Here is a 72,089-nt window from a genome sequence, read left to right as displayed (position 1 = left end):
GTTTTATTTTCTTTTTTGAATCTGTGTTGCTCTTTTGTCCCAGTTGCCATAGATTCATGCAGTGTAAGCTAGATCAACCAAGTGTTTTTATAATACAAAGCACCAGCGCCCTCTAGAGCACTGCTGTGTATTGCCAGAAAATACAAAAGGAAATTCGAGTCCAAGTGGCAGATCACTAAATGGCGCTGGCTCTTTTTTTACATTATACAATAGATATTGTGACAAATACAGGTGCTCACTTACTAAGTACATTTTTTTTGTATTTATATCATATAGACTAGGATTTGTGACTTCTTATATTAGTCATAATTCCTAATGTAAGAATGTTTTGATAATATTTGTCCTCCTAGGCATAGGCAACATGTGAGTCTTTAGTTTGGGGAGGCTATTCCACAATTTAACCCCCTGCATTTATTGTACCCAACGAAGTACAGTAAGATACACACACAGTGAATATATATACAGGTAGTGGACAGGTGATTTACTTGGCGTCCCTCATTTACAAATGAGGGACAATGGGGTAAATGAGCGACACCAAGTATATTGAAAGCAAGGGCTTCCACACAGGTGTGACTCATGAGTTAATTAAGCAAATAGCATCCTAGCATACTTAGGGTCATGTATTTATAAATGTTGGACAGGCCTGGTTGCCTATAATTATCCTGAGGGCATCAAATGTTTCGTGGGCATTTGCCAAGCACTCCTACCTTTCACTTCCAGAGCTCGGCAACTCTACGAAATCAAGCCACCCTGACCCAAACCCAACCCCAACCCTAACCTTAAGCAACCAATGCTCTAAAACCTAACCCTAACCCAATACCTAACTGCAAACCTAACCATTAAGAATCATCTGATGCCCTCAGGACACTTTCTAGGGGATAGTCCGGTGTGCTGAGATCTGTACTTCAGCATTGATTTTGATATCCCAGAAGCCCTAGCTGTCTGGCGGTTGCGCAGTAGGAACACGAGAAATGCATTGCGCGCTTGCAGGAAAAAAAAATCTTCTCTCACAAATATTTTTTGCGTTGGTCAGAATAATTTCAAGTGAGGGATTTTATTTTGGGGAGGCTTAGCCTCCCCAAGCCTCTTATACGCACTGCCTATGCTCCCAGGTGTGTGTTTTTTAAATACTATTCCAAAATAAACCCTGCTTGTTGTTTCCTGAAACTATATTAAGATGTTATGGTCAGGGTATATTTAGTTGTGCCACTCCCTTTGTAAATGTTTGGTTGTGTGGGCCTCTCAGAAGATGATGTTGTTTCTGTAATTATATTAACAACCGCTAAGAAGAGGCCCCCAAGACCACAAACCGGGCCCACCTATGATCTGAAACATCAGACTCTTAGGCAATTCTCTGGATTCTCAGAGCTTTCCATTCTTCCTCATGGATATGTGCTCTCTACCCACGAATTCTGAATCCACAGCCTTTAGGTATGACTCACAAGCAAGCACAGACAGCCTTTGCTGTATAGTAACAAAACCAGTTTATACGTTCATAGAGTTTGTGTACTAACAGGCCTGTGAGATTTATATAATTTAGGTTGTGTGAATTAAATAATAATAATACATGGATGAGGCCTACTTTGATGCAAAACACCACTGTTCCAAATGCTTAAATAAATACATAAATAAACACATAAATAAATAAATAAATAAATAAATAAAAACAGATTCTGCAACAAATTAAAAAAGAATAAAACTCAAATATAAGTTCTTGTTTTATAGCTTTCAGCCTACTTGTACATCCCTCTGTTATAGTAAAACACAGTTAATGCACAAACACACTCATACCCACAAACCCACGCACGTGACACAAGGTATCATTCTCCTTCAACCACAATTCATGTACCAGCAACAGTTTTTCATCAATAATCAATATTAAACTAAGGAAGTAAAAGCTATAAAGTATACTGCATTAAAATAGAATAGCACAACAATTCTGAATCTCTGGTGTTTTTTTTTTTTGTTTGTTTTGTTTTTTCCCATTCTTTCCTATCAAAGCCATTAGATAAGCCCATATACTGTAAATACACACCCACAGACTAATACACACAACACACATTTGTGCGCATTGTCAAGCACAACTGTAAAATAGCATTTCACAGGCTCACTCCTGACAGTTGAACTTTAGCTAGCCTGCAGTTAATACATACAGCACAGTGTACAGTAAAAGAACAGCTGGGAGCTTGTGGGTTCAGTGTTGTACCCTGCACTGGCTGCACCTCCTTCAGGCAATAATTAAGACACTGTGTTAAGAATCACCTTTTTGGCTGTGTTTTCAGCTTTTGTTTTCAAATTGGCTTTATTGTTTTCATCTTGGCCATTACTCTGTAAAATAAACACTTTTCAATACGCCCTTGTCATTCCTCCGCTGCATTGCTGTCATTATCAAAATCTCTCACTGTTTAAAACAGGGCTGCTGTTTCCAAGTGCTGGGCTGTAGGCCAGGAGGGACAGGCAGGAACAGCCATACATAGCCAGCAGGAAACTCCATGTATGGGGCCAGGAAGAGCCTTATATGGGCACAGCAGCTCCTGGCTGGAAGTTAGACTGACATTTCCGTTGCTGCTTGGCTTGAGCAGCACTGGATCGCATGACATTCATTACTTTGCCGCTGGAACGCCAGATCTTGGCTCAATGGGGCTGGCACACCTCAGCCCAGAGGCCAATTCTCAGTCAGAGATAAATTGAAAGTGGAAAACAAAATAAGCTTACAAGAATAAACAATTACACTGGAGGAAAAAAGTAGGAGTGTGTGTTTTTATGGTACATAATTACAGTAGATAAAGGGACAGACACAGATATATAGTGCTTTCACAATCCTTTATGACGCCTGTTATTAAACATGTTCAAGGTCAAAGGTTCACGTAAGAAAGAAAAAAACGCTTCTGTAATGGGTGCATAGTATAGTTCACTAAACAAATACTATCTGAGCAGCTATTACTTGTTTTTTACCCATGTATGCACAAGTAAATATTGCAATTCAAAATGCAATACAAGAGCCCCCCTTCCCAGCATTCCCCCTAAGAAATAACAGCAGTTGATCATTACAACACAGAGCCTCCAAAAGTCAATACATTTTACAGCCATGTTAAGCTTTAATTGGGGTTGATTGAGATAATCAAAAGGTTATTATATATTCTGTTTCCTGCAACTCAGGTCAATGTTAAATGCAGGCTATTCCATCTCCAGCATTAAGAAGCAGGGCAGCTTGTTTTTATCTTAATCAGTATATTGGTTTAGTTTTTTCTTTGCCGTTGGTTAATGATTGGTTTACACTGGATCATATCTGAGCGTATAAGTCTCTGTGGCTTTACAATACTTTACAATTATAATGCCTGTTGAATCCACGTGAATTACAATCACATAGTTTTAACAAGTGCATTTAGGTAGCATGGATAGGGTTGTAGATTCACATTATTAGGCTTCCAAACCGGCTTGGGACGCCTATTGTTATTGTAAAGATTTTTTTTTTTTAAATGTATTTATTTAGAAATAACATAAAAAAAATAAAAGTAAAAAGGAGGGTTTCAAAATTTGGCGAGATAGTTGTACTTTTTATAACGTAAGAATTGCATTGCATTCTTGCATAATAATATTCAACGGTCAACATAATAATAATAATAATAATAATAATAATAATAATAATAATAATAATAATAATAATAATAATAAGCCAGTTAAGGATTGGAATAGTCCTTCCCTACATTGTCTTTAAATGAATTGTGAGATAATACATATTGTAGAAGAACGGTTAGTTCATGTGGTCTTGTACTCTCTTTGTATTGTAAGAATAATGTAGTGTATCATCCAACATTTAAAAGTTATTTTCCTGGGAAGCTGTCATTGCCTCTTCATGCCATGGTGGATATCGATGAACAAGGTACAAATTGATCTATGAATTACAGCACTTCACCAGTCTCCGTGATGTCATAACGGATGATTTATTTGAAGCAGGCACTTCTCTGACAGGACTATGTGACCAAAGGGCCCCAAATCATTTTGAAACCTGCAACTGTAACATTGCTTACATTCTGGAGTTTTCTCTGTTGAGAGCTCAGTGTACAGCCCTGCTGTGTTACGAGCAGGACCTTAAAAGCCAGGGGATCTGGAACAATTCGTCTGCTGGCTGGACTGCATGAACAAGGAAATATGAGTGAAAATTATAAAGAGATGATTCTAATCCAAGTCAGGAGCAATGGTAATGGTAAACATTATGTTAAACCTCTTACAGTACTTAAAGGATTACCTTTATTTGAACAACAGCACACCCTCAAACGGTAATGAACAGTCAAAGATGTGCCTGGTTGTTTCTATTACTGCTAAGTTGATACAGCCTATTCAAGAAACAGATGAGAGTGCTGAGGAAGGGACCCGTGTGTGTGTGTGAGTGTATGTGAGTGTATGAGTGTGTACAGCAGTGTACAGATGAGAGTGCTGAGGAAGGGACCCGTGTGTGTGTGTGAGTGTGTGAGTGTGTACAGCAGTGTACAGATGAGAGTGCTGAGGAAGGGACCGGTGTGTGTGTGTGTGAGTGTGTACAGCAGTGTGCTCAGTGCAGTGTAATATGTAGGTTAGAAAGTGAGAGCTGCTGGCTCCGGGCCTGCTGTGATGTCACGGTTTTGCTGTCAGTTGCAGGCCTCGTCAGTGATCCACAGCCCGGGATTAAATTACAACCAGCTGCTGTTTACCAGAGTCAGAAACACAGATTAGATTCTCATCCACTGACTGGAAACCTGCACAGATTAACTATAGTTCTAGTAATCCCCTCAGTTATGCAGCATGCTGGGAACCTTCTCTTGCTTGTCATTCAACTAAAATATCGTACTGTAACTGAACTGCATCCTTGTTAATTCTGTAACTCCTGAAAGCTGCACTTTCTAATACACTGTGGGAACTCAAAAGAACTGTAATTAACCTGAGAAAATATTATAATGGCAACTATTGAACCCTGAGCGGTAAACCACGGTAACACATAGCAATGAATTATATTTTCAATGGTAAGAAAGGTGGAAGTGGTGTTCAAAGGCCACAATACAATTCCCATTGCTATACATGAATTACCAAACACTGTTTAATTACCAATGATAGATTACTTTACTCCTGCTACTGTGTTTCTTTTACAGAATCTGGAACCAAACAACCAAAGCATCTCTGTTTACTCATTTTACTCATATTATTCACATATTCATATTAAATATTAAATCAACATGCCTTTCCTTATTAGTGGGATATATGTAGAGTGTATGTTTTTATTTATTTTGTTCATTAGTTATTTACAGGGTAGATTAATGGTATTCAACTTTGAAAACATTTTTACACGACATGATATCATAAAATATCATCCAAAAATATTATTCATCATTTATGAAAAAACAGCAAGTGAAATGGAGTCTACAAAAGTTATGACTTTACATTAGATAAATGTTACAATGAATATTAAGCAAAGAATATGTTGTTTTATGTCAGGCTTAATTATACGTATATAACACTAACAATGAAGAATACAAGAAGGATATATTTTAGTATCAGTAATAATACACCTAGCACTGCTTATAAGTGCTGCTGTGACTGCTGGCTCGCTTGTTGACTTGGAACAATACTAACTGGCCACCTCACTTGGTTTAATAATTAGCATACCCAGAGTATTGCCTCAGATCATTTTTCCAAAGCTAAACCAGCTCTACAGGTTAACCTTTTCTTTCAATCACATAAAGATTAAAACATATTTTCCACAAAGCAGAAACCAGAAGGTGCTTTGGTAGTACTGTACTGTTAAGATGTTTTTTTTAATTTTTTTTTATGAATAATCTTTCTTATAATTAAGTGTTGCAATGAATTCAAACAATTTCTTGGAAGCAATGGTGATGTTATACTTTTTGTAATTGTTATTTATTTTCCCCACATACTAAATAAAAAAAAAAAAAAGTCTAAGTACAAATAGACAGGTACTCACAGGCCTGCAGTGTCCCCACCCAATTTCTATCATTGAGCGTGAAATTGCTGATTCACTTTAGGTTGTAAGCTGGGTCTAAAAATAGTCCTGTTCTGATTTCACAGTGGAGGCAGCTGGGCAGGACAGAAGCCAAACTTTATACATTTGCTCTGTTTTGTTCCAGAAGGCATTGCTAATATTGTACGACTATAACATGTACAGGGAATTGATTTTTTTTGGTTTTTATTTAGTGTGTCCAATTCTTATTTTTTCCCCCTCAATCACTCTCTCAATCACCCCCCCCCCCCCCCCCCCCCCCCCTCACCGCAGCAATGCCCATTGTGGCTCAGGAGACCCAAAGATTCAATGGGAGTCCTCCAATCCCACGACAAAGCCAGCTTTCTTTTTCACCCAGGAACTCAAGAGCGGATGTCAACAAGTTAGACATGCAGCTAACTGGGTGCCTGGCCAGTGGCGTTCACTGTAGCACGATGAGGAGAAGCAGTCCCTGACGGTTTTGCTTCCCTAACCCACGGGGTCACCAGGGCCAATGCAATGTTCCCTTTGGAGTCCCCAGTGAAGACCGGCCTACTTCTCACAGCCAGGGCACGACCCTGAGCTGTATGACACCCTGCACACCACAAGACTACGCTGTTAGTGGGTGTGCCACTCAGGGACCTCACAAGATGTTTTATTTTAAACTGGTAAAATCACAAAAACAGTCAGAGAATTATATGATACAGTCATTTGTTTATCTCAAATAGGGGGAATACATGGGCTTCTATGCTTGTTTCAGCCATGCAGTTCAGTCACTGTTGTAAGGGATTTATACTGTGCCGCCTGCTTGACCACTTAAATGTTTATAAAATTATAAAACTACTTCTTGTATTGCTTAATTCCACTAATACTACAACTAGTACTACTACTGCTAAATAATAATAATAATAATAATAATAATAATAATAATAATAATAATAATATACGTATAGGAATTTTCCTCATAAAGAGTATTTGATCATTATATTTCATACAGAGTTAAATTTTTTAGTTTAAAATGATAGAACGTTAATTTTTTTTTGTAAACTTACACATGAATGTAATTCATTACGGAATGCCTTACACTGATTGATAAAAAGAAATATATATATATATATATTTTTTTAATTGGTTTTGGTTTAAAGGGGTATCAAATTCTTTAATTCTCCCCACTTAGAATGTCGTTAACTATTCTTTTCATAGGACATACAGCAGATGTCAGGACAGTATGCTGCAGTTTTATGATTGGCCCAAAATGACATCAGCACTGTGGAAATATTTTTGTTCATCAGGTTGAACTGGTGTGAAATTGGCACTTGTTTCTGAGTTCCCACAAAACAAGCCAAGGAACCCCACCTACTCTCCAGCAACAGCTGTGAGTGAGTGATCAGAAAGCTGCTGGAACCAATGCATTTCACTGTTAAAAATCTCAATCTTAATCACAGAACTTGTGACAGAGGAACAGAAATGGTATCATCAAGCAAGACTAGCAAATTTTCTCCTGTTAGAATGATGTATTTAATATTGATGAGAACTGAAGCATTGTCTGGATTGTCCAAGTCCTCTTGGCACAGTTCAGTATGCAACTAATAGGCTGATCAGCCTTTACCCTTCCAAGATAAACCATAATATCAAAGAATCCACCTGGATTGCACTTGTTTTTAATAAAGTAATCATGTGATAACCATGAGTAGGTGCAATCCGGAGGGTTCCCCACTGCAGTAAAAGACTCTGAAAATCCAGCTATAGCTTATCCCAATGTGGTATACAGTCATCAGACTAACCTTAGCAATCACCCTGAAGTGCTGACATCAAGGCAGAGAAAACAAAGGTCTCTGGAATGTAAAGCCCTTCAAGCACCTGTTCGACACCCATGCTGCTACTAGATTAGGACAGTTGATTGCACTTTTACTTGAGCTGCAAGCCGACAATCAGAAAAAAAAGGTTGGTTTCTGGAGAATTGTATAGATACCTGAACATACTAGATGTTCTACTAGCATACTAGCAACGAGTTGGGGATACAGCATATCCTCTAACTGGGCTGTAGTGGAGCTAGTGACAGATTGTTCTGAAGGTGACTGCTATTTCAGAGGTGGTTCACTTTGCTAGAGCTGTATCCCTGTCAATGAAGCTAAATGAAGTGCTTTAAGTGCATTGGCATAATCTGCATAATAAGAGCCAAACATTAGCTTAACTACCTTTTTTTTTTTTTTTTGCAATTTGTCATTTGAAGTCAACACCATACCTCCAGTCATATCCATAACCCCTCTTCCTCTCACATTGGCAGTTGTAGCCAATATGATCTGTGATTTCTCTATTAACCTGTTTGTGTTACTGTTTAGTTTGCAGGTAAGTTGTAACAACTTTCCAAGCAGAGAATTGTGCCAAAGAAAGATCTTGCCTCCAGTAGAAACTGCCCACCTCGACCAATACCAGGAACACTGGTGTGAAGTGTCAGTTTCAATGCAATCGTTGGTATCGCAATATTGAAAAATACTACATTCTAAATCAAATCTCTAAAAAAACAGTTCTGTGCTTCCTAAGTAATATTCTCTGAATTATTACCTCCTGTAGCGCCTATCTTGGTGTGTGTGTGTGTGTGTGTGTGTGTGTGTGTGTGTGTGTGTGTGTGTGTGTGTGTGTGTGTGTGTGTGTATGTCAAACTGTTAGAGAAAAAGTAAAGTAGGTTAGAAAAGAAAGCAAGTCAAAGACAATTTGTTAATCTATTAAAATAAGAACAGCTAGAGCTTTTACAGTCTTTGAAAGCAGCAATGTTATTATAGTCTGTTTCTTTCATAATCAGAAACGTTGTCAGCGAACCTAAAGCACAAGGTCCTCAATTAGGAATGTTTTTTTTTTTTTGTGAAGTTTGCTAAAAGAGCTACGATTCCTGTGCACAAAAAGTGGTTCTAAATATGTACTGTCAGTCGTGCCAACTTAAGAGCAAAAGCCTGTGACATTTAATGTACCGGTAATTCATTTTGAAAAACAGACACTGTATCTTACAATCTAAGAGCTAAGTGCATGCAAAGTGGTGGGAAGCTTGTCAAAATACTTCCATTTGCACATTTCACCGCACCACATATGGATATTCAAGAACCACTCCTTTTATTTCCTAAACTCGGTGTTGATGAATTGTACCAGGAAAAGTGAGAAAAAAAAAAAAGTGTCAAAAATGAAGCTGAAGAAAGGTGTTAAATAATGTAGCTTTTTTAAAATGATTTATTTCTTTAGAAAGCACAAATTCACAAATAAATGGTTATGTTCGGCAGATAATAGTAAGCCTGAGTGATTTACAAAGCACTGTCAGTCGTAACAGCATCTCTTCAGGAGTAAACATAATACTGATTTGTGCGAAAGTTTTGTAATGTTTTAAGCTAAAAAATGTTAATTTTAAAATGATACAAGTATACAGTATATACTCATCTGTGAACTCATTTTACTTGTTTCTACAAAGTGTACAGCAACAATATCTACTGTGCTAAAGTGTGTTTGCAGGTGTTTGCCTTTTTCATTAATGAATATAAATGAATAATAATAATAATAATAATAATAATAATAATAATAATAATAATAATAATAATAATTAGGAGACTTTAACTGATGTTGAGATAATTGAAATACCCAAAGTGACAATGCCCCACTTCACTTAATTCACTGCGAATGTCAGACTCAATTGCTATAGCCAATGTCAAGCAAAGTGAGTGAAATAAAGACACTTAAGTGACTTTGATGATAGTATGCTGCTGAAATATAAATGTTTTGTAAAGTGCTGTATAAAAGGATCTACTGCAGCATTGGGACGTTCTGTGTACAGTAGAGCATTTAGTTTTTGGACTTTCCAATGCAGGATAAACGTAAATACATACAATATATAATCTGTGTAGTAACCAGTGAGAAGGATGTTTTGTTTGTTTTTTTTAACTTGCCATAGATGAAAAGTAACGTACATTTTAAAAAGCCAATTAAAAAAAATGAAGCAAAATACAAAACATGAACATTGAAGCATTTTTTTTTTAAATCTAACAGGTATACACAACAACAATTGTAAGGTTTTAGCCACAAAAAAAAAAAAAAGAGCATAGAGTGCTAAAGTATCAGCAGTGTAACAATACAGTGTAATAATACAGCTTATGATCTTAAGTAGTGTGCTTAATAGTTAAATAATATACATACAACTCCTGGACATATTTTGAGTGTGTTCTTTGATTGATTGTTCCTACAGGTCTCAGTGAGAAGGGTTCTTGAAGAGCTCTCAACACACAAAGGCAAATGTGTCATAGAGGGTCATAGGGCTCTCCACATCTCTCCACCAGGTCCCCTCTAAGATCTGCTTTATATTCAAATCAAGTTTGTACTACCTTTGGAGGTACACTTAGTGACTTCTAATTGTGGGATCAACAAGAACAGAAAGGTTGATGCTAACATGTCATGCATTAACTAAGCCCGTTGATAAATACTAAGAGAGCGATGGTCGCATTGAAAATTAAAGGCACAAGAAGCACAACATGTGGCCCTCGGAAAGAGCTCAATATTCCAGCTTGTCAACACATTACAATGTTTCCCTGCTTAACGACTTCACATTATCAGCAGTAAGCACTTTAAGGAATCTTCTATCCACGTAGAATCTCAATGCCCGAACCAGGCAGAGGAAATTCAACTTCCTATCCTCCTCTGAAGTAAATGGTGGTGGATGAAAGGACTCCAGTTTCACAGATTGATTGATGTGGAAGGGTGTAACCACCATGGTGAGGAAAGCCGGGTTTGCACACAGTGACAGTGCTACCATCATCCCAAATACGCATGCAGGAGCTATGCACAGACATCGCCTGCAGCTCACTAACCCGCTTTGAGGAGGTGATAGCCAAGAGGAAGGCTGTCTTCATGCACAGATACTTCAACTCAATGGAGCATATGGGCACAAACAGGGCTTGCGTGAGAGCCTCCAGTATAATCTCAATGCTCCATTAAGGGACAGCAGACCTCCTAGGAGAGCACAAACACTGAGCGCCTCGGAGAAACCGGGTAGCCAAAAAATGCGCGCCCAGGGACAGTGAGTCCACGGGGACATGGCAAGCAGAAATCGCCTTTCTCCCTAGTAAAAAAAGGATGAAAAACACGCACTCACTCTTTTAAATAATACTGCACAGACAGTCTACTCACAGACGACAGACAGAAAGACAAGCAGCCTGCCACGCATAGCGAGCAGGTGCTGAAGACAGTAAGAAAGAGATAAAAGGCTACGATTTAGGAGCTACTGAAAGCCAGCTTTCAGCACTCAGTGCAGGGGAACTAGCTGCAAACTCAACGCAGTGCTTTTTAAGAAAAGGGCACAATGAAACACAGATGGTCTTACCTTACCAACTTGAGAAGCAAAAAGAGGTTGATCCTTCCCTGCATGACAATTTTATTCCTTCGGTAGTCAGGACCGAGGAGGTCATTGAGGGAAAGGGGGCCTATCGGCAGCTTTGATAGTACGAGCTGAGGGACACCTACCAATAGGCAGACGTATATGCCAGAAACGATGTTTGGTGGCCATCTTCGAATTGAAAGGGAAACAGCTGTTAATGGGGGGGGGGGGGGGGGGGGGTAGTTCCCTGGCTGCAGAAAGTTTCTAAATGGCAGAGAGTTAACAAGCACTGCAAAACACAAGTCTAAAATATCTACAGCTTCTGAGTATAATCACATGGCACTCCCCACTGACTTATTCACAAAGTACAGTATGGGTTATTTACTTCCCGTCTTTCTTTTCTGGACCATTTTCTGATTCTTGCTAAACTGCGAGACAGATGAGACTACACAAAACTCATACAGTAGAACTGGATTTGATCTTTTAAAAGAAAGCCTGCAACGGGTTTGCCGTGACTTCTTAATGTGAGGAGCCGATGGCATCAATCTTGTGCAGTAATTAAACCCCTGATGATCGTCCCCGTCTCTGGTTGATATGCGCAACCTTGATATTTGTATTGCAAACACACGCCTTTTATCACCTTGCAGGAAGATTAGATTAGGCTTCTGTTTAAAAACAGTGTAAACAGCCCTTGACAGTTAGGGCTCAGGATGCTGCTTAACTAATGAGTCCCGAAACAATATTTTATTGAGATATTGAAAGCAACTCCTCATTTATGGCAGGGATGTGTTGAGGTGCGAGGTTACAATAGAACTGCCAGCATCGTTGGCTGAAGCACAAGAAAAGCTTAAACTGTGGACTGTAGGCAAGCTGGGGTCTCAGATTAAAGAGAGGTTTAATCACTGGGGGGATTTAGTGAATGATGTGGTTATCAAACGGCATATTTCAAAAAGGGATATAAAAAAAAAGGCCTTGGGGCAAAGAACAAAAAAAGCACATTTAGATCAGGATGAAAGACAGTTTTAATAGATTTCAGATCAGAAATGGAGGGGTTCATTAGGAAAGAAGAAGTCAATGCACACCACAGAATTGAGTTAGCCACTGTGGATGTTAATAAAAAAAAAAGAAAGACTATGAGAACAAAAGTCATTTCTTCACAAAGCGCTCTACTTGAAGCCTTAGCTAAAGGAAGTCGCGCAGTATTTCAGGTCAGTGAGGTTGCTTCATTGTGAATAGGGTACAGAAAGATCTAGGATACTGCTTTGATATGTTAAAAACCACTTCTCGCTGAAAGTCAAAATAATAATCTCCTCTCCTTACTTTGAGCGTAAGCAATGTACTTCACTTAGAGAATTTAAAAAATTGTTAACTTTAAAAAACTGTATGGTGTATTGCACTGTATGGTTTTTGCTCCATGAATGAAGAACATTTAAAATGATATATGATATATAAGATTAAAGAGTATAATGTTTAAAGATTAGGCAGCACCTTAAAAGAAAATACCCATAAACAATATAAAAACTTTACTGCTTAAATGCTATGTGGTTTTTTTTTTACGTTCAATTCTGTCAAATATTATAATTATGAATAGCTCAAGGCAACAACGCCATCTCCCTTGTTCACTGAAATTGGGACATCCTTTGCTAGAAGTGCCTTTTCTTTCTTTCTTTTTTTTTTTGCAAACGGGTGTTTGATAAGTTTTCTATGCAAGCCTCTGGAGAACCTAACAACGATAGCCTGAGGAGCAGATATGAAGTTTCCTGAATTGAAATACATCATTGATTTACATTGCAAAAATCTTGTTTTTTTAAGCAATTCCAAAACTCAATCTGGGATCATGGGACCAATTAGTTGTTCTTTGTTTTTGGTATCTGTGTTGAAGTTGTATTTATGATATGTGTATCTGTCAATCAAGCATTGACCCAGAGTGATAACCAAGGCTTTCTAATGCTTATAACCTCTTACTATCACAGGTCCTCTTTTGGATTTCTTTTGGCTCGTTTTATATAACTGGTACAATGTATGGAAAACAAATTATGCAAGTAAGCAATGGACTGCATAGAATTACTTTGCTTAGGAATGCAGTGTACTTTGCAACAATATGATTCGCTTGATCATTCTGTCTCTGGATTGGAATAAATGTAAGATACATTCCAAAATTATATTTTTATAAAAAAAGAATCACTCTGCAGCATTAAATATGAAAAAGTTGTTTTAATGCTAAATCTCTCAACACCTGCTGTATACAACAATGTTACTCTGAAAACATTATCTCTACCCACTTGTTCTTTGAATAACCTACCTTGCAAATATTGACTTTGGGGACATTTTCTCTTTAAACAATAAAAAAAAAAAAAAAAAAAAAAAAAAAAAGCTTTGCAACTTTTTTTACTAAGGCGGCTGTTTCCGCCTACAAAGAAAAACAAACAAACAAAAAAAACCGCTCAACACCATTTGATCTTCTCTTCACAAACGGAATAAGTGTTAGCAGATCATTCGAATCATTCCCATTAGTATTCATGTATGGATGATGTTGATCTAAAGAATATGCACATGAGCCCAGAAGAAAGAATCCATATTTAAAACAGTTTCACTTGTTCAGAATAACCCCACGTGGCACTGGAGCTGCTGCCTGCAATGACTTTTGCTTTATGACACTTGTTATTGCTGAGGACAATTACTCCTCCAAAGAGAATTAAAACCGCTCACAGCATCTTAATAATTGTAATATGATGGGCTGCCTTGCAAGATATTCTATGAAACCACTGTAAAATATCATTGTTTACAGGAGCACATAATTATGTGCTAAATGTGCGGAAATGGTTAGATTGGTAATCATTTTAAATGCTGCAAATGTTTATTACTCCGTGACTATGTAATTACATGATCTCTCTCATTTAATGGATAGCGTACTATCATAAAAATAAAATAAAAATTCATATTGCTATTATTATTTAAAATAAAAAAGTAATTTTAATCACTGGAAAATGTGTTATTTACTCATCCTAGTGTATGTATGTGCATTATTACAATTCCATTTCATTGGACTTTGGAAAAAAAAAAAAACTTTAGCAATATACTGTATATGAATATGAATATGTTCTATGAATATAGCTATTAATATTAGATTGTACTGGGGTAATTAATGTCTTATAAAATGATAATCTTGTAGGACTGTACTATTGTTGATAAAGAATTCAGTTTAGTGTTACTCATGCATAGTGAATGCATTATATAATAAGTGAACTATCTCTCCCATACACTTTCTTTATGGACCTAAAATCCAGCAATAACAGGACACAGCACAGCTGGTAGACAGCTGTCACAAAGGCTCTCCTCGACAGCAATGCCTAAGCTGCCACTGGATGTTTGATTCCGTCACGCACAATGGGGAAATAACACATAACCTGACATCAGCCGCTCTTCAGTGCCAGTTGCCTGCCATAGATAAATGTAATGATGGCTAAATCAGCCTTAACAGAAGTAAAAACTAGTGGCATCATGTGAGCTGCCACTTTGGGTCTAGTTTTGTTTTGCTGGCAATACTCCACTGTTGCTCGTTTTAATATAAAGGCACTATAGTTGTTCTAACCTAGATTATGTCTATGTTAGGCAACTAAAAGCATCTTAACACAAACATATCAAAAAATTAAAAACAATATTTGAGTATTTGCAATGATTGCAAAACCTCATGAAAGGGTAATACAAATGAAGAACGTGTCACTTGAAGCTATTTAATGAGTGCAATCCATTATTTGTGTTACACGTGTGATTTAGTCATGCAATTTGTGATAATGATAATGAGTAATTCTCCTTGGGAGACAATTTCCCAACTCCCCAAAGTGTCACTGTGAATCTAACCCTAAAAGAACACAAATATTGGAACGGCATGCTGTGTGTTCCGTGACATTGTGATTCAAATGATAACTTGTTAGCTGAGTCAGAATGAGTGTATGATGCATATGATTTTTAGCAGCCAAATGTAACTTGTGAATTTTGACAGCTCATTTGACAGCTCAGTAATTACTTTTTGTATGAAATAAAGAACACCATTTCGGGGTATCATTTGTTATCAAGGTTGATATGCCAAGGAAAGCTGCTGCTGCTCCAGTACTAGAAACTGTATGTATTCCAGAGTTAAACAAAGTGAGTTTAATGTATCATCAATCTTCAATAGCCTTACATACATTTAGCATAAGAAAAAGTTTCTGCATTCATCTGCTTCAAGTCTTTAGTATGCTTTGGTTTGCCCTATTCCAAATTATATTTGTTGTGTAGGACTTTTATGGAGCGGTACACCATCTATATGGTTTCCATCTTTTTTAGTACTTGATGATTTTCAGGGCGGGAGAGGTCAACAAAAATCCTGTCAATTGCAAAAATTGATAATGCATTGTTTTGTGTAGCTTAAAGTATTTAATTCATATGTAATTACCCTAAATAAATTATTCATAAATACTGTGGTCATATGCAATTGGAATATGTAACTTAAGAAAGCATCAGAAATGGGAAAAGGAATTAATTGAACTATATATATATGACTATGTCCCTTACTATATATAAGAAGGCAGCCAGTCTGTTCAAGGCTGCTGGTGTGTGAGGAGCCCGATTGCAGGTGTGCGCAATCGTAGTAGAAAAAAAAACAGAACACACAAAAAGGCTTTCTCACACTGCCTTTTTTTTTTTTTTCCTACTACGATTGTGGTTGTGGATGTCAGGCTCCGACAAGAGTGTTGTGCTCACCTACGGAAGGCTCCGAGGAGTCTGAGACACTTCGGAAGTTGTCTGATGCCGACGGAAGTACATTTATGGGACTGTTAATTAATACCAAAATTGTGCTACGTCCCCCTAAAGGAATTATTAATTTGTATTGGTAAAACCCAATGTTGGTTCCCACACGTAAGAGTGTACAAAGACCCGTCCCCTATTACCTATACTATTGGGGGAGGACTACAATACATATGATATATATATATATATATATATATATATCATTCCCCACATGTCATAGTTGTTTGACAAGAAATGCCACATTAAATAACATCATTCTGCAAATGCCCTGCAATCCCATTTCACGTCAGGGTTTTAACAAATGCTTCAATCAAAGTGGTCTCAAATGGGCCAGTGAGAGTTATTGGAGCCAAATAATTCCTGATGCAGGGAACATTCATACACTGGACAAGGAACAGATTTCAGCCGTTATGGGGTTAATGGATTACCAGTTCTGTTTCAGAAAGACACATCCTGAAAGTGATCTCCCTGTGTGCATAGAATTCTGTCAAGCTTTGTTGCTTCTGACTTAAACTTAATTTATTTCTTCTTATTGCATCTTAGAAAAAACACAACAGGGCATCACATGAAATGAATACTGCAATGTAATACAAAATCACGCAAAACTGACTGCAAAATGCACTTAGCAAAACTGAGACGACCTGGTGCTTTGCAAACAGTAATGAAGCCAGCTATATACACTGTGAATGGGCCAGAGCACGCATAGTATCTCCTTTTCAGCTACACATTTTAAAAGTAGCTAACACATGTTCAGACTACAAGACAGGAACCATATGGGGAGTGAGGCTTTGTAATGAAATCTTTAGTCAGTGTTTTTAATCTCTATTAAGGTCAGGGAAAGACAATACAAATATTTGGTACAGAACAAATTACACTGCATCATTTGTCAGCATCAGACCCACGATCAGAGCTAACATTATATCAGTATGTTATTATTATTATTTTTATTATTATTATTACTATTATTATTATTATTATTATTATTATTAGTAGTAGTAGTAGTAGTATTAGATGTGTTTTAACAGGCCAAATTTATATTGTATCTTTTCTGCAGCAAAAAAAACCCAACATATTTATCATAAAGTTCAGGTGCACTTGCTCTTGTTAGCCAGTAGGTGTAAGTCTCTTTTTCAGTGTGTGCTGTTCCTGTTTGTACACTGTGGATCTAGGTAAATTGAACACTTGTTTCAATATTCGACCAGGATACCACAGTTAAAACCTAGCTACCTATCCCTGACAAATTTCTGCATGGCAGCTGATTATGTAACTTCATGTGCATTATAACACACATTCATCCTGATCTAAAGGATATATACATCCCAACGCACAAACAGCCCTCCTTCTGGAAGCTTACAAAAGTTATATCTCTCCTTACCTTGAACCAAATGTTGGAGCTCATGGAAGGAGCTTGAGGCTGAAGTCCTTTCTGTTGCACAGCAGTGGCTCAAGGAGGTTCAATGCTAGCTTTCCCTCATTGACCCTGTTAGTGAGGGAGCTGTGGAGGGGTCTGTGCCCATCCCATATTCAGCCTTCTGTCTGCAGCAGCTCCTAGTTCCAGCTGTGCTGAATTGTGTGGCATTTTTGTGATGTGGACTGCTGATCCACTAAAGAAGTAAAGAAACCAAATTAATTTCACTTGTTACAATAAGATGTAATTTAAACCTAAGTGAAATACTAGTGTAAAAATACTCTGCCACATAGCTCCTATACTTAGATATGTATAATTCTTCTATAGGAAGAATTCCTATCTTTATACAGCTTGCATAGCGTCCACATTACTTTCTAATGATCTTTTTTCAAGTTACTTAGGTAAACTCTGTGTTTTTCTAATAGTATTGGCATTTTTTTTTACTTCTTTCCTATTCTAAATTCATATAGCTGAATATGAAAGTATATGTAAAGATGTAAAGATGATTTGAAAGAGTTTTTTTGGTGATCTGCTGCTGTTTTTGTGAAAGCATTAGTGTCAAAGGTGTTCGAGAGAAATAAAACTTGCAAGAGAAATGATATATATTTATATTTTTATTCCATTTATATTTCTTCTCTGTAAGGATATCTTGTACACCAAATATCCCATTGGCAGTAAAGCGCATTCAATGTGTTTTGAAGCCAGAAACAGTCACTTGGTTTAACAAACACAATTACAAAATAAAAATAACCACAAAATAATGACTGCATGTTAATAACATACAAGATCCATGCCTACTCAGTAGGTAACTACAACATTCCAACTCCTGAATATAGAGAGATATTTACATTTTAGTTACAAAAATATACTTTTGAGATTTTTTGCTTACATTCTAAAGAAATGAAGCTGTGCCTTCAAATAATTATTTTTGTTATTGTTCCATCTCTTGAAATCCCTTTTACATTCGTAAATAAATCCCTTTCACCTTAAGGCTAGATGCAAAGCATCCATTTACACAACTCTGTGTCAAAACGTCAGCAAGGCTTCACAAAAGGCACCAAAACGTTTGAAAACTTTTAAAACAGAACTTGTTTTTTTTTGTTTTTTTGCCACATGTGAGAGTGGCAGTGGGTGATATTTACAAATAATATAAAGGAGCATCACTCCTACACATGCTTTGAACACTTAAGTGCTTTCCAAACAAATTCAAAACTCATCACAGCATCATCACGACAGAAAAGAGAAAAATATTTATAAAATATGGCCCTGTTAACTTCAAATAATACAATGTAGATATGCAAATAAGTTTTCACATCAATAGTACCAAAGAATGATAAACGAAACATGGCACATGTACAATATACATATAGTTTATGTATATTATCAAAGTCTTTTTGTGGTTGATCCGATTGTCTCAGATCTGCAGACTGTCCTTGAGTTGGGGCAAGAGAGTGAGAGAGATTCTAAAGATCTTAAGCTTTAAGTGCCAGTTGCTGTTTAAAGTCATTTGGAACACTTCTTTCTGAAGTGCTGATTATGTTGCTCATTTTCTTTTAACTCTCTGAGGTTTTTTTTGTGTTTTTTTTAATTTATTTTTTAATAGTCCTAGCCTTTACTCTTCAGGTACCTTAAGAATGCACACGGAAAGTGCGTGTGGAAAAGTCATTTGATCATCTTAGCAGATTTCAATTGTCCTTGGAGAGAGAGTTGACTGCATATCTGACAGAGGAGTGGCGACAGGTGAGCTGTAAATGTTTGTGGGGAAGGTAGAGGCTCCCTGGCTCTGGAAGGGGGTAGTTACTGAGGGGTAGGAGGTAGCCACTGACGGGGAGGGGTAGGAGTTGTGCATGGGAGAGGAGTAGCAGGAGGGTACTGGAGATTGGTAAGAGGAGACTGGAGAGGGGTAGGACGTTATTGGAGAGGGGTAGCTGGAGACTGAAGACTGAGCTGAGACTGGAATTACCTTCTCTGCCTTCTTCTCCTTCTGCCGCAAGTGGATCTTGGTGTGCCTCTTCCTCTCGTCACTGCGGGCGAACTTGCGGCCACAGATTTCACAGGCAAAGGGCTTTTCTCCGGTGTGAGTGCGGATGTGGGTGGTCAGGTGATCACTGCGGCTGAAGTTCCTCATGCAGATGCGGCATTGGAAGGGCTTCTGCCCTGTGTGAATACGGATGTGTCTGGTCAGCTCATCGGAGCGGGAGAACCTCCTGTCGCAAGTCTCCACAGGGCAAGCATAGGGCCTCTCATGGGGAGGGGTCTTGCTGGGGCGATTCGGGTATTTTCTCATCCTGCTGGGCTTGATCAGCTGGGACTGGTAGGTGTTCTTCAGGTCTTGAGAACCTGTCTGGGTGGCAAAGGCCTTGATGGTGGACAAAGGTGTGAGGGAAGGCTGTGGGTTTCGGTTCTCCAGATTCTGGAAGGGTTTCTGGTCCAGGCAGACATCGGCTTGCTGCTGTGGGAAGAGGTAGTCTGGGATCATGGGCACTGAAAAGTTTGTGGTGCCGGTCTTGGTGATGGGGTACGCTGGTGGAGGGTACTGGATGGAGCTGCTGACCTGGCTGGAGAAGGTCTGGGACTGGTCAGAGAAGATGTCAGAACTGGCGCTGGAGTAGGTTGGAGCTGCTGAGTAGATGGGGTTGGGCTCACTGTGCTGGATGGAGCAGCTCATTGTAGGACTCTGGGATGCTGAGGACGAGGGAGATGAGGATGGAGTGGAGGTGGTGGGTGAGTTTGCCATTCCCATCAGTCCACTGACCAGGCTGAAGAAAGGTTCTGCCCACAGGCTGTTGCTGCAATTTGCAGGTTCTAGAGTGAAGCGCCCAGTGTAGGAGATTGGAGGCAGCCTGCAGGTCTGGTTGGGGTAACTTGGCTCAGCCAAAGACTTGTCACCATTCATGGAGATATCAGTAAATGTATCTGGAGAACAAAACACAAAAGAAACATATGTTTAAATACATTTGTCTTATCAGCAGTAGACAAATAATTATATGCAGTGACATGTTTTAGAATGTACAGTTATAATGCACTTGGATTTATCATTTGTTTCTTCTGCACACTAGTGCTTCAGAAAGAGGATCCTAACCAATCTACGATGCTGAGCAGCAGCAGGTGCTTAAGCAATGAGAGAGAATCCCCCTATGCACAGCACCAAAATGTAATTTAACTTCACACCTTTTGCATCTGATTAAAACAGCTAAAAACAAATATCCTTCATTACATTAGCAGGCAGCATTTACATTTCCCCTGTTTCTAACACATTTAATGCATTTTTTTTATTATTATTCCACAGGATTGCAAGCAATTGTTTAAATAAATTGCATGTGCATTATTGTCTGTGTTTCTTAATCCTTTAACTGTATTTAATATATGTATAAACGCAGGTTAAATATGCAGAATGCATGCATATTAAAGAATCACAACCTGGGCAATACAGCCATCTTAATACACATGCTGACTATTACAAATGATTTTAAAATGTCATGTATTTAAAAGGAAAGCCAGTTCTTACCTCCAGTCAACTGTTCATATTGGTCTCCAGGTTCCCCAGAGCCAAAGCCAGTGGTCTCCGGTACAGAGGGACTTAAAAACTGTGTCCCTCCTGGATTGAGGAGCATCATCTCTTCCAGCTTTGGGTAGTTATCCATTGGGGAGTGGGGGAAATTGCACAGAGGATCTGATATTTGCAGAGGAGATAGAAGCATCTCCGTCTTGGCAGCTGCCATTCTTCTACAAACAATCAATATTTTTCAGTTAAACTCTGAGAAGGGAATCACCTGAGCAATGACAGCTCTGGGATGAGAGAAGAAGAATTCAGATATAAATCAGCAGCCTTTTTTTTTTGTTGTTGTTCTGCTGATTCTCCAGGTTTTTTATTTTTAAAGAAAAAAATCGTACTTTTTTTAAAATATAAATATATATATATAATATATATATATATATATATATATATATATATATATATATATATATATGTATGTATATGTATATATAATCTGCACTCAACCAATGAATTAAAAGATGATAGCAATTGGTTGTTCTTTAAGAATGTTAAAGAAATCTTCCTGTATTTAAAAAAAAAAAAAAACTGCAGCTGGTTTTGTTATTTTCGTTGTTTCACTTGCTGTGATTCCTACTGATATTTCTCAGAGAGAGGAGGCTCTGTATCTGGTTCGCTCTGTACTGCTAGTGAAATCAAGCTCTGAGGGCTGTTTCTCTAGTTAGAGAATCCCCGCTCCTTTTTATACCCTCCTAATGTGACGTAGATGTCCATATTTGGATTGGAGGAAGCCCATATTTAGGCACTGCAGTGGAGGACACATGACGTTGCATGGGGGAAAAGGCAGCACGGAGAGAATCTGAATTAAATTGTGCGCAATAAATTGAACGAAAAGAGCGATCGTTTTCACTTCACTAGAGATAAATGCATCCACAGCTTTTATACCGGCCATTAAAATGAATGATTTTTTTCTTTTTTTTAACTAATGCGCACAAGTTAAACGTGGATTTCCCGTCCCTGTACAGCGCGCTGTGTCTACCGGAAGCCCGGCTCTGCCACTCCATATTAAGGCATGTCTACATATGGCTAATTCCGGTAGGGTTCCTCTTCCTTGCCCTTATTTGGAGCTTCCTGAGTCTCTGATTTTTTAAATGCTGATCAGAGAGCTTGAGTGACGAGGGCGGGATTAAAGTCCAGCACAGAAAGCAATGCATTAATGTCAGAACTACTATATACTTTCACTAGCAGTGGCACAGACTCATTTCACTAGATGTAATATTATGTGATCGTTTATATAGAGGTAATTAAAATAAAATGTGGACTCTTTTTAAAATGCATGTGCTTGCACAAATTTGTCAAATAAGGTTATAATACATCAATTTAAAACGTAAGATTTGATACATATCGTAGTAATACAAATATTGACATTGATTAGTTTCATTTTACCGTGTTGTGAGACGCGACGTATTTGACACGTTTCTCGCAAACACGCTGAACTTGCGGTGCAAAACCCTACCACTATCAGGAAAGCGGGAAGACGGGACAAAATTTGAATCAGCAAAATAAAAAAATAAATAAATAGGCAGACCGCTTGCTAAACAATATGGTATGAAAAAAAAAAAAAAAAAAAAAGAATAGTTTTGCGTTGAGCGAGTGCATGGGCATTACTGTTTTAAACACTTACTAATTAAACTACAGAAATGGACTATGCCGGAGAAAGTTGTGAACAGGTACTATAGGAATGGAGTGTTATGCCTAAAAAGTCTCTCCCGCGGGGATTGCTGACATAGCGGGTGGCGCTGTGACCAAAACGGAGCTGCATCTTTAAGACAAGCAGAAAAATAAAGCATAGCGTTCGGGTTGGGAGAGGAAATTCGTACATTTGTTGCAGTAGTACGAGCATAACAGATACACAATTTCTAGCAGAAGCTGTACACACTAAACAAACACAGAATGCAAAAAAAAACAAACATGCAAATAAAAAAGACCGAATGCAAGGTAAATAACGGGCACATCAAATTAATTTCTGCTTAATTTTACCAGATTAAACCGACTACACTTCATTTCCATCGGTAAGGCTGCATTAGGGAACTATTTATATTAAGAATGACGCCTCATGCATGTAATGAACCGATAAAACAATGAATACGATGATTTTAAAAACGAAGTTCGACTGAATTAAAAACAGCTGTGCAAAGCTGAGAATGGCTGGCATACGCAGTTCCTTATACATGTGTGACAGATGTGCAGCAATGACTGGTGTCTATATCGGTTCTGTAGACCTTGTAATGTTACAGGTACCGCATCACATTCAATACAGGTGTAAGGGCTACTGTGTAATTTAAAAAAAAAGAAAGAAAAAACCTACTGATTATATATATATATGAAACAAACCACATGCAAATTTTTTAAAAATAAATTAAAATCGCAAAGCAATATGCTTCAAACGTGAACTAAAATGTTGTTATTTTGCTTAAGTTTTTTGTTTGTTTGTTTGTTTTATTGGATATATAAAACAGGACAATGTAGCATTTACCGTGATTGCTCTTGTAGTGTTGTACCTGTCTGTACATTTAACAATGTGTTTGTCTCTGCTCTAATTTAACGGTGATTGTGTGAAAGGAATTCCCTTTAATGTTGTTTGCGCTCACGATACTGTGGAGGAGGTTTGATTCCCGAGGCACGGATCAGAAATCCCTTGTCTTCCCCTTTGCTGCCCACACCTTTTTAAATGTAATCAAAAAAACAAGTTGTTTTCTACTACGGTGCTGGGTATATCCTATTCAAAATAATGCACATAATTCAAGCAATATAACTGATATTTCAAACATATAGATGCTTTACATTTTTCCATCTCAAACAATCGTGTGAATTACACATTTTCCGACTTTTTTTTTTCTTTTTTAAGGTTTGCAATACAGAATACGATACGTTTATGTTCATACGTAATATGCCTGGCGATCGAATCTTGCAGACAGAATATACGGTTGTTTTATACACCTTACTGCAGGGGTTTCCTGGGTTCGATTCTCGTGGGTTGGGTTCCCTTATTCAATCGGTATTTTAAAAAAATGCTGCAATATGCTGTTGGTGGGGGAGGAGGGGGTGCTCCTGGTGATGCAAAGTAGAAAAGCAGGGAATCTCTGTGTAAATAGGCTCGCTGCTGCCTCCGGAGCCAACGTGCATCATATTTTGTACATCATTAATATTGTATTATTTATTTTCTATAACTTTTAACCACTGCAGTCATGCAAACTAAAATGTGTTCAATATATTGATCGGTCGTCATCAGCCTTGTGGCTGGCTTCTGGAAGTCTCTGTAACTGGCTGCTTGCTGTTTCCTGTACTGGAAAAATGCCAGGTGAATGCCTAGACGCAGTGAAATTGTACTGGGCATGCTCGTATAATAGAGGTCTAGCTCAAAATAAACGGTCGCAGGTAGAAAACTCTATATTCCTAAATTGTGCTTTTCAGACCAACCGTCGTATACAGTGTAAATACAACTTTATGTGGTGTGTATAGTTGTGTATATTTTTATGAGACGCGATAAATGGTTCTTGGCCGATACAAATACTACCCTGGCCGTATTTATATAGCACTAAATATAGAATCTATACATAATGAACATGCAGCCACAATTATCAAACCAGAATTAAACAACACGTAAAAAAAAACCCACTCACAAACCAAGAACAATACTTGAGATACTTGAGATAGGAAAGTAGACTTGCACAAATAATTCACAGCACTTGGTATAAATAATATGGGGGGGGGGGGGGGGGGGGGGGGGGGGGGGGGGGGGGGGAACAAGAAGACCAAATAGGAACTAGAGATTTTTTTTTTTTTTTTTAATGAAAAAAAAGTTCACAAACTTTATTTGAAATGAGAATAGAATGAGTTAAGTGTATCATGAAATCAAGTGCCTAGGTATAAAAACTACCAAGAAACAACTTAGTTGCAGGAAGGAACAATTGCATTATTGAATACTATAGTGCTGGTTTTGCACCTTCTGTGACTATTTGCTTCTGCACTTCACAATAGAGACCTGATTGTTTTATTAAATGTGCCATTCAGCTGTGAATGTTCAATAAATGAGAAAATGTTAACATAGGTAATAAAAAAAATACCCCCCCCCCCCCCCCCCCCCCCCAAAAAAAAAAAGACACAAAATATCCTACACACTGACAGCAAAGAAAATTTCACTTGTGTAAGGTGATTTATTTTCGAGATCGACAAACTTCGCCACTGGCACGACTCACAGCCTTAACTTTTGTGTTTTCAATCACTCTTCCTACGCTAGAGAAAAGCCCTTGTTTTGTTGCTGTCGGAGGTGTAAATACAATAATTTTGGCTTTCTCCTTCACCTACACACTGCAACACCCCCTCCTGGTCTTCAGTCTCCATGTACTAATATTTAATCATGCTTCACTGTCACATTGTGGATTAGCATTCCCTCACACCCACACTCCAGTAGAACACTTTGCTGTGCAGAATTAATTAGAACTGCTTTCGAAAATGTTGTCTCAGCCCATTAAAAGTAGAATTATCACATTACTTACAACTACTGTACTTATATTTTGTTTTACTTTTAAATGTAGAGGAGATTATTGCCATGCTGTTTTAAAGACACACTTGGTGCAGATCTAAAATATCTTAGCTGATGTCTTTTTGCTGTTTTGAATGTCTTATACTATATTGGCTGGTTTCACAGCCCCTGATTAGCACTAGTATTGGACTACCTAATGTTAAATTAGATAAGGTAGTTTCAAGATTAGTGCTAATCATTTCAGTCATCACATCTTGGTAATGTTTTAAAACTTCTAAGCACTCCTGTTCTCTCTGTAAAGAACTCAAGCATTCTTCTCACTGAATACTGCTGGTACACCATAGTGTTGGTGTTTTTTAGGCCACAGGTGTGTTTTAAACTACTGAGTTTTAAAAAGTTGCCAGAATATGATGACTGATACAGCTATAGGTATATAAAGTGAATCTAACAAGAAGAATATGCGTTAAGGTAACTTATATACTTTAAATTCCCAACATTGAATCAAAACAAAACCTCTTTTTATTGTTGCAATGTCTTGCATTGCAAAATAAATATTGTTACTACTCAGGATCCTTCAGTCATAGAGCGTACGTTTTGCCTTCTGTATCCCACTTCACATCACATAGAAACCCTGTTCATGACATCAACCGTGCCACTTCGTTTGCTGTGTTCGCCATACCAGCACCCTTGAAATATTCCTTTTGGAATTCCATTCAACTGCAAAGTCCGTTCAAAATGGTGACATCACAATCGGCCACATTCCTCAGCCACTTAACAGCATTCTCTTTGTCAAGCTTTTTTATTTTTTCAATGAAACTGACAATGAATTAAATACAGGTTGGTAATGATTAGAAAACAAATATCAATGCTGGTTAGTGGCAGGAATAGCAGACACGGAGCAGAAAACTGCAGTACAGCGCTTTAGTTCCCTTGTATTTAACAAATTAAACAAGCAAAAGACTTGAACAAATCAAAAACGCACCTCAGCAATGTTATCTCGCCGCTGGGAACATTTGTGTATAGGTTATATTGATGCTTGTAGTGCTTAAACAGGCCCTGGCTTTTAGCTTCGGTCCATTCACTTCTACTCACACTGATATTCTGCTATACACAGACTTTCGCCATCCTGTAACCCTGTATTCATGATTCTGATGACCTGCAGGAACCCCAGTCTGGAGAGTCTCTGTGTTCCAGTGTGAAAGAAGTCAATAAGCTCAAGCTTCTAATCTAATCACAGCTACTGCATGAACTCCAAGGCAGCAGAATGAGGGAATTGAATAACAAACAAACAGAATGAGGCCCAAACCTCATTCATCGTTGTTTAATGTAATACCAGATAATTCAATTCTGTGAATTTATATTCAGGTTCTTGCAGTATTTGGTAGCATTTCTTAATAAACTGCTGCAGGTGTTTTAAAAACACCTGCTACTGGGGTAGATGCAAAAGGCTTTACAGATTTATGTTACAAATAAAATGAAAATTATTATTTTGTGAGGGCTTTTGCTGCAAACAAGATGATCTATTTTCTCGAGTGCTTCTTGGTATACTGTTATCACCAAAAATTAATAAATAAAACACAGATTCCAATTAAACAAGTGAGGGCCTGTGGTTGTGAGGTTTGCTGTTGTGATGATGGCTATGCTCCTCTCAGAGCTAATGATTCCACCCTGAGTAGCCTAGAATACATGAAACAGAAGAGAATTTGTGTACTGTCACTGCTGTCCCTCTACTGCACACCATTGCCCTCAGGCAACAGAAAACCTTTTTGACCCTCAAACCCCCCATATACAGTATATGTTTTTGTCATCCCTGCACATCACAATGTGTGATGACATGTTTGTGAATAATTCAGTAATGTGCAGTAGTGGGTATGATGTTCTGAGTGGGGGCGAGGCATCCTTTCAGGAAGCAGAGCTACATGAGCGCATGGTGTGAGCAGAGGGTAAGATAAATTTCATTTTTTATGATATTTATATAGAGATATCTTAATAATCTCTCTAAAGAAACATATTTGATAGGTTTTGGACATATTTTGTCTTTTTATATATTCTAAAAATGTAGTTTTCTTTTCGTTGCGTCAGGGCAATGTTGTGCAGTTAGGCTCCTTTTCAGGGCAATATCATGCTAAATGGAGGACGTGTGATTTGTTGTACAATGGTGGATTTGGTCAATGTTTTTGCCAACATATCCAGAGATATTCACAGGCAATGGACACAGGGACATTTTATGGGCAAAAGGAGCCTTATAGGGCAGTTAGGGTCATACCTTCTGATAGTTAGGACAGTAAGCTTGAGGGCAGTGACAGCGAGGAAGAATGGATCCCAGAATCAGGTATGAGAAGCAATGAAATACTACTCTCTATCAAACTTATATACAGCCGAGCTAAGAAGATCTGGCCATGGGTCTTTTCAAGAGAAAATAGCCTGTGCTGGACATGTCAATTTCCATGCAGTAAAGTGGTATGACAATCGCTCACTGAGGTCGAGAGATGGGACCGAAGCAGAAAGATGGTCTGCCAAGTCCCCTGTCCTGCTGTGGTGAGAGTCTACAATCAGCACATGGGAGGAGTTGACCTGCTTGACTCGCTCATTGCACTCTACCGCACAAAGATCAGATCCAAAAAGTGGTATCATCGCATGGTGTTCCACTTCCTGGACATGACAGTGGTGACTTCCTGGCTGCTCTACAGGATTGTGATGCCAACGATATGTCAAAAGAAGAACAAATGAGGCTGTACTACTTCACATCTTACATCGCACAGAGCCTCTGCAAATGTGGAAAAAATCTGGAGTGGAAGAGAGGCCGTCCCAGTGGTGGGATTTCCAGTGAATATGAGGAGAAGTGGAGGAAGCAGGGACCCACCACTCTAATCCCATTCCCAGATCACGAGTGAAAAAAGGGGAGATGCAGGACACCAGGATGCAAGGGCACTCCAAAAGTCAAGTGCAGGAAATGTGATGTCCACCTCAGCTTCACAGCTACCAGCAACTGCTTCCTGACATTTCACACAGAATGAGAGATTCAGAGAATAGAGGAAGAGATTCATCAAATGGAGAAAAAAGGCAAACAGTGAACTGATTTTTTTTTTTTTTATCTTGGTAATTGATACAGTACACAATACAAATGTTCTGAAGAAATTTTATTATGAAAAGAGTGCTTGTTTCTATTATACTTCACTAAATAAATGATCTGAAAATATCTGATTTTGATTGGCGTTTTGGTACCCTTAAGGCACAATGTTGCCCAGAGGCAACCAAAACATTTCTGGAGTTTGGGGAGGTTGAAAGTGAAAAGTATAATGATTAATACATTATCAGAGCGACCCAATTTTTTTTTTTATGGAAAACAAAAATGTGTGCATTAGAGGGTTAAGTGACAGTGTTCGCACGACCCCTGTCACCCAATTCCTCTTGTCACAGAAGAAGCATTGCATGTTTAAAATTATGTTTTTGTTACATCCTCATGGGAATCCTTTCACTTCCAAAATTTAAAATTTTCTTCAAAAAACAAATGTGTCCAGGCTGCTTAATGGCAGCACTTCTATAAAACAGGGTGGCACTTCCACATTATGCTGAACAGATGAACAGGGTTATGTTTCCTTCAAATGCATCTGATTCTTGCTGGTAATATCATTGGGCCACAGACACCTTTGATAGATTTCTTTAGATGCCTATATAGAAATATATTTAATATAAAAAAAAAATTCCAGAACATGTTACCATGAAGGCTCTGTTGCATTATACAGGAACGTAAAGTCTGGTCAGATTTCAGCTGTGGTAACTTGGAAAGAGGAACTAAACAGAGGAAACTGGTGAGTATAACATTTCAATTTTTCAATTTTAAACCAGGAAAACTACAGAGAGGTCCTGCAGTAAGCTATAACCCCAAGGGTTTAGCAGGAGAAAGTTTCCCTGCATACTACACTTCTGCCAGTGCTATCTAAGTACCGGTACTGTTGTCAGTCTAAAGGTGGAGGCTGGATGTGCATCGGCCATTCGCAAGATTGCTTTGGCGGCACAAACAGAAAGCGTTTTCCCTCCTGTTCCCACCCACACCGTTTTGCCAGTTTCATTCTGTCTATCAGGACCTGGAACCAAGAGAAATGTTCGATGCAGTGCTGAGAGAGCTAACGAGTGAACCAGTAGTTCTGTTTACCTTCAGGACACTTTTGAAAATATGACTTGACATCTCAAAGAGCTTTGTCCAGGTTAAACAAATAAGGAGGCTGAGCAGCACTTATTGTATATATTAAACTGTACCTGCCCTGCAGTTGTGTGTATATACGCTGAGATGTACCTGTCAACTCCCACACATAATAAATCAGGATAATTTATTTTTTATAATCCCCATTTTGTGTGGCTGACAGTTCAGACTTGTAGCCACAAATTCTGTCTTGGTATTTCCCCCCTTCCTATGCATTTCCTTTGAGATGGAGTGATCCGGCACACTGGATCAGCGTTGCCTAACTTTTTTGACTAAAGAAGCCATGCCATGACAACCAGTGTGCTCTTAAAAGAAAAAAAAAAAAAACGAAAAATGGCAAACACAACCTAAATAAAATGTAAACTTTGAGGACAGATTCTGCTTTAAGATACTGTTACATTTGATTTGTATATGTCGACTGTAGTTTTCCGCTAAAGACGACCAATTTCCCTTGCATTCCTTTTGAACTCCTTAACAGCCTTAATTGAGATACTCTACCTCTAAATCAAAAGAGCCACATGCACGATTAAAGAGTCATCTGTTGGGCAACCCTGGCCTGTATCCAAGTTGTGCACAAAGCTGCTGTTCTGACAGGTCTTGGATACACTACATTTGTACCGCAGAGACTAGGGGTTGGTCTGGACGGTTGTGTAGGGGGATGCTCAGCACAGAAGGTATTATGTAAGAGTGGACTGTATTATTTGAATGTCTTACTTTGCATGACAAAGAATACAAACTCTGTTTGGGGGGGGGGGGGGGGGGGGTAGTTCAAGGCAGTCTATGTACAAATCCTCCTCAATGTGTGCCAACTTTTATTTGGATGTTTGAACATTTCTTTTTACACTTTAAAATTGACTCAAGGGAGCTGAGTGTGTTCAAGGCTTTTTTAAGTAAATATTTTTTCGGATGAACCTTTTAAAAGTATAAAGTACTCAAAGAGCAAAGCGTTTCTTCATCATGTGTGCCCAACAAGCATGAGCCAATAAAAATGTGAAAAAAGCAATTGCCTAACACAGTGAACAAATATATTTTGTCTTTCAGATAGACAGATTTTATTATGGGCATACCCTTCCATTAAATATGGTTTGCTTTGTCGAGGGACATGTCCCAAGCATATTGACACTTCTGTCTCCCTGGTCTAGCCTGGGGAGGGATGGTCTGGAATTTTGAAATGCTTACAAACAGCCCGTAGGTTGTAATCCTTATAGAGCATCACTGAAATAAATTATTTTGCCTATAGACGCTGCTGTTGTTGCACCCTTTAAAAAGACAAAGAGGTGTTACCAATTACTGCATTTGTTGTATCTGCGACAGAATAATCATGTTACTTTTTCCTAAAATAAATAAAGGTTCTCCAAGGCAATTCCTAACTATGAAATGGTAATACATCTTTTTATTTCTATTCAAGTCCCAAATGGTGGCCCATCGTAGATTGTAATTGAGTGTCGATGCAGTACTGTAGGCATCTAGTGTTACAGAAATGATAACGGACTCAACCACATTGTTCCAGTCTCCTGAAATAGCAGCAGACTGGTTGTTCTCCAGTCAGTGACCCTTGACTGGTATTAAGTGCACTGATGTTGATTGATATGTCTTTCCCAACTAGTGACCAGGCGCTTGAACATGCTGGTTAAAGATTAGCTGTGGGCAAAAAGCAGAACAGTGCATCTGACAATCGTGGTTGGGTTTCCTTTGATCTGTATGCTATATGAAGGCAGTCATCCCATACTACTGTCTTTCTCACAGGCAGGTAGGAAATATACAGTTACAAACCTATGCAAGACTGTAACCTTTTCAGATTATGTTAAACATTAGCTGCAAATCCACAGGAGTTCCAGCAAATACAGCTGTCATAATAATAATAATAATAATAATAATAATAATAATAATAATAGCAACAACAACAACAACAACAACAACAATAATAATAATAATAATAATAATAATAAATAATAATAACAACAACAACAACAACATAATAATAATAATAATAATAATAATAATAATAATAATAATAATAATAATAATAATAATAATAATAATAACACAATTTAGCATTCTGGGGTTTCACTTTCTCTCTGTGCTCAATAATCTCTTATATGACACCCTGTGGAAAGAAAACTGTTCCCTGAGAAATGTAATGAAACACCAGTAGGATGAAAAAGTAAGGTGTGTCACTTTTCATATGAATGGAATTCCTTCTGTATTTGCATAAACTGAAAAACATGATAAAGTAAACTTGGCATAGTTCTGTTTCTGTGTACCGCTACCAAAAGGTCATTATGTTTTGCAAATAAATTTCCTTGTATGGTTCATTGAACCCTGTTCACCCAGTGAAGGGACTAAACTGTTTAACTGTGTTTGTGTGTGTGTGTGTGTTAGTGGCTGATAAAGAGACCACTTTGTTCAGGTGATCAGGTGACCATTAATTCATACCTTTAAATGTATTGTTTCAGTGAATCTTGCAAGGTACATTCAAGACAGTGAAATAAGCTTAATAAAAAAAAAAAAAAAAGCTTTAGATAGTCATTACTTGTGCCCTGCTTAGGACCATAATATCAAAGCTGTGTCATTTATGTTAAGTACCTCTTCCAAACAAAAATGAACAAAAAACAGCCCTTACAAAACATTCCTTAGTACAGTCATTAAAGTGTTGTGAATAGATTGCAATAATACAAAATCACGCTTTAAAAAAACGTGTGCTGCCTACATATGTTTTTGACTATAATGCCCAGTCCTTCATGTCTAGAGATGAATCTTTCTAAGAAGTCTATATAAAGTGAATCTGTAAGAAAACAAAGTCTGTCACGTTGACAGTCACTACACATACTGTATTCATAATAAACATGTCTGTTTGGACTGTGATTCTCACAGACAAACAACAATTTAAATTGATTTGGTTCTTCTCTTTTTCATGAGCCGGTCTAGACTGGGCGGCAGTGAAGAATCGGCTCCCTGGTTTTGCGTCTGCTCTGATTCCTGCTGCTTTCAGACAGTTTTACATTCTGGCCTGGAATCCCCCCTTTCTTTTCTCGTAGATTTGGCCGACAGTCAAATGCTGGCCAGATGGCAGCAGGAAAAAAAAAAAGCCATGTGATGAGCTGTAATTTCACTCTCTCATGAAGTCTCTGATCATTCAGTAGCTCACATATTAATTTAATTATATTATATTTTTTATTTTCACCTATAGATAGCTTTATAATCAATAGTCCTGTAGCAAAGCAATATGTACATGCATGTGTATGATCACATGTGACCCACTGTTTCTGGTACTTGTCTTGATTCCTGGAGAGCAAGTGTCCATTACGGTATGTGGGATGTGAAGGAGCTTCGGAATATTGACGTGCTTAACCCTTTCCTCCACAAAACACTTAGAAATAACAATTGTTATCACTGTTATGAAAATTAAAATGGAGAGCCAAAAATAAATGAATGACAATTCAAATTTTCATTTCAGCTTAAGCCTATAATTCAAGTGGTGTATATATGTATTTAAAAAATGACGTACATTTGTCTTTTTCTGGCTACTTAATATTGATCATATTGGCAATCGCACTGTGTATATAAATGTTGAAGTAAAAGCACTGTTTTTAAAAGTTAAAAGCAGGGGAATGAAAAAAAAAACATAACGAAACAGATATCTGAGATTGATAATGTAAGCTGGAAAAAAAAACCTGTTGAGCCAGCTGGCTATTTTAATTGATGTAATCTGCAGTGGGGGTATTTATCTTGCCTCACGTATGTGGACATGTCAAAATTATCCACGGTCTGTCATAAAACATATGTTCTATGTATATAAAGCAGACTTACAGTGTCAAGAATGTTAACCCAGTCTGACAACACTTTTTTAAAACTACAGCTGGAGGATGAGCACCATAGTTTCTCACAGTGATGTATTCAATAGAATTGAGAAGATGTAGGCATACCTCCAGCTATGATTCAAGAGTGAACCCTGAAAAGATTGATCCAGGTTCACTCATTGAACATTGGTATGGCAAGGCTGGCAGTAATCCATGCGAGTCGATAAGACTTCAACTTTGTGTCAAAAGAAACTGTATAAGGAAACACATGTAACTAACTGAGCCTGCATGCTCACATGCATGATACACAAGAAATGGAAAACACATTCATGTTTTCACGTGTGATGCATTATTCATGCATCACAACAACTGTGGGAAATGTGTTTGTTGCAGCAGTTTGCACTTTCCCTCTCCATAGTGAATTAGTTTGAGATATTTATAACATTAAGAGCAGTTTTTTGAATTTCATACGTTTCCCAGTTGGGTGGCCGAAAATGTATGATCTGTTGATAAATAAAAGCCTGTTTCACTTAAATGTATGTAAGTCCGCTTTTCTAAAAAATGGTTCCATTGACAAGCTGTTGCCTATACAGTCAGTTCAGCGGTAATTATGAGGAAGGCATTTTGCAAGGACCATCGTTACAGACTTTAGGAACGTCTGGCCTGTACAATTTGAAATGGAGACCCTTGTTGAATGGCTTTGGACATTTCTATATACCATCTTTTGCTTTTGTTGCTTTAGTTGTGTTTAAGAAATTCCCCAGCCTGTAAAACAAGTTATTTTCAGTCATGCATTTTGTCTCACTCAGCTCGGGTCAAAGGGCGTCAACCCACATCCTGTGACCCGGATCAACCCGGGTACGACCCAGGTACATGGTTTCACACTATGCAGGATTGTGGCCCTGGTAGAAGTGCCAGATGTGCCAGTGTGAAAGGGCCTCTAGTTGTACTCCACTGCTAGCCTTTACAATGACATACAGGAAATATGTTACAATGTTACATTTTTTTTAAATGAAAAACAATACAAAGAAAACCATTATTTACCAGTTATATACAGTTATTAGTATGACAGGAACACACTGCTAGGGCCTGTTCTTATTTGTTTACAATCTCCCCCCCCCCCCCTTCCCTCTCTATATATTATTCTAATCTGTAGTTTACAGTTTGTGTGTAGCCTTTCTTTGCTTGGAAAGTAAACTTGATGTTTTCACCCCAGGAAAAATTCTCCAGTCAGTTTTAATACTCACCACAAAGAACAATATTTTAATAAAACCAGAAGAAAGAAAGAAAGAAAGAAAGAAAGAAAGAAAGAAAGAAAGAAAAAGAAAGAAAGAAAGAAAGAAAGAAAGAAAGAAAGAATTGTATTATTTTGCATCTTCATCTGCTATTTTAGTCCTGTGGCTTCACTTTAATTACCAGAGTTCACAACAGAGGAAGTGTTGTCACTTCCTGTGCTCCATGATATCACTGCTGGTTAGTAAGACTGAATGTGTTTCTGTTTTACTGTTGGAAAACAGATGCTATCATCAGTTTGCCATGACTATGTTTAAATAAAAAATAAGTAACTATGTTTAGCATATTTTGTATTTAAAACATATACATACACACATACATATGTTTACACTATATATCAGCACATATTCCATTAGTATTAGAATATGTTGGAATAGAAGCAGGGTTCATTTTGAAGTGGTTTATGCTGGTATGTATGGACTGATAGGCTGTGAGGATCAAAATCCATCTTCCATATATTGTAAAACAAGACAGCAGGTTTTATGGTTCATCCCATTGTTGATGATAACATACACACACACACAAAAAAAAGAAAATAACTTTTTTTGGTCGGCTTCATAATTTTTTTGTGTAATATATTTAATACCAAACAACCATTTTGGTTGTGTTCTAGATTTGGTTATATTCTAAACATGGATTATAAATTACTATACAAATCAACCATATGTTGATTAACTTCTTTCAGTAAGCCATATTTAGACAATTTAATGCTACAGCAAATAGACCTTCGGTAAAAAGGGACAGATTCTGCAGACAGTGTCAGTATATTGAATTATGTGAGTCTATGTAGATGTTTGGAAGACTCTTTTCCAAGTGATTTCACCCTGTGTTTGAGATATTTCAATATATTTTTGTTCATGTTTACCCCTTTCTCAATAGGGATTTACTGTATCACACAGAGCCTCCCCAATATATAAAACACCTGTCTCTAATTGCACAGCAGTGGAGAGCCATCAGAACCTGTTTTAGGGCTGAGTTGTCACCTGTCAGCAGTCCTAATTGTATGCTGTTTCATAGGTTGTCAGTTGTTTTATGCTTGCTGGCAATGTAACACATTGACAAGAAAACGTGGGAAAATGTTACATTTAAAGTGTCAGTAAAATTATCTAGACACAATTTGAAAATACTGGAACATGCCTTTTTGTTTAACCCCTTCTGTAATTGTCTGTTTAAGGTATTTTACTTTATTCATGCTGTCTAGTCTTTTGGGGGTCAAAACTTTTTGTAATACACTTGGTAATCTTTCCTAACCTTGGCCCTGCAGAGTAGAAGACTTGTAGATTATTGTTGTTGATTTTCTGGGGAGGAAACTGTTGATAAGTGAAAAATGATCAGAGGTTAAAATCTGGCTAACGCTTTAGTTTAGTGATCCATTAATAGTGGTTATATACAATCTATAAACAGGTTATTAATTATGCTATGAATAGTCTGTGCTAAAACTGATTTAAAATAATTAATATGCATAACCATTTTAAACAATTCCCAGAATCTGTTTTAGCACAAACTAACTCTCAAGCCATCTGGACATTTTTTGTATGCAGTTAAGAGGAGAGCAGTTTCATTTCAGAAAATGCTAGACTGGTCACAAATTCTAAAAGCGGATGACACGTTAACAAAGACTATTCATTTCCTCTACGGATAAATTCTAGCGATCAAAATCGCTTCGACCTGTAAATAGGAGGAAGCACTTTGTTCCTGTAGAAAGTGCAAGTCCAAGAGCTGAGCTGAGTAGGTTCATGAAGGGATATTAGCAGCTTGCGTTACTTAGTGAGTTGCAAAGCTCAGCAAAGAATGTATCATACTTTTATGAACCTTAAAGAATTGACCATTAATAGATTACAGGTCATCCAGAAATAACAGCTAATCAGTCACAATTACATGTTTACAAATTACCTGCTAAATCCAATTTTTATTGTCATTCCTGCGTTATTGAAATGGCAAGGTAAATCAAATTCTTATGGTCATTCATGAGTTATTAAACCGCCCATATTTATTTCAGATACCTAACCTAAAATATGCATCAAGGGTACTTTGAGACGGTATCCCTGATTAGTATTAAAACATGAGATTTGATCCACTTGAAAGTTGTTATCTCCTGTAGTTGAAGCACCCTGTATTTTTAAAAAAAATTTATTACAGTATCTCCCTATTATAAAGCTCATATATCTCAATGGGACTATCCCTTCTGACCTTGTCAGAGCTGCTATCTGAAAGATATCTCTTCACTGGCACTGTTTACTCCCTATTTTTAAATGTCTAGAATGGTAACTTTCAGTGAGATGCTGAATAACCATGGGGAACCTATTGTACTTATCTACAGTCATTCTTGCAAATGAGCTAGTCTCCATTGCTATATTTTCTCATAGACTTTTTTTAACCTTTTGTTGGCGTGAGATGCACCCAACATGTTTATACCTTTAAGATGCTGCTTCTAGTATTAAATAAAGTACTGTGCAATTTAAACTTCTCCATGTTAGCCTCCAACTTTTCCATGTTTTGTAACACTTTTGACGTGAAATCATTTTTATTTCACTTTCCTTAGAAATGTGTCATCTCTGCAGTGAATTGTGTGATTGTAGTCCTGGGCAAGGTGTTATCTGGGATTAAACTCAACAAAGAAATACAAATTCCAGTTACCACAGCGTTAGGTATTAAGTTTAAGTTTAAGGAATGGTCACATTTACTTGACGAATCAGTTGCATTTGCTTGTTTTATACATATTTTCATTGTGCGTTTAAGGCCTCGGTACGACTTCTAAAACACTCAATGCAGAAGTTAATTGCCATTGATTGGTACTCCCCATGTTTTTTCATTTCAATGTGTTGCTCTATAGATGATCAGAGAGCAAACTTACTGTGAACTGTGCCATTTCCTCTTACCATGTACTGTACAGTTCCTTTTCTGCTGACAAAGGCTAGTTCTAGAGTTCACACTTCCCCTTGATCTCTATACTTCTTCTCTGACATAAATTCAACCCATCCAAAACTAAATTAGTGTGTGGTAGCTTTCTTCCCTTCCTATACACCAACCGCTTCACAGTACTGTATGTTTTCAATTTGGAAATTCAATTTGTCTCAGGAATACAATCTTCATTTTTCTTTCAACTTCTAAATAGTTTTGGAACTATTCTCCATATTGCTTTCAATCTTCAATCCTCTAGATGGTGTTTTGTATTTCCTTTCTTGGATTGCTTCAGTAAACAGCCGCTGAATCACTTCCCTTCATCCTAACTCTCCCTTTCTACATTCTGGAGAGGAAGGAGTGGCCAAGAAGGATGGGAAATAGTATCAACAGAGAGGGATACTAAGGACCTTGGTCTGTCCACAGGGCTGGCTCCCAGCAACAGATTACAACCAGTCCCGGAAGCTTTAACCTCTGTTTAACAAAGGCAGATGGGTCAGTTCCTACAGCGCCAAAGTGATGTGATACTTTTCAGTTCATTTTGATAGCAGCAGTAGCACAGACTCGTTTACAGTTACTGTGTGCGTATATACTGTACGAGCAACAAGCATTTTATACAGCATCATTCAAAAGGTAGTGCAGCCAGGAAATATAAAACCAACTATCAATAAAATAATTACAACTGAGGAGTAGCAGAGTCCAGAACCCCTGTTTAAAACAAGTTCTAAGATAGTCTATAACCAGTGCTTTTAGAATTATCACTTGATTCACATTTAAGACCAATAACTTGTTTAAGTCCATAGCAATGGTGAGGATGTATAACCAGGGTTTTTTAGAGAGAAATAATGGGGTCCAAAGACCCCACAGTAACAATTTGGAACCGCACATTAAATCTGGTCACAATTGACCTCTAAAAAAGTTTTTGTAAATGTTGTTACTACAGGATATAACCCTTGCAAACTATATACAGGCATTTGCTATCGATAGAATGAAGCAGTGGTGTTGAATATTTTGATAAAGGGTTGATTTAGGATATAAAACTTGTATGTACTTTTCACATTTTTTTTGTATTGTGGTCTTTGTTTTGTTTTTGTTTTTTTGTTTTGTTTTTTCTGTGATTGCTATGGGGTGAAATTACCAGACAACCCCACACATACAACCTTTCTGTAATAATCGTTTGATTATAATGCTCTGATTTACCAAGATGAAAATAGAGAGCAACTTACTGCCTCATAACTATGCCTGTCTGTAGGACACTACTTTACTCCTCTTTAAAATTATTGTTTTAATTTAGAAAAACAAATGATATAACAAGCTGCTAAAGTTAGCCCATTAGTCAACATCCTCTATGAGGCTGTAATAATTTCAGCGCATTTTATTTTAGCCTGTGCTTAATTACAAAATTGATTGATGCTTTTGTTGATACCACAAATAATATCATTATTAAGTAGGCTGCTAGTGTGTCACAAGAGTTGGTCATCTCATAGACTTGGAGTTAAGTGCAACGAAATAACCCTTCCCCCTGCCTGTTTGTTTGTTTGTTCTTTAACTCTAAATTCATCCAGTTGGGGTTTCCCCTAGGGTTGATTTTTAAGCCCTGTCCACAATACACATTTAAATGACATTAGTTGCTTTTAAACTGGCTTAATTAAAAGGATTTGAGAACCAGACTCAAGACCACCTCAGGGGGTAGTCTCGAGTCCAGTTTTAAATTTGGTCACATCAGGTAGTGAGGTTTGTCAAAAGTGTGGATGGTGTAATACCGAACAATATTTTTTGTGTATCCTCCAATATCCCAAAATGCTCTTTGATATTTTGGGTGTGTGGACTTTGCAAATACTCAGAATAGGCTCCTCATTTGAGGATTATGTTGTAAAATGGTGGCACATGGAACGATGTGGTCAGATGCCAGGCAGTTCTTAATATCTGAAACAATGAAATTGATGAAGCAGAACTTCAGAGTTCAAAACGGAATGCGCAAAGCCAGAATGTTCATTCTAAGAACTATGTCTTCCTTGAGCATGGGCTCCATATTTGCAGGGTTGTAAACATAAAAAGTGCAAAAAAGTGTGTGTGTGTGTGTGTGTGTGTGTGTGTGTGTGTGTGTGTGTGTGTGTGTGTGTGTGTGTGTGTGTGTGTGTGTGTGTGTTTGATCTTAGTCTAAAAGAAGTCCTTTTCTAAACCACTCTTTTTCTAGTTCATTCAAAACTCTCTGCGGTTTGAATAGCGAAGAGGGACTGTAGGGGAATTCCAGGCTCACACAGCTGCCCAGTGTCTCTGCCGAGCCAATGAAATATTAACAGGAATCGAGTCCAACAGTGCACTGCTGTCCAGAAGTGAATAATCCTGACTCACTGTACTATACAGTACATAGAGGTACATTGTGTGGATGACTCTGTGAAACAGAGAGCCATGCGATTCTTGATATGCTCACTTACAGTTCTGATTTACATTGAGGGGCAGCCATGAGGCTGGTGTTGTTAGGGAAAAGGGTTTCTAGAAAGCTAAAATCCAATTTATTTAACAACAAATAAATACCAAACGTTATTAAATTTAACACAATAAATAAATAAAATTGTATTTAAATAATTTGTAATGAATATCCTCCCAGAGGCTGATGAGCTAATAATACCGACATCAACCTCAGGCGTGTACTTACTTATCCTCTACATATCTTATTCCTTAGCTGAATGGTATTACGTTCATTTTGAACCATGAAGTTAGCATTTCGTGTCCAACACTTGCCTTTCTATTCTGTTCTATATTCACAAGTTTTGTGAATAGGGCCACTAACATTTTTTTTTTTAATTATTATTTACCAAAACGACCAACAACTGTTATAAAGATAACTAATGGTTTAGGACGGTTTATGCAACATTAAATAATTACTTAATCAAAATGTTGTTGCACAAACGTTATGCTCTCCCACATGTTTGTAAACTAATGTATCTGTGGCCAGAGCTAAGGCCTGCAGACCTGGCTTTGTTACGGCCTACTCATGTTTCCCATGAACTTGATCGGTCTGAACTGCCAGCCTGTGGTCCAGACCCCTCCCCCTGTCACACTGTGTACAGGGACAGGGGATGGTGGTGTGCAGCCTGCTATTTTTAGCCCTTTTTCCTCTCCATTCTCCAGCACACAATGAAGGGTGATGTGCTTTATAGGTCTTGCCTTTCACTGCCCACCTCTTCAGTGGTCAGTGGTTCTATTTTAATCACTTTTCTGTGCTATTCTTTAGGGTGTACAGAGCAAGGTGCTTAACGCTGTGCTCTTTTTGCATTGCAGATGGCTGATGTAGCCCAGCCTTTCACATAGTCTTTCTTGTTTAATAGCCACCACCATCCCCCCACAGTTACCGGAAGCGCATTCCTAATTTAGAAACTTTCCGGCTGCTTTCACTCTTACTTATTTGTTACTTTGGTTTTTCCTACAGATCTTAAAAATACTGATTTAACACACTTGTCTTTCCACACAACAGTAATACAGTTACATTAATCTTAAAAGTCTCCTGGATGTCTAACAGCAAGGTTTGTACAGACTAATGTTGGTAAGCATAAGATACAGTACTTTGTACCAGTAACCACTGTATAGCACTGGGAGATTACACTGAATGTATAGGAAATCGACTGTTTCAGTAGCAAATGTTTAAGATCTTGTTTGAACTGTCTCTGTACAAAAACTTTTTCAGTGGAGGATGATTCTTCAAAGTGGAGGAGGTTAATTGAACACCATTGAGAGGCTTTCAGTACTGTAAAGCACTGCAGAGCAATTTTACAAAGGTGACTGTTTTTACCATATATATTGTCACTAGCTTGGAAAAGGCTTTGATTATCCTTGTTTGGTTAGATGTTTGCAGTACATCGGTGTCAGTATATTCATTTACTTTGGGACTCAAAGCAGTTTTGCTTGTTTTGTTTAGTTTTTACAGCTAATGCAAATGAGTGTGTGCAATTCGTAGTAGTGGAGACAATACTCTTTCCTTCTAATAGACACATTTTCCAAATCCTAAAAATAGCCACTGTGATACAACTTCTGGCAAATGGCCAATTACCCAACCCTTTAGTCATCCCACTTTGTTTTTTCAGATTCATAAAAAGTATATTCATAAAAAGTATATTCAGATTCATAAAAGTATATAAAATAACCCTTGATAATATTAGGTGACAAGGGTATCCTGGTTTTAAAATCATTACACAAAACACATCAGAAAGTTTTGGTTTAAATGGTGTGATATTAGCCTGTGTCTGGCTTAAGTGATGACTTAATGAGCACCTTTAATGAAGCTTAACCTTTTAAAAACTGAAACATTCTGTTTTCAATATTCCACAGTCTCCCCTTCAAACTAGTGTAACTAATCTTTAAACTGCACCATGTGAAAGGTAGATACAGTAGCCTTTGCAGTTCAATGGCATTTCAACACATCATATCACTTAAGTTTATGAATCCATTAGAGGTGATTATATATTTGAAACATGCAATAATGTATTCATATAACATGCTGTAGCAAAAACCATTTCAAATGTGTTCCCACAATACATTTGCAGGGTCACTGTCACTCATCCCTTTTGAGCATTCAGTTTACAAAGTGAATTTATCAACGAGGAAGGAAGGAAGGAAGGAAGGGGTTAATCTGAATGCTACCCTTCTCTTTCATGCAAGGAGTAGATGAGGGACCAAGGGTTTGTTCTGAACGTAGGCTCTTCAACATGGGAATTGATGTTCTTGCAATTACCAGTGCCAAGTGGCACTCTGAAACATTTTTTAAAAGCTCTAGCCTTATTTTCCTTAAAATGGTTCACGGCAGAGCTTTCTCCTGCTGTAATTTGTATTTCACAGAACATTAGGAGAAACACTGTTAGCTTCATTATTACAAATAATTGTGTAGCATATTGATTACACTTTTAGCTCTTTTTTCTGTGATGTTATAATTTTGTTACAAGAGGGAAAGTGGAACCATTTTCTTAAAATGTCGGGTTTTTTTTTTTTGTTATTCCCAGTATAGAAAACTTTCAAATGCAATTATAGGTGGGACTTACACAGGATGTGTCTGGGAGATGTTTTGCCTGTTGTTAAATTGTTAAAGTTTCAAAGGCTGTTTTGACCTGGCTTCAGCTTTAGTTCAGTACCAGTTTTAAACAACTACTGTATCTACAGTGCCTCTCTATCTCTAGTGCTTAACTGCAGTGTTTGTTTTCATGGTAGTCCAAGTACTGTACATTACACACACACACAGAATATACACACCCACGCACATGAAATATAAAACTGTTATAAAAGTTTACTATAGTAAAAGTATAGCAAAGTGTTATAAAGCATTGTGAACGCAGGGTAAAGCATAGGTAAGCATGGTACCGTTTCATGGTGAACAGTGAGGTAACTATGGTAAGTGCAAAATTATTTGATGGAAATTCATGGTATCATAATGACACCCTTTTCATACCATTTTGGCGGTTTTATGTCACCCATTTGAAAACATTCCCTTGTCTGCGAACGCTATATTTTTAAATAACGAAAAATATATTGTATATATATAAACGATATATTATATATATATATATATATATATATATATATGATATATATATATATATCAGCAAGTCATTGGTTAGTTCTTACATGAGGAGTTTATCTTTGTGTTTTCATGTATTTGTTATGTGCTGGCCAGCCTATTAGAACATAAGCGAGTTGTGAACCACGATACCCAATTTAACTATTTAATAACTACCACTTACAGACAATGTCTATTTTTAGAGACTCTGTGCCTAAAAAAATATCTTTCTTTTCTATTTCTGTGTCTCTGTTATCCTGTTATTTGTATTTCTCTCTGCTGATAAATGCAGTCGAGTTGGTTTTGAAGTGTGTGGAAACTGTGACAAAAGATGTTTTGCAGCGAATGCTTCCTGTGTCAGAGTGTTTCGAGAAACCACAGCCACTAGAGCTGCTATTGTATCGGTGATGCTGCAGCACCGTGGAAAAAGGCTGTCGTGGAAAAACGTTTTCTTTACACTGCGAGGAAGTTTATTCTTCCGAACAAAAGTGACTATTTACTACTAACCAGAAAGGATATTTTTTCCTGTTGAGGACTTTCCCTTCAAAAGAGAGACAAATGGTGAGACCGCATTTTGAACTAATACAGTATTTCTTCAGCTATCTGTGCTATCTCAAGGGGTTCTACTGTACCCGGGGAGTCTGTAACACAAAAAACTTTTTTGTGTACAAAAGGCAGCTTTGGCTATAAGAGGAATACAACAACTGTTAGCATTCAAAACTAAAAATGAACATCTTAGGTGACGACAAGGGCCCTTATCAAAATGCTGGGTCATTTATTTTGTTTTAATGTGGTTTTCTGGTGATTCCTTTAAGAAATGATGAGAGAAGGCCATTCGGCCCATCTAAGCTTGTCCAGTTCCTAGTAGCTGATTAATCTCAGAACTTTGTCAAGTTAAGTCTGAAAGAATCTGAGCGTTTCTGTATTTCTGTTCAAGAATCAATTACATTATGTATTATACACCAGCATGCCAAGGATATGTCACAATATCTATTTTTCACATTGCTGAACCGAATGGTACCATGAATTATACGTTAATGACATTTCTATATGACAAGCACAGTGGAGGCGGTTGCTTTATTTCCAAAAAGTTATGTATGTCTGACTCAATTGCATAAGGGTTTACTCAGCTAACAAATATAGCACAGATATGACACTGCTGTGCTGGAACAGACTGTTTCACCCACGTTTGCACATGTAACAAACTCAGAAAGCCCAGCAATCCTGAGATTTTCCTAGAGAAATTCTAATAAGCACACTCCTACATACAGTATCTGTGCAACGCTGGCTCTTCCAGGTACAATAATAACCAACTTTTGCAGATCAGTCTTATTTCAGAGTTCTTTGTACAACCCAAAGGTTTCACTGGTCTGGTGGTTGCATGGTGACTCTTACTTGAATGTTAAAGTATTTTGTGCTTTAAAGCCCATACCCATATAACAGTTTAGCATTGTAAAAGTGTGGCAAAGTGTAGCAAAGCATAGTACAGGTATGGCACAGAGAGATGGTAAAGCATGATAAAATCATAGTAAATGCATAATATACAGTGGCTCTCAAAAGTATTCACCCCCCTTGGACTTTTCCACATTTTACTGTGTTACAACATGGAATCAAAATGGATTGAATTAGGAGTTTTTGTCACTGATCAACACAAAAAAGTCCATAATGTCAAAGTGAAAAATAAAATCTAAAAATTAATTGCAAATAAAACAGAAAATAATTAATTGCATAAGCATTCACCCCTTTGCTATGACATACCTAAATAAGCTCTGGTACAACCAATTGTCTTTAGAAGTCACATAATTAATTGAATGGTGTCCACCTGTGTGCAATTAAATTGTTTCACATGATTTCGGGTTAAATACACCTGTCTCTGGGAGGTCCCACTGTTGATTAATACATTTTCTAACAAAAACTACATCATGAAGACGAAAGAACATTCAAAGCAAATCCGGAATAAGGTTTTTCAAAAGCACTAATCAGGGGTAGGATATAAGGACAGTTCCAAGGCATTGACTATCCCCTGGAGCACAGTAAAGTCCATTATTAAGAAATGGAGAGAATATTGCACAACTGTGAATCTGTCTAGAACAGATGTCCTCAAAAACTGAGTATCCGGGCGAAAAGGATACTAGTCAGGGAGGTCACCAAGTGGCCTATGGCTTTAAATATTATAGTCTTCCATGGCTGAGCTGGGAGACACTGTGCATACGGCAAAAATAGCCTGGATGCTTCACAAAACTAGCCTTTATGGGAGAGTGGCAAAAAGAAAGCCATTGTTGAAAAAAACTCACATCAAATCTCGGCTAGAGTTTGCCAGAAGGCATGTGGGAGACTCTGAGACCAAGTGGAAGAAGATTCTATGGTCTGATGAGACCAAAATAGAGCTTTTTGGCCTCAATGCTAAGCGTTATGTTTGGCGCAAGCCTAACACCGCACATCATCCTGAGAACACTAGCCCTACCATGAAGCATGGTGGTGGCAGCATCATGCTATGAGGATGCTTCTCTGCGTCAGAGCCTGGAAAGCTTGTGAAGATAGACGGAAAAATGGATGCAGCAAAGTACAGAGAAATCCTGGAGGAAAACCTGCTGAAGTCTGCAAGAGACCTGGGACTTGGAAGAAGATTCATCTTCCAGCAGGCCAATGACCCCAAACATTAACCTAAAGCCACACTGGACTGGCTTAAAAACAAAAAGGTCAATGTCCTGGAGTGGCCCAATCAATGCCCAGACCTCAATCCAATTGAGAAAATGTGGAAAGAGTTGACAATTGCTGTTCTGCAAAGGTCCCCATCCAACTTGACGGGGCTTGAGCTTTTGCAAAGAAGAATGGGCAAAAATTGCAGTGTCCAGATGTGCAAAGCTGGTAGTGACTTATCCAAATAGACTCATGGCTGTAATTGCTGCCAAAGGTGCCTCTGCCAAATATTAACTCAAGGGCGTGAATACTTATGCAATTAATTATTTTCTGTTTTGTATTTGTAATTAATTTAGAACAATTTGTAGATTTTAGTTTTCATTTTGACATTATGGACTTTTTTTGTGTTGATCAGTGGCAATAACTCCTAATTAAATCCATTTTGATTCCATGTTGTAACACAATAAAATGAGGAAAGATCCAAGGAGGGGTGAATACTTTTGAGAGCCGCTGTAACCATAGGAGAAGTGCAAAATGACAGTGCCTATACAGTATATTGGGGCAAACTATTTTAAGGAACAATCATAGAAATACATTGACTGTGTCACCTTTGCGTCTTGCAAATTAACTGTTTAATTCGAGAACTCAGTACAGCTATGGCCAAAAGTTTTGCATCACCTAGAATTTTGGGATTGAGGCATCATTTAAAAAAAGAACCAAATATATGACCATAATTGAGATCTTTTATTTAACGTCATGTAATCAAAGAAACTACAAATTGATAACGCAAAAAATCTACCGGAAGCCATAGTAGTATTTCATGTAGATTTTGAAAATGTCATTTTTTTCTATTTTTGGCAGGTACTTAATTCAATATGTTAAACGTGACATTATGCAGCAGGTTTCGACTGTATGAAGCTAAATTAGTTAATTCTATAGGGTGATCCCAAACTTTTGGCCTATCTGTTTGTGAATGGCTGCTTATTCTGCTAGCTGATTTAGGGCCAGAAGACCCTTACACTGTGCTGTAACTGAACATGGATATAAGCATTTATTTTTCTTTGCTTTCATTTTCCTTGATCCCTGAATTCAACCCTGATATTTCCTCCGAGCTTTTGAACTCCCAAAGCAGCATTTTCTTTGAACATTTATAAACATAAAGGTCAAACTGTATACTCAGCAACCTTGAGATCAATCGAACTGAAAATAGGAGCATACACATCGTATCCTATCTATAGGACAGCATGAGAGAGCTAGGATCATATTGAGGAGTGATTCATATAGCATGACACTTCAAACAGCTCCTGTTGACCAGCAGATCTGAAACTGTAAAATATCAAATGCCAAACTAGCAGATTCCAGTCACTTTTGTACTTGGGGCCCATGGCACCATAGCAGGGCCTTGCTGCTGTCAATCAAGTTTTTGTTGTGCAAAACGGCCAGTATGTGTGGCCTATTATACCTCATCACAACCTTTACAACCAATCAAACCGCTCCATTATCGTAGGATATGATATGATACACGACAGCTCTTGATTTCTGTAGTGTATGAAAAGGCACAAGCTTAAGTTGAAACCAATAAGCATTTGATCACTACGGCAACCGTGGAGAGAAAAGTAAAATGGTGTATGATAGCAATGATTTGTTTTTAAGTGCAGTAAACTCAGGGGTAGACATTACAAATGCTAAAATAAACGACTTGACAGGCCTCATCTTCACTTATTAGAATTTTCAATGTTTACATCATACACTACACTTAAAACACTTATTTATCCTTATTTATGTAAGAATACAGCCAGTAAGAAGTTATAGATGTAAGTATATCCTGAAAAAACCTGAACATACCCCACAATTTCAAATTCACCTAATCTTGGCTAATATTACAATCAAAAATCTATTTCTGGAAAGTAAAAAAAAAATGATATACATGGTGGGGGAAGAAAAATGTATTTGGTTAGAAGAAAGTGAAAATGTCCTGAACAAAATGAAATTGTGGATTATCAGGTTTTCTAGGTCACCCCTCAAAACATAATGATGGTACTATTGGGGAGAGGGGGTGCAAATACCAAATTTCAGCTGGGTTCATATTATTATTATTATTATTATTATTATTATTATTATTATTATTTGAGCTCAGTGGAATGAGTTTTCGGTAATTTCAGCCCAATTTCCAGTGGACATCAGTTCAAAACCATGACTGACACTACAGCCCATTTTTTTCCAACAGAACAGCAGAACAACAACAATGCTAGGCCTAAAGTTGCAAAGGGTTTTATTTCCACTGCTAATAGACGCACAGGAAGCATGCAGAAGATTGCATTGAAAGAAACAAAACCACAAAAAAGAGTTGAGCTCGAACACTTTGATGGTGTTCAGTACAAATAGATTTGGTGACATGTCAATTTAAAAATAATTTTTGGTGGGGTTTTTTTGTTTTGTTTTTTTAACTAGACTAGGTTAATAATCATTTATACATTTCTTGCTAATACAAAAATAATGAGTCAGTTAGATATAGGTTCTTTTGTCAGTTAAAAAAAACTTTGCTATTTTCATCACCCACCTTAAAATAATATAGGTCTTGTAAAGTGGGAGTTTGCAAGTAAATACAACTGGCAGGACCGAAAAAAAGAGTGGCATTTAGAGGAGCAGAATGTGCAGGGAAATTAGATTTGTATATGCGTATTTTAAATGAACTGTTCAGATTATCATTTGTGAAGAGAAAGTGGGAGGCCAAGAAATGCTGTTTGTGTTGTGCTATTTACACCCAAGCCCACATACTTGCTATTTATGTTAAACCCTATAGTTTCTTTAAGCAACTAATATTTTCCCATCCCACCCCCAGTATTACAATCTAAATATGTGTTAGATGATCTGTTCTACAGTACAAAATCACCACACTGGAGCATTACAGTATCAACCACTTTTGTACCTGGGGTTAACGGGTTAATGGTTTTCCATCATGACCCATGTGGAACATACAGTAAGTATAGGTATATGCTTTATATTAGATAGGGTGACAGATATAAAATGTCTTATATGATCAATCTCATGTCTTATGTGTAGAAGCTTAGGCTGAAATTCGAGGGTGGGATTACTGAATGATCGATCTCTCATCAGATTACTTCCTCGTATGTTGTATAAATCTCAGGTAAACTCACCTGGGCGTTGCCATCGCAATTCTACAACTGCGTTGCCGATTCACAAAACAAACCCTGTTTTTATTTCTGCAGTCTGTGCTTCCCCGTGCGTCGGCAAGTTTTTCCTTGCATTGTTACATTTTTCTGTGCTTTGGTTGAAAGAAACTTTCTATATGTGTTTTGTTTGGGGTGCTCGTCATTCCTCTCTCGGCTTCAAAACGGCACTTAGCCTTGCTCTTTGTTTTGTTGTGCTTTTACTTGTTTGTACAGTCTCATACTTGTCGCCTCGGCCCCACTGACCCATCCAGGCTTCAGAATTGGCAGCAACACATTCATTCTTCCTGAGGTGTTTCATTGCCGCCACACCCCCTACTCTCTACGAGTTTGTTCTGTCTACATTAATTATGGCAGTATGGATTCATGACATCTTCTCGTTGTGGATTGCAATACTTCCCCATGCAATTTTGGCAACAAATTGTCATACAAAATTCGAAATTGTAGGAAAGTCCATATCTTCTACTGTCTGTCCAATGCTTTGCACTCCACCTCAGAGTGAGCTCCAATAGGGGGGCTTGGCCACCCTGGCATCTCCAGATCAGAGGGCAGTGGTTGCTTCTTCTGATAAGTTCTCTCTGATAAGTTAGAGATAACAGAACCTGAAACCTCCTTACCACCGAAAAATGGGTGTTAAAAATAATTCTTTATATTAAAATTATGGTGCTGCTATCTTTATAAAAATCATCAAATAATTACAGTTTTTGGGATTTGTCATAGTTATGTAATCCTACATATATTTATTGACATGTACTCACAATAAACTCAGAACAGCCGAAATTATATTTTTCTCAGGATCATAACTTCCAAAACAGGCCGTAATTTACAGTAATTACATCTGTATTTGGTTCAGCCCCCAGGCCACATCATTTGACCGTCATCATTAAACAACAGTGTATTGTTACAGACAACACACCGAAAAAAGACAGTACATGCCTGGGATATGCAAAGAAAAAGGGAGAAACTAGTATATTTAATCATTGGGCTGGAAAAGCATTCCATAACTGTCACGTGTTTCAGAAGACATTTCCAGGAACATTTGACAGCCCCAACTCCCTTGAAATGTGGCTTTATTTCCTTTCCAGACATAATATTCTTTGTGTTAGCCTGCATACTCCAGTTGTTTAAGCAAGACGTCTGATTTAGACAGATAAAAACAGATCACATGAGGTGGGCACCTTTCCCTTCTGCTGCTGTGCTCATGTACTGAACAGGTGAAAATGAGACATAACACAATTTCTATTATAAGAGATGGAAAAGCAATCTCCATGAGTAGATTCCTGGTTATATTCCTGTAATCTATACATGGAAGAGCGAGCGTCAGTCGAGTTTCAGTACAATGTAATAACCCTCTATGAACGCTTTTAGACTTAATAGAATTTTTTTTTTCTAAGCAATGCAGGAGGCAGCCAGTTGTTGTGCTCTGAACAGGTGTTTACATTGCAAGAAGAATGGATTTTTTTTTCCGTCACTTGTCAGCCCTTCAGTCACCTTCACCACAAACCCCAATTTCATAAAATTCCTCATTAGTACCCAGCAGTACTGTGGGACACGTGGTTAGCTACTCATCAAACCATAGAAATCTCAGGAATGTTATCACCTCAGTGAGGACTGCAGTGAATCTTTGTTCTATACTGTAACATGTTATTGAGTTTATTTCAACTCCCTGCATAGTTTTCAAAATACTTTGTAGAGTCACTTACTCAATGAGTGCAGTTGATGTAGAAAAAAAAAACACTCTGGTCACTGGTAAGTTATTATGTTTTACTGTTAAATAGAAATGTTTTACTTTGCCAGAATACAGGAATGATGCAACTTCCAGTAAGGGATCCTCCTTCCACTTCAGTTTTGCACATGGTCGGTCCTGAGGAACGTGGAGCCAGTCCAGCCCAGGGCTGAACAGTGAGTCAGGAAAAGGCTTAGCTGGGATTCCAGCCCTGTATTTCATAGATCTTAGTGCTTTTACTCTAACCACTAATCCACACTGCCTGGGTGATGGGTTGCACAAACAGCCCCAAACTCTGGAAATCCTGGAATGAATGTTTGATGTCTCACTGGTCTACACTACATATATAAATGGCAGGGCACGCCAACAGTTTCTTAACAAATGGCAGGTTTTTATGTTTTCTGGTGAGCTGCAGGTGGGGAAGTTTGGGGGGGGGGTGGACCTAAAATTGGAGACTCGGAGGAGCATCAATTTGTGCCACAGAATATTCCACTGGCCAGCAAGATCAATTCAAATATGGCGTATCTCCTTCATGTAAGTGGCTTCCCCAATGCAAGGTAAAAAGTGGACTGCTGTCATTATTATTCTACAGAGGTATTGCTGTTAAATAAGAGTTCCCATGGCAACAGAAGATGGCTGTGGTTACAGATAGTTTTGCAGTAATACAAAGACATCAGGAGCAACCTAAATTGCCTTCCCAATCCACCAGGAATCCACGGGACTGACATCTGCAGCAGATTCGGAAAGTGTAATGACCTCAAGAAGATGAAGATGCCACTCCTTCATTTTCAGTTGTAAGTAGGACAAACAGACCAGATGGAAATCTACTCTGTTTACTACAGGAGAATGATTTCTCATGGTAACTCTATGTGTTAAATACAATCCCAAGCCTTGCAAATGTTTGGAAGGTAGAACAGAGCACACTGCAAAGTCAAACTGTGAATATCTGTGGTCCTCCACAAACATTTCTTGCAATTAATGGTGTTTATAAATACAATTCTGAAAATGTAGACAAACAAAGGCAAACTGAGCCGCTCTGAAGCAACTTATTAAGATTCATCACTCCACACCACAACAAAAACAACTTTACAAAATTTGTTTCCATAGCAACTTAGGACCATGTTTGGTGTACTTTGTTCCTTACGGGGTTAAATACATTTTAAAATATACCTTGAGGGAGGGTGAAAGCAGGTTTCCAGTTGTTAATATAACCATTAAACATGTTAAATAACCAGTCATAAAGTAACCTGGAATTTATTTATTTTGTATACAAATTAAAGCAGACAGTGTACCTGTCTAGCAATTGTTCTGCAGCTGTCCCTTTAGAGTATACAATAGTATTGTATATTACAAATAGATTATATACACATCTGTGGCAGAGCACAGCTCTGCCCATTAGAAATTGGCAGGGATGGGGTTAAATTCCCCTACCTGCCTGAGTTCATTGTGTTCAGGTGGCTATGATTAGTTTAACGATCAATCAGTGCCCAGCCACCTGACATAAAAGTAGGCCTCTGCTTCTCATTTAGGGAGAGGGAGCTGAGGAAGCAGGTTGGTGGTGTGTTTGTATGTTTGAAAAAAAGTTTGAATCCAGTGAAGGCATTGCCCAGCCTGGAAATTGTTATTTTTGCTTTTTGTCTTGCTTTATTTTTGTTTAAATCCCTTTATTTTGGCCCTTGTGCCCTTTCATTTTTGTGTTTATTTATAATAAAATAGTTATTTTTTTGAACTACAGACTGTCTCTGGGCCTCTATCCACTCGCCAGCCTGCCACAACATCTCAACACCTTCCCAGAGAAGGCTGCATTTTGTATCTGACAATGCTGGTTATGTAATTAGGAACATAATAAACCTAATGTACACTTGCCCTATGTTTTCCAAAAGATCAAAAAATAGAGTAAAAAATGCTGAAGAGATTGGCACTAAATAAGTGTTGCAATTGATGACTTAGAATAGGACAGACAGAGGATGATATCATTTTGAAATGTGGTTATGCCTTTTCAAAAACATTTTGGTAGTTTAGGCTGATGTCTTAAATGCCTGTTAACATTTTTAAAATGTCATTTGAAAGTATAGTAATTTACTTTGTGACCCTGTCATGAAACAGATGGTGCTTGTTATTCAGCCACTCATGTATGGCATGACTTTAAGTAACACTGAAACCCAACTGTTCTTGGCACTGTTGTGACATCACTGAGTGAAAAATATTTGGAGAGGGTTTTAATTTTTCTTAAGGCAGCGGACATCTCAAAAATTTTCTGTTTATAGGGCCTGTCAGGTTTTTAAAGCACCACGATAAATTATTACCAGTTTACTGTCTCTCAGTTGCCCCAATTTCAATCACTGTAACTTGTACTGCAGGAGGATGAGACAAAACAAAAATACTGTGATGTGTTTTCAGTGCAGCTAAACCATGCAGTACCACCTATTTATTTAAGCAATACTACTCGACAATTGCCACTTGCATTGCCAGATCCATCGTTCTGGTAAATATTTTTAATTTCTTTGTAGTGTGTAAAGAATGTACACAATTTACACTATTTAGGGAATGTACACAATTCAATACATACAGGAAGGTAAAGTGTGTTGGGAAGCACTGGATGGGACCAGAGGGTTGGGGACTCGTAATTCCATTTCAATGTCTTCTTTAGTGTAAAATTCAGCATTGCCCTTTTTAAAATGAATAGAGCTCCCCAAGTGGTAAAAGGGAAAAAAATGTCAATACCAAATTAATTAAAGAAATAGGGGATTTTTCAAAAACTTGTTCAAGACAGTTCCTGACAACTGGATTAATTCCCAGCTAGCATATTATATATATATATATATATATATATATATATATATATATATATATATATATATATATATATAGACACACACACACAGTAAATGACATGAAAATAACATATTCAGAAATAAGTGAGTGTAGATACCATGGCATCAAAAGCCTTCAAGTACCTCCACTGTTTGTTTTTGTTTCCAAACACAGTTTCTCTTGACCATGCTATGTTAACCATAGTTTTAAGCAATATATATCACACCACCCAGGTACGGCCAAGAAAAGGCCATCCCTCAAAACTCAGCGCACAAACAAGAAGGAGACTTGTGAGAGAAACCACAGAGAGGTCAACAATCACTTTGAAGGAGCTACAGAGTTTAGTGGCTGGGAGTGGAGTAATGATGCACCAGTCAACCATATCAAGAGCTCTGCATAACACTGGCCTATATGGGAGGGTGGCAAGAAAGAAGCCGTTACTTAAAAAGTACAATCTGAAAGCACGTCTGGAGTTTGCCAGAAAGCATGAGAGTGACCCAGCTGCAATGTGGGAAAAGGTTTTGTGGTCTGATGAGACCAAGTGTGGCAGGCTGGCAAGTGGATAAAGGCCCAGAGACAGTCTGCAGTTCAAAAAATACTAATTTTATTATAAATAACACAAAATAAAGTTGCTTCCTCAACTCCCTCCTCCCAAATGAGAAGCAGAGGCCTCCTTTTATGTCAGGTGGCTGGGGGCTGATTGATCGTTAATTAACCTAATCAACTAATCAACCCCAGCCACCTGAACATAATAAACCCAGGCAGGTAGTGGAAATTAACCCCATCCTTGCCAATTTAAAAAGGGTAGAGCTTTGCTCTGTCTCTCCAAGATGGCCAAAACTCAAAGCGCTATGTGTGGGGCAAACCTAACACTGCCCATGCCTCAAGACACACCATCCCTACAGTGAAGTATGGTGGTGGCAGCATCATGGTGTGGGGATGCTTCTCATCAGCAGGGACTGGGCATCTTGTTACAATTGAAGGAAGAATGGATGGAGCAAAATACAGGAAAATACTGCAGGAGAATCTGCTTCAGTCCGCTAAAAAACTGAAGCTTGGGAGGAAATTCACCTTTTAGCAGGACAATGATCCAAGCACAAGGCCAAAGCAACATTGGAGTGGCTCAAGAACAAAAAGGTGAATCTCCTACAGTGGCCCAGTCAAAGTCCTGATCTCAATCCCATTGAGAATCTTTGGCACTATTTGAAAATTGCGGTCCACAAGCGTCATCCAACCAACCTGAACAACCTGGAGCAAATCTAACAAGAAGAATGGGCCAAAATCACTCCGACACTGTGTGCAAAGCTGGTACATACTTACCCCAAAAGACTTAAAGCTGTTATTGCAGCGAAAGGTGGCTCTACCAAATTTTAATGTGTGGTGATTGAATACTTACGCAAGCAAGATTTTTCAGTTTTTTTTTTTTTTTTTTTAATATTTCCCAACATAAAACCAATGTCACCTTACAGTAATTGATTCTGAGTTTCAGTGTTTAAAAATAAAATACTAAAGAGAACAAAATTTCAATGTACCATTTGTAATATGAGATCATTTGTCAGGGATCACAAGAACTAATCGGCCTCACCGACATGCCATTTGAGATTCTTCAGCAGCTACCTGTACCTGTGCAGGGGGCCAATGTAGTTTGTCACGATGTCCACTTGACTTTCCTGTACATCTGGGGAAACTGAGTATGACTGTATATATATATATATATATATATATATATATATATATATATATATATATTTAGCAGACAGGTTTTTTTATTGGGAGTTGGAGGGATGCTGTATGTATAAACTTAGTTTAAAGATCCATTTGTATGAAACCATTTGAACCACTAATGCAGAACTATGGTTTATTTTTAAAAGATTATTTAATTGAAGAAATACTTGAACCATCCCTTACAGAAATGTTCTATAGGATCCTATAGTGGGACTAAAAGGTTTTTTAGAGAAATCCTAAAGGATTATTTTTAAAAATATCTTCCATAGTACTCAAAAGGGTCTCCCTACTGTAGTACTATAGGACACTTTATAGGACTAAAAAGGTTTTAAACAAATCCTATAGGATATTTTATAGGACTTGACCAATTTACTAAAGGATTTTCTACAGGTTATTTCATGTAAGGGGTGAATTAATTTTATGTGTTATGTGTCCACTATATTTGACATTGTCATTCAACGTAGTAATTTAATCATACCGCTGAATTTGTGAGGCGGATTGATCATTAAAATCCTTAGACATGAGACATGTATATGTAATTCTAGTAAGTATGGTAAAAAAATATTGCACATTAATAATTCAATTATTTGTGGGTACAGATTGTTATTCAGTAAACTTTTTTTCATAGACTTTTCTTTTTTCTTCTTTGTTGAGATCTGGCTGTGCTGTCTACAGTCTCTTGTAAAAGATGTTATTGTGCCAGTCAGTGTGTTATTAATATCAGGTTAATAGCCGGACAGTTTTCCTACCACTGGCGTCCCGCTGTGATTACTGTAGCTTTGGTGTAGAATCAGTCCTTCATTTCATCTGAAACAATAAGCTTCTGGATCTATTTTTAAAAACGTTATTAGAAACTGAATATCTGCTTTGAAGGTTTTATATCCTTATTATATTTTAAACTTCCAAGTTTATTTAAATACTACAGAAAATACTGTCTTTTCTCTATGCCCCATTCATTTCAGACAGGAACATATTCAACATGTGGTTTATTTTTAAATTCCAACAATACGATTTGAAACTCCCAAATGATCTTAGAAAAACAGACAGTTTGTGAAATTAAAGTGGAATCATTAATTGCATGAAATAGCAATTGACTTCTGATCCCTAAAATAAAATACAAGATAAAGCCTCTTATTAAACTACAGTTTCCTTGGGGCCTATTTATATGTATACCATAGAACAGATCAAACAAAAAGCAGGATAAAACATAAAAATAAACCAAGTGTTCAGAAACACAATTGAATGAGACAGTGACCGCTAGACGAACGGGGCAGCAATTCTGATAAAACGCTAAACACATCAGGACTCTATAGAAACACACAAGAACTGATCGGCCTCACCAACATGCCATTTGAGATTCTTCAGCAGCTACCTGTACCTGTGCAGGGGGCCAATGTAGTTTGTCACGATGTCCACTTGACTTTCCTGTACATCTGGGGAAACTGAGTATGACTGTTTCTCTTGTTTTTAGAGCTGCCAAAACAACATGGCATGGATGAAGAGAGAACCTGTTGGGGGATAGTGGTCGGAAAATATTGTTTTCTATTCCATCAATTTAAAGCCTTAACACACATGTTTAACCAACATAGAAAATGATGGACAATCCCTTCTAAAGTGGGAAAGCTCTATAGTTTTATAGTTCTTCTAAAATGGTGTTTTGAAAAGCCACACTGGGTAAGCACTATCACTGTGAGCAAGCAATCGCTAAACAAGAGAACGTGAAACAACATTCAAGAATAGTACTCCATCCAGTTTTGATTCATTTCCTACACAAGTTGCTGTACCTGACCATAAACAGCTAAACCCTTGAACATATTAAATAAATGTGTTTTGTTTGGGTTTTTTTTTTCCAGAGTTATTGTATTTTTGCCTGAATGAGCCCTTAAAAATCCAATCTGCCCCAAGAAGTCTCCATGTTTTAAACAGATTGACCATGTTCCCCCAGTTACAGTTCTTTTCAACATTCTAGTTGTGACAGCTGAAAGAAGAGCCTTCATTAGAGCTTAGGTGGTGTGGGTTCACACATGCTGAAGCTGTTGTTGTAGTGTAGCGAACATCTACGTGCTTTTAGTACTGTGTGATTGAACACATTGAGATAATGCAGATCAGTAATCACGCGGCAAATGGAAATAAACATTCACTCACAATTATCACTCGGATTATTATTAAACTTTTATATTCCATGGGAGGGGGTATCTTGGAGCAAACTAAGGTTCCTGAGGGAGCAACAGGTACTGTCCCTGTATAGCAGGATGTTTGATTATTCTGCAAACGCCAGTGTAACATACAACACATAACACAGTCTATCAAAGACAAGGTGATGGGGGGGGGGGGGGGGGGGGGGGGGGGGGGGGGGTGGTGGAGAAGTGATTATAAGTATAAAGAAAACTGATTTAAAAACCTTTCCATTCCTTTAATGTTGCTGTTTAAAAAATTGTTAAATGGAGCATTAAGCTTGCACCCTCTATGGGTTACTAAAGGTTTTGCTTCTCAATGTACACAAGTGTTAGCTTTTCAAAAAGCTGATGTTATTGTGATAAATAATGTTATTTGCCTGAGAGTCCAGGAAAACATATCATTAGTAACTGCATTGAATACCCATACCTGCGGCAGCTGTGGATACAAACACGAGATGGTTCTCCCAGGAAGCTGTCAACTACAAGTAGCTGTGTGGTAAAGAATGTGTTATGCAAACCTCTACTCGCTTTAAAATGTGAACTTTAACAGCATTGGGAAATTGATTTACACATACTAAAATCTGTATGCTAAGCTCTCTTCAGTGTCCTCTAGGTGAGATAAAACCAGGCATTCGCTTTTCATTGGGATTTTATGCTTTTTAATTATGAATATGGCTTTATTTCTTCTGGAAAGATCTCAGAGAATGGTCTCATGGGTTAGAAGTGGCAGTGGCAAGTGTGGTGATATGGAAGTGCTGTAGAGAAGGGTTTGTTGTCAGGGGCCAGCATGAAATCAAAAAAACAAAAAAAAAAAAACACATTCCTTTTATTTGTTATACTGCACTCACCAAGCTTTGGGAGCATCTGTGGCAGATTCAGACAAGAGACAGCCACCAATGGAATGAAATGAATGATTTATTGAATTGACAGATAAACATGCCCTTAAATGATTGCATTGTTATTGGAATTTGGCCCACGGCCTTGCCCACTGGAGCTTGTTAGCTGTCCCTGTACTGGGAAAACTATGATGAATGCAACATATAAAGTAGTTCAAAACTAATGCCAGCGGGCAGGCAAGAGGCCTCAGGTCACCTGCCCTTAGACAAGGCAGCTGCAAGGTGGAAATCAGAATGTATTCCTAATTTTATTATTATTGTTGTTTTGAGCTAACACAAACTCATGTAGAAAACTATGATGTCGTTTCACGTTTAGACTGTCCGGTTCTGAATACAGTTATGCTATACGATGGAAATGCACATTGTTTCGAAATGCTAAAACAAACTTAAATTCTTACAAGTGTTTTTCAAAGTGAAGGCACTGCCAAACCGGTAATTAGTGTCACCTTAATTACACTGCATATATACGAATGCACAAAATTGACAGCAAATTCCTACAGCGTAGATGATGCTTACTGTGCCCAAACTACTTGATTACCAAGATTGTAACAAGTCCTCTCTGTCCAATTTCTAATTAAATAGTGAATTCTATTAATATGGAGACAGATTCCAATGTTTGTTTTAGTGCTGGACCAGTGATTCCTGTTGATGTTTTTTTTTTTTTTTTTTAAGTTAACTGACCAGAAAGAGAACTGAATTATCTCGTAATCTCTCTGGGGAAGAAGGCACACTTATTAGAGGTTCTCATTAGACACAGAACCACTGTTAACTGAAGATCTTGTATTCTTTGCATCGTGACATTGCAATATGTAATGTTTGCTGCAGATATAATGGGGGCTAACAGAGGTGTTGCTGAGAAACTATCATTCAATTGTAACACTTTAATAAATCATATTTTGTCAATTGTTTTATTATTTTAAAGTTTGACTAAACAACCCTTGCTTTTCTGTCCTCTAATTTAACCAATTCTCTTACTCCTGCCTCCTGACAAAAGTACAGATACACAATGGGTATACATGACAAATCATCCCTGCAGGACGATTGTCTGAGATTGTTATGCCTTTACTCAAACACTGATTATTTTTTAGTTGACCACAAAGCTTTTTCTTTTTTTTTTCCATCACATGTAGTAGTCATTTACCATAATTTAGCCATTTTCAATCTGTCCTCAGCCACTTACTGAGGACAGATTGAATTCTGTGCTTTCTTTTTGTTTTGCAGATTAAACACTGCTATTGCAAAGGCAGGTTGTGATTTTAAAGGTTGGTGAAGTCAATAGAAAAAACTATATTGTAGAAAAAAAAACCTCAATACTATAGTATAAAAAACTAGTAATACTGCTGCAAATCCTAATCTGCAGTACATTATGAAATATTTTACATACAGTATGGTTCTTATTCTTAGACTTTGAGGTATGGGTTGCTCTGTTTATTGAATTTGCTTAATTTCCCCAGTGCATAATATCTCCATGTATTGACAGATACATTGACTTAATAATTGCCCACATACTTCGCTTTATTCCTGCAGTATATTGCCACTTTATCAACTTGCTAAATGTACTAACCATGGACTCCATGTTGCCATGGAAACAGTAATGATTCTCTCCCTGAACCCCCAGCATGCTCTCTGATTTCTGCTGCATACTATATGTGGAAATGGGCATGTAATGGAAACGTAATTAAATAAAATTGATGTAAGTGAGCAGTGATTGAAATGAATCCTGTCAAAAAGATTCAATCAGCCATTACTTTTTTTTTTTCTTTTTTTCTGGCTATTTATAACCCAGCCTTAACATGTCAGTGTATAAGACATTAAACTTGTGGATAGGTTGTATAATGCATACATTCCAAGTAACCATTTTTAAACTAAACAGCATGTTGGCCAAGAGCATTTTGATATTCCATCAACCAAATACACAAGATTAGGTTTTGTTTCCTAGTGACAAAAAAAACAACAAAAAAAAACATTTTTTCCTACTTCTTTGGCAACTGTAATGGTTGGCTTTTACATGCAAGTACTGTATGCATTGTATATTCTTTGTGTTAGTGATGGACATCCCAGCTATCCAGCGATGTGCTCGCTAGGGAAGCTAGCCTCTTTAAAAAAGTTCACCTCCAGTCATGGTCCAATAAACAGGGGATGGGCAGGATTTTTTTTTAGTGTGGGGTTTTAGACTATAAACCCCACAGTCAAATGCTAAACCCACCAAATTGATTGAATGTGACTCTACAAAAAAAAAGTAACTTTTTAGGTATTTGCAAAACATATGTGTAAATGTTTTGACTGCAGTTTGAAACTTGCTTCAAAAAGCCAAATTCACACAGGTGATCCATTTAAACACAGTTCTCTCTACAAGCTATCACAGTTAGATCAGCTTTCAGTGGAAAGTAGGACAAACTCATCTAAATAAATAACATGCTCAGTTTCTTCTCTCTTTTTATCATTTTTGAATCACAAAGCATTAGTCATGCCAACATTGTCCCCTGCACCTCAATCAAAATGAAATGTTTTGCATTCACAGCGACCACCCCGGGTGCTGTTTTACTCTCAGGAGAACACAGTTATAGCTCCTGACAGCATATTACCATTCTTAAAACATTGCCATTAATAATGAGAGCAGACACCCCATCGCCAGCCAGGATGTGATTGTGACATGGGTAGTGGCAGCTGAGCTGTCTTGGGGGTGTTTAACTCATGTAAAAAGACCCGGGGTCCCTAATTCAATTACAATACATAGATGACTTAGAGGCCAGCTCCTGTTAAAAGTGGAGATGTCTGTTTGGCATTCTGCTATCATCAACTGCTATCATCATTTGTTTCATGGGCTGTTTGAGATGCAGATGACTTGATTTAAAAAAATATAGTTTAGATATAATGTGTGCTTTTGTGTTCGTCCTCTGCAATGTCATACCAAGGCAGGCAATGTGCATCGGGGAAGGAGACAGCTCACCAAGTCATATTTCAACCCATGTAGCTTTGCTTTGACATTTCTACAAATGCTTTCAGAACTGTAATAGCATACATTTATTTCTCTCCTTTCACATAAATAGTGTAAATTCTGTGCATGGGTTAAATATCAGGAGCACACTTTTATCAGGGTTAGTTTTGAGTACTTAAAATGTCTGTTACCCTATCGGGCAAGTATTACACCAATGAATAAATACAGAATGACTGGTTAGGGGCATGTGTTGCCCTTTAAACCCCAGTACCCCAGTTATTAAAGATTTTCATAGCCAAACCATGCAAACACAAGGTGGTACTACAAACTGTGCTTGGAACCAAAGCACAGTAGAACCAGGGTACAGCAGAATGAACATTACACTTACAGATCACTTACTGGACAACCAAACACACTACTTGTAACTGGTAGCAGTGAAAGACTATAAAAAAAAACAATACTTTCCTGGTTTATTTAATTTCTTAACATTACCCCTCATGTTCAACATTTAAACTTTGTATTTATACAGTTGGCATGGAATTGTTGAAAATAATTCATGTTTCAGAATGCCAGATATTCCAGTCTTATGAACACCTTCCATTTCGCATGTGTTCCTAATTTTCAGGCTCCATTGTGTAGCTTCTATGTTCAGATTGAGAATAAGTGCTAGTATATTCAGTGAATTCAAACATCAGGCAACAACCTGGCATTACACATTATGCTGGATGTGTACAGTGTGTGAATATGTGTGCTGACCCTAAAAGGACAGCAACACTCTATTGCACTCAACCACTTTATTTCTCTGCTGTAGTAAATGAGGAAGCTCTTGAACAAAGTTAGGCAACATTAGCGCTTTGCTCCAGATGTGCCCTTTGTTAATAGCTAGAACCAATTAAAATGCATAGTATAGAAATAGTAAATGGCAAAATTACTTTACAGATTTACTGTGGTAAACTTTTAAAAGGGGTCTAAAGTAATTATTAATTTACTAAAACTCTTAGAGTTGTTATAGCGAATGATATAATTTTCCTGTTGTGCTCTTCCACTGGTTATGTATCATAGGGTTATTTTAAAACCAAATATGTGGGACTTTCTGTAAAGTATAGTTAATGGAAATGCATGACACGATCTATAGATTTTTTTTTTTTTAACTGTAACCACTTTAAACATATCGAGGAACAGCACTACAGGACTAAGGTTGCCAATCTCCGAACCACACGTATACATCCATGTAACAAAGTCCTAATAACAGAATGTGCCAGATTTTGTACATTACCTTTCCCATCACAGTTTTATATAAAATATGAAAACACCTTTTGAAAGCAATGAACCACTAGTGAGAGTTTACCTCTGCTGTGTGTGTTTAATAACACTATGTAACACAATTTTTGTTCCTGGGTAGTAAGTGTTATTTCTTAATTGCTTATGCCTCAAAAGTATAGAAAAATGGCTATTATTCCCCACAAACTTTGCTTTTGTGACCAGGACAGTGATATTTTGAAATTTACCTATTTCCAATGGGAAAACGGGCAAATGTGTATCTTTTCGTTCACATAAAGTCAGAAAAAAACAACATATGAATCCAAATTAACATGCATTTATACTAGAGTAATACAAAAATGACTAAAAAAGATTTAGAAGTGAGTAGTTTTTCGAGATTTACAATTATACTGTATTTACAGTATAATCGTAAATCTTGAAAAACTACTCACTTCTGATTCATATGTTGTTTTTTCTGACTTTATGTGAACGAAAAGACACACATTTGCCCGTTTTCCCATTGGAAATAGGTAAATTTCAAAATATCACTGTCCTGGTCACAAAAGCAAAGTTTGTGGGGAATAATCGCCATTTTCTATACTTTTGAGGCATAAGCAATTAGGAAATAACACTTACTACCCAGGAACAAAAAAAATAATAATAATAATTGTTACACGGTGTAAATAATATGAAGACTAAGCCCCAGTATATGCTAACATTATGGTTCAGGATATTATGTTACTGTATATTATACAATGGGAACATATATTAAGGTGAGTAAACAATAAGTGTTAAGATCCAGATCTTAAAAAGACAGATTTAAAAAGGTCTCTGTATTACCTTTACAGAAGTATTGTGTACAGAGGTACACACAGGGCTATTGATTAATGTAAATGATAAACAGGATTATTTTACTGGAATGTGTGTGACACGAAGAGGGTTATTTTGTTTCTATCATCTTCCTCTCAGTGTCAGGGCCTCATAAATGTGTTTTAAAATCAAACAACCTGCTTGTTGTAAGAAACAACCTCTGGGTAACAAAAATTACCCTTTCCTAATAAGGTTTTACTACACGTACAATACATACTGTACACAAACCTATTCATGTGATTGTACTGTAGCCCTACAAACTCAGGCTTTGAGTACACTTTTTAGTTTTCCCTAGTGAGAGCATAGCACATGTTACTGGCAGAGTATGGATGGGGTCCTGCTTGCTTGTCCAATGTATGGATGGGGTCCTGCTTGCTTGCCCTGCTTGCTTGTATAGCACATTTTTCTAATGCAACTTACTAAAGACTTGCTTGGACTTCTCAAAGGATGTTTATCCAGTCTAGTTAGGTACAAAAATTGAGGATAACTGTCAAGAATCAGTGACTCAGTCCAAAACATATTCAATGAGTGACATTCACTTTATAGCCTACCCTTTCATTGGCTGAGAGTTTTTTACATTAAATGATTTTAATAGCATAATAAGGAAATTAATGCTGCAGATAAACACAAACAATTCTTAATCCCTTCTGGTACAAATTGAAGGTATAGTTAGCTGCAGATGATTGGTTATATAATTATAAGATATCATGCAAAGAGCTTTCAACAGTTGTGACACTTATTAATAAGCACTTATTAATAAGTGTCAGTAGATTTATTGAAAGCACATATGACCTAACACCTGGTTAAATTTCAGTGACGTCTGATTATCACTTTTCACATGAACTGTATTAATCCAATCCTTATTCATGTGGACTGATTGATTATATTAAACATTCATCTGGCATTAAATTGCACTGAACCTTTCATATTACAGTACAGTATATCCCAGTTTTTGTCAACCGAGCCTCCATTAGTCTGGGAGCTGCAAGCACCCTTGGCCTTTCACCAGCTATTACTCTGCACATTGTGATTATGTCTTTCTTTTTTCGTTCAGTGTTGACAGGTTAGTAAAGAACGCTGCTCCTGGCTCGGGGCAGTCAGGGTGGATGGATGGCAGAATCACAAAATGAATTCACAAGAACTTCCAGTGAGACATCAAATCTCCAGGGAGCAGGGACGTCGTATGGAAATATCAAACAGTCCTTCAGGCATATTAATCAGAGCCTAGCGTGATCCTGGACTATTACCCTCCCTTAACTTAATCAGTATTTTAACACCCATTTGATTTTATAATGCTACCATGGCTGGTATTGGGATCAGCCTCCCTGTGGACTGCAGACAACTGCTCATCTCAGCCACCTTTAGGGAGCACATGGACACATTGTACAGGCCATATTCCCCACAGTCACACAGCAAATACCTGCTGTGGGGATGCCACCACAATACAATTTACCAGGAATAACTTAACTCTTGTCAGCTTTGTGCTGTACGTAAACATTGCCAATTGCATTTTATATTCGCTTAGCGTAAAAGCTTGCACAGAAAACAGTGAATGCGGAACAATCTAGATTTAATTACCATCATGGATCAGGGTTGATTGTACTGTATTAATCTATACCAAATAAATATTGAACACCTTTTTCATATTTTCTAAAAATAGGCTAAGAATCACTATCGTTCCCCTCTTCCCCTCAAAATAATAGAAACTAAGAGATACTTCTCTAAATTGATGGGGTTTGTCCATGGTGCTCATCATGCGTTATTAGAAGGCATGTCAAACCCTGATATCTTCCTGGGAAGGTGTGTGGTCTGAGCAGTAGCAGCCTCAGTTCCTGCCTTTTAGTCTGGTTGTTAGGAAGCTCAAAGATGACAGGGTCCTAGCCACTTTCCCCCCCCCCCCCCCCCCCCCCCCCCACACACACACACACACACACACACACACACACACACACACACACACACACACATATGACTAATTAAGGAACTACTGTCCCAACTCTAGGGTCACTTCCTTAACAGATAAAAATATAACTTCTCCCAGCTGCAGCTCCAAACAGCTGTCTTAGAGAGTGACCCCTTCTTTCTTTTTCCCTCCAAGTCTGGTGCCAATGGAAATGCACACGCACTACTACATGTTTGGTATTCACAAACAAATGTCATGATTAAACAGTAACGTTATTTAGACTCACAGCTGTCTAGATCAATGGAACAGACCTGCTAATGCATCACTGATACTCTGTTAACGTCACTGGTAATGCGCAATCATTACATTTTGGAAAATGTATTATGAAGGTTGTGAATAGTAATCACATAGTTTCAATACACATTGATCTTGCAATGTATAACATTGATAATGTAGGTAATGCAGAGAGGTGATAACTCATTTCAAGCTCTTAGTAAAAGTTAATTATGATCCTCTGTCATACTGTAGTTTCTGATTTCATTCATCTGCTCATTAACACTTTTTAAAAATAAAACCCAATATGGTAGTAATTAGTTATGTATGTATTTCTGCTTGAGTACAGGCATTGAAACAATTACACACTGAGGAACCATGAGATGAGAGGATGTGAAATGAATTAGTTCTATTAAGATTTGAGGAGTACAAGGCAATGAAACACATTAGTGCTAATATTAAAGCAACTTGCCCTTGTAAGATTCCTAAACGTTTTTATTTGTTTCCAACAGATACAAATCAAAACAAAATTATATTTAGCACAGTATGTTGTGAATTTCCCAGCTTGATGCATCCACTCATTCACTGATATCAAAAGTGGCAGATGACAGGACTTGAAGTGTTTTCTTTTTTTGTTTTGATTACATAACAAAACCACATTAGGAATGTTGGATGCTAAACTAAAATTCTGCTGTTTTCTCTCTCTCTCTCTCTCTCTCTCTTTGTGTCTCTGGAGGTGTGAATCCCTTTAGAAGTCAATGAATAGGTAATGAAGTGGACGGGTTGTAATTACTGCAATGGAAAGCAGAGCAGCAGGATGTGAACGAGGGAGGGAAAGCTCTGTCTGGCGTGAGCAGAGGGATGGCTTCCCTGCAGTCCCAGCGATTCCTCTGCTCCAATTTAACATCACAAATTAAACCAGCGATTCCTCTTCATTAACCAATTAAACAACCAATCCTGCCATCTACACCCGCTTCATCAGTGTGGCTCTCCTGACATGCCTGGAGCTAATCACCTGGCAATCAGAACCATCACATTGTAATCCAGTGCATGCTACAACTTAAATCTTCCTTTATCCCATGTGACCTACACAGTGCAGCACTTCAATGTTTTGATTTGCATAGCGACCCCAGAGTGTTAATTACTGTCCACCCTCTGTCACCATTAAGTTCATGGCATTGCCACCTGCCAGCCATTACAGTATAAGCAGTATTCATTGTACTATTCATCTAGCCTTGTTAAAAAAATGACACTTTGAGATTGGCCTTTCAAATTGTGCTGCTGTACACAGTTTTATTATTGGCTTTTTGTTCCACGCGCTTGTCATTGTGAGGGTTGAATCCCTTTGTAAGACCCAACGGTGGAATACACCTCCAGCTGGGAGAATCACTTAGTAAAACAATAGAGGACAACTTTTCATTATTAACAAGTAAAATTCCACATGCTGCAGTTCATGAATTATTTAATGTTGAGTTCCCTTACCAGGCAGAAAAAGAAAAACAACAACACCACCCTGCCTTTTCATCACTTCTCTTTATCACAACTTCAAAGAGAACAAACAAAACTCTCAATCTAACAAGCACCCAACTGAGCAAAAAACATGCCCCTCCCCACCTAATTTCCACAGGTTTAGCAAACCAGGAGGCAGTGTGGTCTAGTGGTTAAAGAAAAGAACTTGTAACCAGGAGGTCCCTGGTTCAAATCCTGTCTCAGCCACTAACTCATTGTGTGGCACTGAGCAGTCATTGAACCTCCTTGTGCACTGTCTTTCAAGTGAGAGGTTGTTGTAAGTGACTTGGCAGCTGATGCATAGTTCATACACCCTAGACTCTGTAAGTTGCCTTGGATAAATACATCTGCTAAATAAACAAAAAATAACTTTGAAGCTGGTGACCAAAGGTTTTTAGATCAGGGAGGAGCACATGTTGTTATTATAACCCAGATGAAAATAATTGCCATAACTACCCTCTATTTCTACATCCTCAGTTCTTAGTGGCTGACTGTGGTGCCATCTGTAGTGCTGGGTGAGTCATTCGAGTGAGTGAACCCTATTGCCACCATATTGAACCTTGGCTGTGGGCACACAGGAAGCATTGCATTGACCTATCCACTGCTCTTATGGAGAAAACCCCAGGGTTCAGAAGCTTAGCAACATTGGTCACCGAACACGATTTATTTATTTTTTTTGTGCCTTATGAGCAAAATCTGTATCTTTCATTTTTTTTGTTTTTTTTTTAAAGACAAAATCTTACGTTTTGAAACTCTAATATTCGTGGATTCTCAATGCATTAAAGGATAGTTTTGAGCAAAAAGTCTCAAATGCAATGTAGATTTCAAATTCATATTTACAGCAGAACTCTGTAGGACTGTTAATAGCCCCTGAGACCCATCAGGTGTTGTTTTGTTCTCCTGCTGCTGAGGTTCCATACATAGGCATTTGAGGCATTAGAGGCTCTGTAATGAAATCAGCCATGATACTGTCAAACCTGGGTGATGAGAGATTGAACCTGGGCAATCACTGAAAACAGCAATAGAAACAATACAAACGATTTGCTCGTTGGCCCACCTACGCAGTTTTGTCTAAAAGATACAGATTTGAAGAGTAAGATCTCGATCTCAATTTATTGTTTTTGCACTGCTTTGTCAACTAATGATGTGGCTTCAGTTGACAAAGCTGTCCTGCGTGGCACTGATCTTATTTATTATTTAGCTGGGCCGTTCTGTGTCCTAGCATTTTATGGTTCAATAACTTGGTTAACACAAGTGTCCCTGCCAGAGAGGTATTAGTGAAGAAGGTAGGTGATTCGTATTCCAGCATGAAAAAAAAGCAGGGTTTGCTCAAATACGGGGTTCTGACATAAAATCAAGGCTTATCTTAACATATACATTTTTATATGTGTTTTATGTCTACCACTAAGTGGGTTATCCTTAACTCTTTGTTCTGTCAGGCAGGATTCTGTTTTGGTTACGGTGACGTGATCTATAATGAGTAATATGTATAATTCTTGTAAACTGAAATCAAAGATGAGGAGGTTTAACCCATATATTCTCCAGCAAATCAAAACTGCACCATAAATCAGAACTTCCAAATCAAATGTTTAAAAGATACTAGATCAACTCATTTTTATTTATTTACTTTTTTTTATGAAAAGGTTTATACTTTAATGAGTTTTAGGTTAGTATAATTTAAAAAGTTAGTATAATAAAGCAACCCAATTTCATTGGTTTAAACTCCACAGGGTACAGGATTACAATAGCCTCCAGCATAGTTTTGGTTGGTTCTTCATTGTTCATTGTGAATAATATTATTCAGTGGTGGAATCATCTTATCTGTTACTGAAATATACTTCTTGAGAAATACTATATTGAATTCCTTAAAGTTAAATCAGACATGGCATTCTCCTTCTGAACTTCACAAGAAATGGAGTAGATACTCATGGATTTCAGTTTGGATCAATCAATTCAAAATTGATGCATGCATGATCATATGTTGCAAAAGAAATTTGCCAGATGACTCAATTTGATTTAAATTTAATGGCTAAATTCACACTTAAAGAAAAGTGCTCTTTTTTAGACGTATATCACTGTAACATGGTTTCAAGTATTTTGAGTTTGAATATTTGGTTGGTTTTAAGTGCCTGACCCCACCCAATGGGTTTTAGTGTACAGTCGACACAGAATTTAAATATTTGAGTAAAACTTAATCTATTTGATGTTATGTTTTTGTTGTTGTTGTTGTTGTTTATTTATTTTTTGTGGACTACCTCATCTCTTTATAATGTCCTTCCAGATAAAGCTGTTCCTTTGAACATGCCAGTCTGAGGTCACCAATTTAGGAGTAAAATGAAGAACAAATTTCCCACCAGTCGTTCTGTATTGCTAGTAAATAAATACCATTTGAGATATCGCTGTACTTCAGGGACAGATTGCACATTAAAAAGATATTTTTATAATCTGCACATGGCTGTTCTGAATAACATTTATTTTTCATATTTACAGCCAACCCCCCCCCCCCCCCAAAAAAAAAAACCAAAAACCCCCAAAAAATCACAATCACTAGCCAAAGTTTAAAACAGGTTGCCTGTTGTAGCAGTGATCTGACACTCCCTGATGTGTAATGCACTTCAAGTTTCTTAACAGGTTCATTTGAAGATGTTCCTAAGATAGAATTGTCCTTTGAGCATGGGTTTCCAAAGAGGTATTTATAATGAAGCAAGCCACTTGATTTTAAGCCGATGAGATATTCCAGCAGCATTAAACATTTCTAAGCAGCTCTTGGTTGAATGGGTTCTGAGTAATGCGCTGACACTGTCTGACAACGGACAAGGCATGTAAATGTTTATCAAATGTTTTCCATTGCAAATCGTTTAGAAGAGGAGGATAGAAGGATGTCTCATGCTCTGATTATCCATATTTTCCAATACAGCTGGCTTAAATGCAACATGGCTATTGCAAGCATTAGATCTTTAACTTCAACAACACTACTGTATGTCATCAATCATTATAAAGATCCAGGTCAAACATACCATTTATGAATTGTGTGCTGCATCTTGTGTAGAGGATTTGAACCAGTTGAACTTAAACAGTGCAATCTGCTTTTTTTCAAAAATATATTTCAAACACTTAGTAATATACAGCAGTTTTGGGAAATATTAAAATAAACTCCTGATGAAGATGATTCTTAGACTAAAAGAACATTGGCCTCTCAACCTGTATCAGCTTCTACACAATAACTTGTCAAGCATGTTTGCACAGTATGTACTTCTTAAAAGTAAAGGCAGTTGTAAAGCACTAGTGGTGGCTTAGTCAACACCATGTCTTACGCAGTAGATTATTCTAGTAATAGAGCCCTCATTGCATTGCATCTGATTACACAACACAGAGTGTGAAAGAGGGAAACAAGAGTGAAAGCCTCCGATATTATCACCAGAGTGTTTCTGATTCAATACATTATTACTTTTTTAATTATCCTTGTTTTTCCCTTAGCAGAAACTATGTCATAAATGTGAGGGAGGACAATAACACATTCTGTCTGTGCCGACACAAGGAGCTGATATTGACTTCGCTGTCTTAATGCCAACATATGGAGGTATCTGTAATCGTGCACAAGCACATGATCATCCAAAGGTACAATGAACCTAGTTTAACTCAGTTTGCTTGTTTTTTTTTTTTAAACATGTTTTAAATGAAACTTTACTTACATGTAAAATAAAGAAAGAAATAAATAATGTGTATGAATCTAAAAAGGTTCTGGAAACATCCATGGCTCCATGACATTTACACATTAACTTTACATTACTCACGGGGCATGCAGATATTTACAGTTACACCAAAGGCTTCTATTCCACCGCATAGAAAAGGGTTCTGGATTGGGAATATGCTATTTATTTTTTTTTTTTCAACCAGTTAAAAGTTTAATTTGCTTTTTAATTTGAAATCCTTTTTGTTTTATGAACAATTTATAAGGCTAGGTTTACGGCAACATTTAAGCAGAAGATATTGACTTTCCTGTAAGGAAAATATTCCTGGATCCTCCTGGAGACAGAGTTGCTGTTATTGGAGCTGACAGGATGTGATTAGGTTATGGGCAGAGATGCTGTAGCTGCTTCTGGGACAGGTGGTTTAAACACTCTCTTCAGTTTATGTGTAGGTGTTACTTGAGCACGGATAGTCACAGGGACAACGCCCTGCCACCCAGCCAGGACAAATATCAATCTATAATCTGTATTCTCTCACTACTAAGAAAATAATTTATAAAAACAATAACTTAACTACCTACTGTATGACAAGATGACACAGAAAGAAACAACTGCTAGCTATATCTGTCTGCAGAATGAGCATGAGCTGTACTAATAAATACAATCATTAATTAACCATCACAATAATTAAATTAACATAAACCAAAATCATGTATGCAGAAATATTTTTCTAAAATATTATTAATAAAATTATTAACAAAGCTCAGTGAAATCATTTTAAGCTATAAAGCCTACTGCCCATAGTCATGTTGACACTAATGAGTAAGCTTGTTCTCTTTATTCTAATGTGTGTTTGGAACTGCAACTTTATAAACAGGGGTTCATTTGTGCAGGTTTGCGCCATCTGACAGGCGAGAATTATACAGTTTGCAAATTAACTCTACAGTATATACATAACATGCAATAAAAAACACTTTCCTGTTCCATGAATTGACAAAAGTGTACTGTAAATGTCCACAACTAGCACTCTTAACAACAATACTGTTGTCGCTTCTGGTATTGTTCAAAGAATAAGACATGAACCTCCATCCCCCAGCAGAAGAGAACATGAAGTGTACAGTATATGAGAGCTACTGTAAATCAGGATCAGTACATTAGGTCCATTTAAAA

At 37.5% G+C, this 72,089-nt stretch overlaps 1 protein-coding gene and 1 long non-coding RNA gene across 2 annotated transcripts; one reads left to right on the top strand and one right to left on the bottom strand.

Moving 5' to 3' along the window:
• Positions 1–18,121: 18,121 nt before the first annotated feature.
• On the bottom strand, positions 18,122–21,416 carry LOC121324492 (early growth response protein 1-like). The gene is made up of 2 exons (XM_041266452.1): positions 21,029–21,416; positions 18,122–20,436 (listed from the first exon to the last, which is right to left on the bottom strand). The coding sequence occupies exons 1-2, from the start codon at positions 21,240–21,242 to the stop codon at positions 19,196–19,198; spliced, it is 1,455 nt and encodes a 484-aa protein (XP_041122386.1). The 5' UTR covers positions 21,243–21,416; the 3' UTR covers positions 18,122–19,195.
• Positions 21,417–43,716: 22,300 nt separating this feature from the next.
• LOC121324079 lies at positions 43,717–67,875 on the top strand. The gene is made up of 3 exons (XR_005951214.1): positions 43,717–43,869; positions 64,600–64,608; positions 66,458–67,875. It is a non-coding gene; the product is annotated as an uncharacterized LOC121324079 (long non-coding RNA).
• Positions 67,876–72,089: the final 4,214 nt, after the last annotated feature.

This window comes from Polyodon spathula, chromosome 12, assembly GCF_017654505.1.
Source record: "Polyodon spathula isolate WHYD16114869_AA chromosome 12, ASM1765450v1, whole genome shotgun sequence".
In the NCBI taxonomy this organism is placed as follows: domain Eukaryota; kingdom Metazoa; phylum Chordata; class Actinopteri; order Acipenseriformes; family Polyodontidae; genus Polyodon; species Polyodon spathula.
Note: the sequence above shows the minus strand (reverse complement) of the source record. Positions and strands in the feature narration are given on the sequence as shown.

What these genes read in the sequence shown, in the direction of transcription:
- LOC121324492 (XM_041266452.1), bottom strand. Translation starts at nt 21,242, where the DNA reads ATGGCAGCTGCCAAGACGGAGATGCTTCTATCTCCTCTGCAAATATCA. An exon ending in ATATGAACAGTTGACTGGAG is followed by an intron (nt 20,437 to 21,028) that starts GTAAGAACTGGC and finishes TTTGTTCTCCAG; the next exon opens with ATACATTTACTGATATCTCC.